We start from the raw sequence: 72,089 nt of genomic DNA, 5'->3' as shown, positions 1-72,089 counted from the left end.
CATTGATGGGGTTGAGATTGGTAGTATATGGCTGCAGCAGCAGCAGAACACTTCCAGGGCCTGCCCTAAGGGCTGTTTTTCACTGTACAATGGATACAGCACTTTTGCCAAGCACACACTCCTACCCAGACACACACACACACACTCTGTTGAAGGCTAGGTTTAGCGTAGGACACGGATGTCTAGAGGCCTGGTGTATTGATGGAGAACCATATCACTGATCCCCTTGTGACCACGCTCGTGCATTTTTGTCTGTTTGTGTGTCTGACAGCAGCAGACCTGGCGTAATCACTTCCCGTGCCTGGGCCTTTTTACAGGGTGGGAGGAGGAACATTAAAGACCGAGTAGAGCGGAAGGGCCATTCAGGGAAACACACACAAGTCATTCACTCCCAGCCAATTAAAATGCTTGTTGATGCATTTATGTCTTGCCTGTCGCCCCCCCCCCCCCCCCCCCCCCCCCCCCCCCTCACCTACTTCCACTACATCTTGACTCTGAAGCAAAACCTTCCTATTTTGTCAGATATTGGAGAAGGGGATGTTAGATTGCCGGTCGATTACCAAGGCAGTGTTGCTAATTCAACGTATGTCTGAAACTATCAAATAGTGTGTTACTCCTGGAGCTTGGGCCAACTGTGAATGCTACTTATCTTTTCTTTACTTGACAAATATGTCTATGTTTAACCAGGCAATTCCTGGGAAGCCTCTCATCTCATGACTGGTCATGTATAGCTTGCCAACCTGGCAGTTGTGGTTAGCTAATGAGCAATATACATTTAACAGTTGCCCAAATGTCAAGCAAAGCCCAATGCCAGGAAATCCTCCCTTATTGAATTAACATCCTTCTAAAATGGTCCATCGTAAATCCCTACTGTGGTAGAATTGTATGATACAGGAATTTAATTTTGCTACTATACCAGGTCATGTACCATCACTTTGCAAGGAGATGTAATCACTACAGCTGACAATCTACTTAACTCTGAGGACTTGGCTTTATGAAAGCACTTGTCAGGTCGGAAACATGTCTAGTTCCAGTAGCCAGGCACTTGACACCAAATAAAACCTTCAACATTTAGCCAAGTCAGCTTGTATGTGATATACGTTGCTATGTAAACGGAGCCGACAGCCGTAGAAGCACTGAGATCATCCCACTGAATTTAATTTGGATGTTTCACACTCCCCGTCCATTCCTTTTACAACCTCTCTTATCGGCCCCAGTCTCCTCTGCTCCCAGACACCTTTAAAAAGCCCCCCTGGCTTAAGACCCTGCTGCCGTCCTTGGGGGCCCGGTACTTCGTCCAGCTGTTTTACCTGAGCCTTTCGAGTCACTCCTCTGCCTTTGTTTAACCCCTGACCCCACGAAACAAAAAAGTTCTGAGGGGCCGACGGCGAGGAAATAGAGGAAGTGTTTGGTTACACACAAAACAGGCACTGGCGGTACGTGATAAATTGTCATGGAGCAGGAGTGCTGCACAGCCAGCCTATGGCACGAGGGTGTCAGGCTCGTAAACTTTTAATACGGCCCAGTCTCTCTTCCAACAGTTTTTTTAAGGGGCTCGGGAGTGGTGTCTGACACGGATGCGGGACAGTGGAGGGCTGTTATGTCGTGTGTGAGTGTGCATAAGAAAATACATCTTATACACCTGGCATACCACATGGTACCGTGTTGGTGCCATTGCACTTTAAATTGTATGCGGACATAAGGGAAACTGTAAAAATGTCTTCCACAGTTTCTCTTCCCATTGGTCAATGGACCTATGACATTGTGTGGTTATTATAAGAAGGCCATAAACAAACTGTATATACTGAGGGCTCCAAGACAATGACAGAGATGCAGGTAACTGCTCCCTTTCTTTGGCCTTGACTCTTTCCTTCATTTTTTGCCTCCATGTCTTCCTTGACTTCTCAAGTCTCTGGAGTTCCCATTCAAAATGATTTATTATCCCCGGACATAAAATATCACTGAATTAATGCATAGCATCCTTCTCCGTCTTTCCAATGACTACGAGCTGTCGTAAAAATCTTCTCCCCCCAGCACCACAATCCCCCAAGATGACTCCGTGATCTTATGAAGGACTCCCATGTCTATACGCTTTCTGGGTATGTGTGATACACTTTTTCCGTTAATCCTTTGCCACACACACATCACAATTCCCAAGACAAAACCGTCTCCGACTAACAAACGAGGAACATATGTTCCTGTTCAAGTCAGTCAATTAACGTCCAATAACACTTTACCTTTGATTCCCATGCATGGCATTCATTAACACCCTGGCCAATTAAGCTTAGCAAAACAGATGTGTCTTGAAATCTGGACGGCAACTAAAAAACATACCTTTCCCAGAAAAAGGAAGCTAATCACAACAAACAAATGACAGAAAAAAAATCGAAATGGATTTTCATCTAAATTGATTTTTGGGGTTTTTCCACCTGGTGCATTGTATTATTATTTCATCGATAGGTCAGTCAGGTCTGGGGTTGTCTCTGCAGTCTCCATCTAACCCTAACCCTAACCCATCCTGTATACTATCAACAAAAGCACTGTATTGCACCACAGGGAGTTTTGTCTGTGGCGAATGCAATTTGGTCTACTGTGGCTTAGTAGTGTTGAAATTCACTATCTAAAAAGCAAGTGAGTGTTTTTATTAAATTGACTCTCTTAGTCTTTTCATCAGCCACACTGTGTCATTATTGAAATAATGATTGATATTTCTATGCGATTATTTGGCAAAGTTTGCTCTGTTAAAGGCAGATAAATGTTATACAATCTTATACATCACATTACACCCGTACCACCTCAGTGCCATAGATAGGAGGAAAACATTACTTTCATTTATTTACTGTCTATTGATATGCTAATTGGATACTCGACCAATCTGATGACATGGCTGTTCCTTTATTTAGTGGAACGCTTCATCCTTGAGAGGAATTTGCACCCTTACGATTCAAATCTAGAATCCGTCCCTCCATTTTTTCCTTATTACTGTTGCTAACATTTTGATATACAGTATCAGTCAAAAGTTTGGACACACCTACTCATTCAAGGGTTTTTCTTTCTTTTTACTGTTTTCTACATTGTAGAATAGTAGTGAAGACATAAACTATGAAATAACACATATGGAATCATTTAGAAAGCAAAAAAGTGTTAAACAAATCAGAATATATTTTATATTTGAGATTCTTGAAAGTAGCCACCTTTGCCTTGATGACAGCTTTGCACACTCTTGGCATTCTCTCAACCAGCTTCACCTGGAATGCTTTTCCAACAGTCTTGAAGGACTTCCCACATATCCCAAACCATCTCAATTGATTTGAGGTTGGGTGATTGTGGAGGCCAGGGCTATTTGACCAAGAAGAATAGTGATGGAGTGCTGCATCAGATGACCTGGCCTCCACAATCACCTGACCTCAACCCAATTGAGATGGTTTGGGATGAGTTGGACTGCAGAGTGAAGGAAAAGCAGCCAACAAGTGCTCAGCATATGTGGGAACTCCTTCAGGACTGTTGGAAAAGCATTCCAGGTGAAGCTGGTTGAGAGAAAGCCAAGAGTGTGCAGAGCTGTCATCAAGGCAAAGGGTGGCTACTTTGAATAATCTCAAATATAAAATATATTTGTTTAACACTTTTTTTTAGCTTACTTCATGATTCCATATGAGTTATTTCCTAGTTTTGATGTCTTCACAAATAAATGTATTCATTCTAGTTGTTTATAATCCCCTGCATGGGATGTACAATATAATGTCAAATTAAAAGAAGTACTTAAATCTTTTAAATCCAAGTCCGAATGGCTGGTTTTTGGTGACTTCAAACCAGGGAAAATAAGCTTAAAGCAGTCATGACAACTCATTTTTGACAAATGGTTCAATGGCACACCAGAATAACCAGGAACAGCCAGGCAAAGATAGATCTGGTATTCACAATCAGAGAGGATTAAATTACAAAAACATATAATCTAGTGAGAGGACTATCTGTTCACAATATTACCTTAATTGCATGTACAATATCAAAGAAACATCTTCCTGGTTATTCTGATCGAGTAAATAGAGTTACATGCCAAATAAAGATTTGAGAGGAAATTTAAGACTGTCAATTGGGATAATGTACTATCAAATTAACATATCAATCCATGTTGTAATGAAATGACGACCTCTATAGGAAAGATTGTCAATAATTATCTGAAAATGGGGTAAAAGTACTCATTTAAAAGCACAACTGCCCTGGTTAGGTGACTCCATAAGGTCACTAATGAAACAAAGAAGTCATGTTTTGAAGATGTTTGTAGAAAGACAGAATTGTGTTGATTTGCAAAGATATAAAGCACTGAGAAATAGTGTGGTTAAGGATCTTAAGGTTGCCAAAGAGAAATATTGCACATGGGTGAGGTCTGTTCAACGCATCACCGGGTGCAAAGTACCTGCCCTCCAGGACACCTACAGCAGCCGATGTCACAGGAAGGCCAAAATGATCATCAAGGACAACAACCACCCGAGCCACTGCCTGTTCACCCCGCTATCATCCAGAAGGTGAGGTCAGTACCGGTGCATCATAACTGGGACTGAGAGCCTGAAAAACAGCTTCTATCTCAAGGCCATCAGACTGTTAAACAGCCGTCACTAACACAGAGAGGCTGCTGCCTACATACAGACTCTAAATCATTGGCCACTTTAATAAATGGAATTTATAAAATGGATCACTATGGATAGGTCATTAGTCATTCATATTTTTATATGTACATATTCTTATTCCATCCCTTTAGATTTGTATATGTTAGGTAGTTGTTGTGGAATTGTTAGATTACTTGTTAGATATTACTGCACTGTCGTAACTAGAAGCACAAGCATTTCGTTACACTCGCATTAACATCTGCTACCATGTGTATGTGACCAATAAGATTTGATTTGAGATGCTAAAGTTAATAGTGCCACGAAATGGAAGCTTCACAAAATCGCAGAATAAAGTTAAGAGGAGAGTGAGTGAGTTAAAGGTGGGGGGAAATCTATCACTGATAACAGCCAAATTGCACATGAGTTCAATTTCTTTATTCAATCTGTTGAGGACCTGTCCAGGGATTTTAATCACTCAGAGATCAGTGTAAGTACTGTAGAAAATGATGGGGTCAATCAATCAAACGTATTTATAATGCCGTTTTTACATCAGCATATGTCACAAAGTGCTATACAGAAACCCAGCCTAAAACCCCAAACAGCAAGCAATGCAGATGTAGAAGCACTGTGGCTAGGAAAAACTCCCTAGAAAGGCCACTACCTAGTAAGAAGCCTAGAGAGGAACCAGGCTCTGAGGGGTGGCCAGTCCTCTTCTGGCTGTGCTGGGTGGAGAATAAAAGAGTACATGGCCATTTAAGAGTACATTGCCATCGTTCTTCAAGATGTTCAAACGTTCATAGAAGACCAGCAGGGTCAAATAGTAATCACAGTGGTTATTGTGGGTGCAACAAACAGGTCAGTCCCTCAGGAGTAAATTTCAGTTCACCATTCAGAAGTCGAGATAGCAGGTGCGGTAGAGAAAGAGAGAGCGTCGAGAACAGCAGGTCCGGGACAAGGTAGCAATTCTGGTGAACAAGTCAGGGTTCCCTAGCCGCAGGCAGAACAGTTGAAACTGGAGCAGCAGCACGACCATTTGGACTGGCGACAGCCAGTATCTTCAGGCCAGGTAGTTCTGAGGCATGAGCCTTGGGCTCAGGTCCTCCGGGAGGGGAGAGAGAGAGAATTAGAGGGAGTGTACTTAAATTCACATAGGACACCAGAGAAGACAGGAGAATTACACCAGATATAACAGACTGACCCTACTGACTATTGCAGCATAGATACTGGAGACTGGGTCGGGGGTCACTGTGGCTCCGTCCGACGATACCCCCGGACAGGGCCAACCAGGCAGGATATAACCCCACCCACTTTGCCAAAGCACAGCCCCCACACCACTAGAGGAATATCAACAGACCACCAATTTACTACCCTGAGAAGGCTAAGTATAACCCACGAAAATCTCCTCCACCGCACGAGCCCGAGGAGGAGCACAACCGGACAGGAAGATCAAGTCTGTGACTCAACCCACTCAATTGACACACCCCTCCTAGGGATGGCATGGAAGAGCACCAGTAAGCCAGAGTTTTGCAATGTTACGAAGATAGAAAAAATATGTCCTTGAAATATTCTTAATATGTTCGTCGAAAGAGAGATCAGGGTCAGTATCTTCAAGATTAGTGAAGTACACTGTAAAATCAGAGTTGCCAGTTTAATACTGCAATTTTGCGTTACAGCAGAGATGCTGTAATATATTTTACAGTACTATTTTCCTTGCTGTAAAAACACATTACACATACCTGCTGTAAGTTTCCAGGGATACTGTGATGTTTTACAGCGAGGAAAATAGTATTGTGAAATACAGTATATCATAGCATCTCTACTGTAAAGCAAACTACAGTATTAAGTTGGCAAAGCTGTAAATGTATAGTGAAATTCTCCCTGAAATCTAAATGAAGAAAAACCATACATTTGTCCATAAAATACATTAAAATTGGTAACAACATTAACATCATAATTGACAATAGAAGTAACAACAGTTAACACATGCAACCAAATAAGAGCATCATTACACCAATAATCTAAAAACGATTGTGGGCCTGTTTGTGTGGAGTGTGGGGGAGAGAGAGACAAAGAGGGAGATGGAGTTAAAATTGGGATTGGGAACAATCCTAGAACTATGATCACGGGCAACTCTATTTGGGTTAAGGGGGTACAGAGGTGGTGAAACCCACAACAGGATAGTTTGGGCAGGAGAGCATCCAGGAAAGAGAAGTCAGCGCAGCATCAGGTGTTCCTTAAGAGGCTTCGTAACAATCCTCAGTCCTCCTCAGTACCTACAGCATATAGCGTCTTGTAAAAGTATTCATCCCCGTTGACGTTTTTCCTATTTTGTTGCATTACAACATGTAATTGAAATATATTTTTATTTGGATTTCATGCAATGGACATACACAAAATAGTCCAAATTGGTGAAGTGAAATAAAACTAACATGTAAAAAAAAAAAAAAAGACAAAATAAAAAAAGGGAAAGGAGTACGTGCATATGTATTCCATTTTCTATGAAGCCCCTAAATAAGATCTGGTGCAACCATTTACCTTCAGAAGTTATATAATTAGTTAAATAAAGTCCACTTGTGTGCAATCTAAGTGTCACATGATCTGTCACATGATCTCAGTATATATACACCTGTTCTGAATGGCCCCAGAGTCTGCAACACCACTAAGCAAGGGGCACCACCAAGCAAGCGGCACCATGAAGACCAATGAACTTTCCAAACAGGTCAGGGACAAAGTTGTGGAGAAGTACAGATCAGGGATGGGTTATAAAAAATATCAGAAACTTTGAACATCCCACGGGGCACCATTAAATCCATTATTCAAAATTTGAAATAATATGGCACCATAATAAACCTGCCAAGAGCGGGCCGCCCACCAAAACTCACAGACCAGGCAAGGAGGGCATTAATTAGAGAGGCAACAAAGAGACCTAAGAATACCCTGAAGGAGCTGCAAAGCTCCACAGCGGAGATTGGAGTATTTGTCCATAGGACCACTTTAAGCCGTACACTCCACAGAGCCTTGTTTTACAGAAGAGTGGCCAGAATAAAGACATTGCTAAAAGAAAGAAATAAGCAAACACGTTTGGTGTTCTCCAAAAGGCATGTGGGAGACTCCCCAAACATATAGAAGAAGATACTCTGGTCAGATGAGACTAAAATGTAGCTTTTTGGCCATCAAGGAAAACGCTATGTCTGGCGCAAACCCAACACCTCTCATCACCCCAAGAACACCATCCCATGTTTTTCATCTACAGGGACTGGGAAACTGGTCAGAATTGAAGGAATGGTGGATGGTGCTAAATACAGGGAAATTCTTGAATTCTTTCAGTCTTCCAGAGATTTGAGACTGGGACGGAGGTTCACCTTCCAGCAGGACAATGACCCTAAGCATACTGCTAAAGCAACACTCGAGTGGTTTAAGGGGAAACATTTAAATGTATTGGAATGGCCTAGTCAAATCCCAGACCTCAATCCAATTGATAATCTGTGGTATGACTTAAAGATTGCTGTACACCAGCGGAACCCATCCAACTTGAAGGAGCTGGAGCAGTTTTCGCTTGAAGAATGGGCAAAAATCCCAGTGGTTAGATGTGACAAGCTTATAGAGACATACCCCAAGAGACTTGCAGCTGTAATTTCTGCAAAGGGTGATTCTACAAAGTATTGACTTTGGGAGGGTGAATAGTTATGCACGCTCAAGTTTTCAGTTTGTTTGACTCACAAGAAAAATATTTTGCATCCTCAAAGTGGTAGGCATGTTGTGTAAATCAAATGATACATAGCCCCCAAAAATCTATTTTAATTCCAGGTTGTAAGGCAACAAAATAGGAAAAATGCCAAGAGGGCTGAATACTTTCGCAAGCCACTGTATATCCAATATAGTTTATAAAATCAGTTGAGTCATAATTTAACAAATACAAATGCAACTGTCAGATACTTCAAACTAGGGCTGGGGAATATATATAATTCATTTGATTAATTCAAATATATGTTTTTGCGCTATATTCCAAATGCCCGCATTACAGAATCAAGTTTTTTTGTATCTTTCATTTTATGAACATTGACGTTCGCTTGATATCATGGTGTTTGGGATCTCGTCTCGTTCGCTCTTTCTATGCTGGGCTCCTTCCCAATTACACCAGAGATGTGTATATAATGAGGAGATGCTCATGTCTCCGCCCTAACAATGTGAGTCATTGTTCCAAAATTGGGAAGGCTGGCGACAAGCTTACGTTCAAAATAAGCACATAGAAACGCTTTAGGTTTATTTTGGACACATTTTGCAGAGAGTGAAACTTCTCGCTTCGCCTCTTTCTCCCAAGCCCCTCTCCCTACTACTCACAACAACAAAGATGAGAGAATACTACTTCCTCTCTCAAACGGTTTCAACTCACGGTTTGGTCCAACAGAAAGGGTCATATGGACACCGAAACACATGGAGACATAATTTTACTGTAATAGAGGAGAAGGTAACCTTTCGAAACATCCCCTGTTTGTTTCAACTCCAGAGCAGAGCAGACACTACTAAAATGGATGTTTCACGATGAGCATTCATGCTGGAAAATGAATGCTCAGTTTGTCGCATGCGCATTATGGTACCACGTATCGCTAGCAGCATTTTAGTCAATTAAAGATTTTTATACTAGCTGTTTGGATGATTGTGTTTTATAAAGTGCAATAAGCATTAAACAGTTATATAAGGAATTGACAAATCATTGTCATTCTGAGAAATAAGGTTGACCACTTGATTTCAACATCTGAACAAGGTGGACAGGCTAGCATGCTGTTCAAACAGGTGGAGACGGACAGCAGGCTGTGTTCAAAACAATTAAACTGTTTTGCCGTGTTAGCTGAATTCAGAGCTTGTGAAATTATACCTAGTTCCAAGTTGGCTAAACTTGAAATATAAATACTAGCTGGCTACTCACTAGCACGTGGGCTAATTCATTATATTACTTCTTACCGTTTTAAATGCAGTGTATTTGACCTTTTAATTGTACAACAAAGCTTATTCAGAGAAAAAAAAGTTATTAGGCCATATTTTCCTTTCTTTCTGTACCACCAAATGTTTGCATACTACTGATAAAGTGAACAGGTTTACTAATACTGTAACATTATATGGAACAATACTTTTTTAAACATTTAACAGGAGGGAGAGGATATACAGACACTCCTGGCCAGCAAAAGGATGATATAGACGTAGCGCAGCTGAGAGCCGAGTGAACCGAATCAGTGTTGTTGCCGTTCATGCTCTCTCCATTGACTAGTAGACTATATTACGGTGACATCTAGATGGAAACCAATATGTGTTAATTATTTTGTAGGCTGCCATCCTACTTGAAATCTAATCATAGGAGGGAAACATTTTTGTCACGTCACAATCTACCGCCGGTAATACTGTGATAGGCTACAGCTATTAGGTCGGCAGACAGCGCGATACAACACCGGCGCGCTGGTCATTCGCATCGGATTTAGTGGCTCGCGAGTACGGCCCACGACATGCTTTACTGGTACGGTATTTGTCAAATGTGGCCCGTCAATCCGAAGATAAACAAAATGTATTGGTCATATCGGTAATATATTGGTCATATCTTTGAAACTGCTAGAAAGCAGACCGGAATGGCTTGCCAACTTGAGTTAGCTAGCTAGGTTAGCTAAGAAAATATGCAACGTACAATTCAACATTGGCTAGCAATAAAGATACTAATAAACATGTCGAAGTACCTACCCAGCAGCTGCTGAAAGTATTATTCCACATCAAGAAGATATTTTCTAAAATAGTCTGAGCTTCATGTGTCTCGCCCGACAGTATGAGGTTGGTCAGGGGAAGGGGGTATATCTGACCTCCATCATCTAGGTTAATAAAATCTCTCCATTTCTGCCCATTGTTTTGCACAGTCTTGCAGGCCTTCTCATACAGCTGCAACTGTATATGCATTCATAAATCAAGACCTTTCTTGAGTTGGGCTGTGGGATGGTGCAACTATTGAGAATGTGAGCCTATGGTTCTGTGGGGGGAAAGGGTTGAGTGTGTATGAGTGTGTGGGTGTATGTGTGTATCCCACAACTGTTGCGAAGGAGTTAAAGATGTTAGGGACAATATAGGATGATTCACAATAATTGTTTGCTAATATAATACTTGCTTGCAATAATGTAATTTTGGTAATGGTGAGAGGTAAAATCTTTTGCATAAATTGCCTACATTACTACAAATATGAATAGCTAATTAAGCAAAATAAGAAACAGGATTACATTTTTTATATATATACACTGCTCAAAAAAATAAAGGGAACACTAAATAACACATCCCAGATCTGAATGAATGAAATATTCTTATTAAATACTTTTTTCTTTACATAGTTGAATGTGCTGACAACAAAATCACACAAAAATTATCATTGGAAATCAAATTTATCAACCCATGGAGGTCTGGATTTAGAGTCACACTCAAAATTAAAGTGGAAAACCACACTACAGGCTGATCCAACTTTGATGTAATGTCCTTAAAACAAGTCAAAATGAGGCTCAGTAGTGTGTGTGGCCTCCACGTGCCTGTATGACCTCCCTACAACGCCTGGGCATGCTCCTGATGAGGTGGCGGATGGCCTAAAGCATCCGCCAACTCCTGGACAGTCTGTGGTGCAACGTGGCGTTGGTGGATGGAGCGAGACATGATGTCCCAGATGTGCTCAATTGGATTCAGGTCTGGGGAACGGGCGGGCCAGTCCATAGAATCAATGCCTTCCTCTTGCAGGAACTGCTGACACACTCCAGCCACATGAGGTCTAGCATTGTCTTGCATTAGGAGGAACCCAGGGCCAACCGCACCAGCATATGGTCTCACAAGGGGTCTGAGGATCTCATCTCGGTACCTAATGGCAGTCAGGCTACCTCTGGCGAGCACATGGAGGGCTGTGCGGCCCCCCAAAGAAATGCCACCCCACACCATGACTGACCCACCGCCAAACCGGTCATGCTGGAGGATGTTGCAGGCAGCAGAACGTTCTCCACGGCGTCTCCAGACTCTGTCACGTCTGTCACGTGCTCAGTGTGAACCTGCTTTCATCTGTGAAGAGCACAGGGCGCCAGTGGCGAATTTGCCAATCTTGATGTTCTCTGACAAATGCCAAACGTCCTGCACGGTGTTGGGCTGTAAGCACAACCCCCACCTGTGGACGTCGGGCCCTCATACCACCCTCATGGAGTCTGTTTCTGACCGTTTGAGCAGACACATGCACATTTGTGGCCTGCTGGAGGTCATTTTGCAGGGCTCTGGCAGTGCTCCTCCTGATCCTCCTTGCACAAAGGCGGAGGTAGCGGTCCTGCTGCTGGGTTGTTGCCCTCCTACGGCCTCTTCCACGTCTCCTGATGTACTGGCCTGTCTCCTGGTAGCGCCTCCATGCTCTGGACACTACGCTGACAGACACAGCAAACCTTTTTGCCACAGCTCGCATTGATGTGCCATCCTGGATGAACTGCACTACCTGAGCCACTTGTGTGGGTTGTAGACTCCGTCTCATGTTACCACTAGAGTGAGAGCACCGCCAGCATTCAAAAGTGACCAAAACATCAGCCAGGAAGCATAGGAACTGAGAAGTGGTCTGTGGTCACCACCTGCAGAATCACTCCTTTTTTGGGGGTGTCTTGCTAATTGCCTATAATTTCCACCTTTTGTCTATTCCATTTGCACAACAGCATGTGAAATGTATTGTCAATCAGTGTTGCTTCCTAAGTGGACAGTTTGATTTCACAGAAGTGTGATTGACTTGGAGTTACATTGCGTTGTTTAAGTGTTCCCTTTATTTTTTTGAGCAGTGTTTATTACTCTTACAGAATTTCCACATGGGAGAAAATATTGGAAATTTAATCAAAGCCTACCAGATGATAAATTGTTTAGAACTATGACAGAATAATTTGTAACTGACATTTTCAGACATAACACATAGGTACAGCAGATCCCCTTATTGTATGGGACACTTTTAAATGTGCCTTTAGAGGCCATGCAATTCAGTAGTCATCTGTAAAACAGAATCAATTTAGCCTGTTTGGCGTGCAAGCCCGACGTCGGTACATTTATGACAACAGCCACTTCAAGTGCAGGGCGCAAAATTCAAAAGATATTTTTTTTAAATATTTAACTTTCACACATTAACAAGTGCAATATAGCATATGAAAGGTACACATCTCGTGAATCCAGCCAACATTTCCGATTTTTAAAATGTTTTACAGGGAAGACAAAATATGTAAATCTATTAGCTAACCACGTTAGCAAAAGACTCCACTTTTATTACTCCATCAGTTTTTGACTCCATCAGTAGCTATCACAAATTCGGCCAAATAAAGATATAAATAGCCACTAACCAAGAAACAACCTCATCAGATGACAGTCTGATAACATATTTATTGCATAGCATATGTTTTTTTTCGAAAAATGTGCATATTTCAGGTATAAATCATAGTTTACATTGCAGCTACAGTCAGAAATTGCACCGAAAGCAGACAGAAAAATTACAGACACCAACGCCAAATAACTAAATACTCATCATAAAACATTTCTGAAAAATACATAGTGTACAGCAATTGAAAGACAGGCATCTTTTGATTCCAGACAATATTTCCGATTTATCAAGTGTTTTACAGCGAAAACACAATATAGCGTTATATTAGCGTAGCCACAATAGCCAGAAACACTTGGGCACCGACGACCAGTTCACATGCACGACAGATATTAGAAATAGCATCATACAATGTTTCTTACTTTTGGTGATCTTCCGTCAGAATGTTGGACAAGGTGTCCTTTGTCCAGAACAGTCGTTGTTTGGATCTGGAACGGCAAATTTCCCTCTTGATTTAGCATGGGCACTTGCCAAGTGGCACGGAGCTCTCCAACGTCAACAAAGTCAGAGAACGGAACACGGCAAAACTCCCCAAAAAAATTCAATAATCTGATTAAACTATATTGAAAAAACATACTTTACGATGATATGGTCACATGTATCAAATAAAATCTAAACCGGAGATGTTAGTCGTCCATAACGACAGCTAAACAGAAGGCAAATCCATGTCCTCTTTCGCGCGCTCCAGAAACAGGAAATGGACGGTCACGTCATACAAAGAGCTTTAATTCCACCTCAGACCAAGATAGACACGAAATTTCTTCTCTCACCGCCTCTTGACAACCAGGGGAAGGTGTATGAAGTGTACGTAGACTCTTACGTTCATTGCCCATGTATAGGCATGAAGTTGAACAGAGCATCGATTTCTGACATTCCACTTCCTGGTCAGGAAATGTGCTGCAGAAGGAGTTCTGTTTCACTCAGAGAAATAATTCAAACGGTTCTAGAAACTAGAGAGTGTTTTCTATCCAATAGTAATAATAATATGCATATTGTACGAGCAAGAATTGAGTACGAGGCCGTTTAAAATGGGCACGATTTAACCGGCTACTCAATACTGCCCCTTGCAGCCATAATTAAATCAAAGGAGTCCATATTAACAAAGGAAATAGAAGGACTAACAGTACAGATAGATAGCATTAGAAACTGTACCATAGAGGCACAGAATAAGTTAGAGGAAAAACAAAAATAAATGGATAAACTTATTCAAGAAAGATCCAGTGTAATATATTGTATTATAAAAATTAAGCGAACTGGATGGAATATGGGGGAAAATTCACCAAATTCTTTTTCAAGCTTCAATATAGAAATGCTACCAAAACATTTTGGAAACCTGTTACAAATGATGGAGTCACGTATGATTCACCTAAAGATATTTTGAAAGAGGAAGTAAAGTACTTTGAGGAATATGTTTTGGTTTCAGTCTCCTCCATCTACACTAACTGAAGCTAATTGTATGGATTTTTTCCCTAATAATAATGTATAATTAACATCTGTACAGGAAGACTCATGTGAAGCCCAAATTATAGAGGAGGAACTTCTTGATGCAATTAATGCATTTAAGGCTGGGAAAACTCCAGGGCTGGATGGCATACCAGTGGACATATACAACACTTTTTTTGATATACTCAGAGGACCATTGTTAGCATGTTTTAACCATTCCTATATAAATGGTAGCTTATCAGACAAGCAACAAGAAGGTCTGATATCATTATTACTGAAACAGGACCCAAATGGTACATATAAAAATCCAGTCCATTAAAAAAATTGGAGACCTCTTACACTTCAGTGTTGTAATGCAAGAATCCTAGCAAAATGCTTGGCGCATAGAATTAAATATTGTCAGATATTATTCATCCTAATCAGACAGGTTTTTTACATGGACGATACATTGGAGATAATATAAGACAAGTATTTGATACAATATAATACTATGAAATATCGGGCATACCAGGCCTGGTTTTCATTGCTAATTTTGAAAAAGCTTTTGATACAGTACGCCTAGTGTTTATACTTAAATGGCTACAAAATTTCAATTTTGGGTAATCTCTTATGAAATGGGTTAAAGTTATGTATTGTAACCCTAGGTGTAAAATAGTAAATAATGGCAACATCTCATAAAGTTTTAAACTATCTAGAGGAGTAAAACAAGGTTGGCCACTATCGGCGATAGTCAATCAATCAATAATATAATAATTATTTTAGCCCAAAAAATAGTTTTAATTTACTATCTGTAGAAGCAATGAGAATAGAAAGGTTCAGTAGTTTTGTGAAGCATCACAGCACAGTTGAAAAATATATGGCAAATAGAAATCCAAAATGTATGGCGTTGAGAGACAGATGGGAGGGGTTGATGGAGCTGAGGCTAATAACAAGATATCCAATGTAAAACATACCGGCTCTGTAAAATGTATATAGGTTCAGAAATTTTGTGAAATAGCACAGTTACAAATAGAAATCAAACTGGATGGACATCAGAAATAGAAGAAGGACTAAAAACAAACAAAATAACTATTGTAAAATAGATTGTGTCTGTAAAATGTGTGTAAGATGTATAAACTGAAGGTAGAAGCCTAAGTGTTATTGTTTATTAGTTTACTCAAATTGGGGGAAGGGTGGTAGGGTTTGCAGGGAATAATAAAGGTATGTTCTAAAAAAAAGTATGTATATCTATATAGGTATGTGTATGTATATATGTGTATATGTGTGTATGTATATGGATATATATATTTATCCCCCCAAAATATATGGGGGATTGAAAATGATGCAGACAATTACATTGATGAAAGCAACAATCTTCACGCAATATTAAGCTGATCCACCCCTTATTTTTTATTTTTTTAAATGTGTCGGACGAAGCACCGTTCAACTGACTACAGCTTGCAGGTGCTAAGCCCGCCACAAGGAGTCGCTATAGTGCAATGAGTCAATGAAATCTCAAAACCCTCCCCTAACCCGGACGACGCTAGGCTAATTGTGTGTCACCATATGGGACTCCCGGTCACGGCCGGCTGTGACACAGCTTGGGATCGAACCCCAGCCTGTAGTGATTCATCTACACTGCAATGCAGTGCCTTAGACCTCTGCGCCACTCGGGAGGCCTAGACAGTATTTTTTAAGAAATATAGTGACATGCTGGTCAAACCTCTCACCCACCTCATAAATCTGTCAATAAGAACTACACAGTTTCCAGAAGAGGCACTGGTAACGCCCATTTTTAAATCCGATGAAGTCGACCAGGCATGTAACTATAGTCCGATTACCATTCTTCCAGTTCTATCACAAGTACTGGAGAAAGTTGTTGCAGAGCAATTAATGGCCTACTTGGAGGAGAATCAATTCCTGTATTCACAGCAATTTGTCTTTAAATGTAAACACTCAATAGAAACAGCAAACTATTTTCTGATGGATTGTTTTAAACGTTCATTGAACCAAGGCAATTTGCTTGCCGTTACTTTTCAAGATTTAAGCAACACTTCTGACACTGTTAATCACAGCATCTTGGTCTCAAAATGTCTAGGTAACAATGTTCTAACAAAGCACTAAGATAGTTTGAATCATATCTCAAGAACAGGGAACAAAGTGTAGTGATCAATAACATCAGGTCTGTAACCTAGAAAAGCAGAATTGGCATCCCACAAGGATTGGTTCTAGGTCCATATGTTTATACTGATGTATGTCCGGGACGCTAGTATTCAGATCAATGCTGACAACGCTGTAGTTTTTGCGGCAGAAAAAACATGTCTTGCGTTTACTGATGTTAGCCGTGACAAACATATTTTCACGATTTCACTAATATGATGGAAATCAATAAATCATTGTATGTTTTTGGGTTCATTCAGTAGGTTTTACATAATAATGTAGAATTCTGTAGAAAAATTATGTTATAAGTTCAATTTTTATGTTCCTAAAACATACATTGAAATGATACTATTGGTGCTTATTGTTGTCATGGCTTTTTGATTTATGGCTGTGTCAAAACACCGGTTTTAGATGTCCAAATTCATAATCAATTTGCTGAAATAATTTGTGGTAACTTGAAGACCAATACGTAAAAGTTACTCGTATTTGCTAAATGAGTACCTTCTAAACTGCACACACACTAATATTTACCAAGCAGTCACTTGAGACTGGAATTGATTAGCTTGTTCTACTGTAATCAATAGCGTGCGCAAAATAATCACACATCGATATTGTATTGAAATCAATGGAACTGGGACAATAACCGCGGCGACATGTACCGTTGACGCTCTCCTAACACTCACACTTCATTGAACTTGGGTATACTACATGATTGATTCTGTCGATAGATAACAACCTGTCGGAGCCATTTATCAATTTATATCTCTGTGAGAAAATTATTTCAGTAGATGGCCAATACAGAAAAGGAAACAACACTTTTTTTGATAATTTCAACGAATCACCACTTCACATCAGTTTCTAAATAGCGACAGGGGTTGGCTTTCTTTTGAATTACAGCTTAACCCTCAAATCCATTCATTATCGGAGGTGCTTATCACAAAAACACTGGTACTAAACCAAGATATGGATCTGTTTTAAGCAATTGATATTGTGATGACTATAAACTGTAATACTAACATCACCAATCTGAGCTAAAAAGGATGTAATTGTTGTGTGGTGAAAACGTTAGTCTGTGTAATGTAGTAACACATTCTGTCCACCATAGGGAAATGTGTGTAATATAACATAATTAAATATGTTAAAGTAATTCAATATTGTAATATGTGATGATAGTAAATGTAGCACACTCACACATTTTTACAACAATTACATCTATTTCTTTCTACATTAACCATGGAGAAAGTTTAAAAAATGCCCCTAAGCACAATTTAACCAGGCACTCAAGACTAGAGCATCCTTAGGGTCTCTGCAGCAGGCTGAACGTTTGATGTCCCTACTGATGTGTAGAATGGCTTGATAACTCACGCTGTACATTGAATATTGGTAACTGTAGAGTTACGATGTACAGGACAGCACTTGCCCAGTTAACCTTTTCTGTTTACAGTAAAAGCCTGGCTTAAATTGCGGCAAACGTGATCAGTTATAGACCTCTTAACAGGGTTTCTGAACACACATAATGGCAGATTTTTGTTTGTTTGTTTTGTATGTGTGCATGTATGGAAATAAATGTATGTATGTGTATGTATACTGAACAAAAATATAAATGCAACATGTAAAGTGTTGGTTCCATGTTTCATGAGCTGAAATCAAAGATCCCAGAAATGTTCCCTACGCACAAAAAGCTTATTTCTCTTTATTTTTTTGAACAAATTTATTTACATCCCTGTTAGTGCGAATTTCTCCTTTGCCAAGATAATCCATCCACCTGACAGGTGTGGCATATTAAGAAGCTGATTAAACAGCATGATCATTACACAGGTGCACCTTGTGCGGGGGACGTCATTTTAGAAAATTTGGCAGTATGTCCAACCAGACTCACAACTGCAGACCAAGTGTAACAATGCCATCCCAGGACCTCCACACCCGGCTTCTTCACCTGCAGGATCGTCTGAGACGAGCCACCCGGATAGCTGATAAAACTGTGGGTTTGCACAACCAAAGATTTTCTGTACAAACTGTCAGAGCCCGTCTCATGCAAGCTCATCTGCGTGCTTGTCAACAACTCCCGGGCCTTGACCTGACTGCAGTTCGGCGTCATAACCGACTTCAGTGGGCAAATGCTCACTTTCGATGGCCAATGGCATGCTGGAGAAGTGTGCTCTTCATGAATAAATCCCAGTTTCAATTGTACCGGGCAGATGGCAGACAGCAGCATGTATGGCGTCGTGCGGGCGAGCGGTTTGCTGATGTCAACGTTGTGAACAGAGTGTCCCATGGTGGCGGTGGGGTTATGGTATGGGGCAGGCATAAGCTACGAGCAATGAACACAATCGCATTTTATCAATGGCAATTTCAATGCACAGAAATACCGTGACGAGATCCTGAGGCCCATTGTTGTGCCATTCATTCGCCGCCATCACCTCCTGTTTCAGCATGATAATGCACGGCCTCATGTCGCAAGGATCTGTACCCAATTCCTGGAATCTGAAGAAAAGAAAAACAGTTATTCCGTGACATGCACACTCACCAGACATGTCACCCATTGAGAATGAATGGGAAGCTCTGGGTCGACGTTCACGCCAGCGTGTTCCAGTTCCCGCCAGTATCCATCCAGCAACTTCTCACAGCCATTGAAGAGAAGTGAGACAACATTCCACTGCCTAATCAACTCTGTGTGGAGGAGATGTGTTGTGCTGCATGAGGCACACTAAATACTGACTGGTTTTCTGATCCACGCCCCTACTTTTTTTTTAAGGAATCTGTAACCAACAGATTCATATCTGTATTCCCAGTAATGTAAAATCCATAGATTAGGGCAAAATTAATTTATTTCAATTGATTTCCTTATGTGAACTGTAACTCAGTAAAATCTTTGAAATTGTTGCATGATGTGTTTATATGTTTATTCCGTATATTTATTTATTCACTTTTTGTTGTATTTTTTTTCTTTCTTTTCTTGTCATGTTACAGTCTATCTAGGGACGGACACTGTAAATTAGCGCAAGCTAAAGTGTTCTGTTGCAATGCATCTTACTGTTGTAAATTGCAATGTCAATGTTATTGATGAACGGAGCAAAGTACAGCGAGATCCTTGATGAAAACCTGTTCCAGAGTGCTCAGGACGAAGGTTCACCTTCCAACATGACAACAACCCTAAGCACACAGCCAAGACAACGCAGGCGTGACTTTGGGACAAGTCTCTGAATGTCCTTGAGTGGCCCAGCCAGAGCCCGGACTTGAGCCCGATCAAACTTCTCTGGAAAGATCTGAAAAGAGCTGTGCAGCGACGCTCCCCATCCAACCTGACAGAGCTTGAGCGAATCTGCAGAGAAGAATGGGAGAAACTCCCCAAATATAGGTGTGCCAGGCATGTAGCGTCATACCCAAGAAGACTCTAGGCTTTAATTGCTGCCAAAGGTGCCTTTAACAAAGTACTGAGTAAAGGTTCTGAATATTTATGTAAATGTGTTATTTCATTATTTTTGCACAAGCTAACATGTTCTGGTGCAATGCATCTTACTGTTGTAAATTGCAATGTCAATGTTACTGCTTCTGTCCCTACTCAAATCAACTAATTATATTTTAATACTCTTTGTTTTCCAGCTATCATTGGCCATACCTGATGTTCTCCACTACATTCATGAGAAATGAGGCCAGGCCTCATTAGGAGGCAGTAGCTGTGGAGGGGAAGAAAGGGAGAGGACAAGTTCGTGGGATGCGCAGCTTGGAATAATCCTAGCTCTCAACACTGATCCCCCTTGCAGAGTCGAGGATGTTTAGCGTTCATCTAGGCTAATGAAATGCAGAATACTAAAGGACCCGCGAGCGGCTCCTGGTACATAGACTCTGCACCCAGAACAGGATCGGCTGCCGTTGCGCATGCAGGTCACATACTAACCTCGTACCCTCCATACTAAAATCCCCCTCTTTTTCTCACGATAAAAAAAATGCATTGCATATTTTAGCGTATCATTTTTTTTTTTTTTTTACATAGACCCAACCAGGGCACCTTGCAGCTTTGTACATGAAAAAAAAGAACACTTCTCCCACACTGCTATAAACAGATTCAGAAGCTGGTCTATAACCAGAGTTAAAGTCCCTGGGGAAAAACTGATTCGTATTCTATGTGGCTTCAGCTTGCCATGAGAAGTTTGAGCCAGGCCTTTTCCCTAGACACAGACAAATGCGCCTGGGCAGAGATGTACACACACACACCCTCACACACATCCTCACAACCACCATACACACACACCTCCCTGCCCACGCCGCTCCCCGAGGTGCATGGTGGCTTCTCGCTACCGCTGAGTGACACAGTCAAGGTGTGCTCAATCTGAAGCAGGTCGCCCAGCAGCAGCCTCATCTCTTAGTCCCCCCTCGCCAGTCCTCTCTCACCCCCCTGGGATAGACAGCGTCAATCGAGAACGCTGTCAGTGTTGTAACAGGATCGCCTAGGCCCAGCCGGGCCTCCCTGGGAGGGAGGGAGGGAGGGAGGGAGGGAGGGAGGGAGGGAGGGAGGGAGGGAGGGAGGGAGGGAGGGAGGGAGGGACAGCGGAAGGGAGTGAGGGAAAGAACACAACAGGAAAAGTGTAGCTGGGGATACTTTGAGTTCCGACTTTTCGGCTTGAGCTCTGATCCCCCCCCCAGAGCTAATGCCTAGGCTTTAGCTCGAAGGGCATCTAGTGTTGAGTCACACACCTTTGATACCCGTTTGGTTATACCTACATAGGAATGCAATAGACACCTGCAGGGTCATTTAGTTTTTTTTTTGCTGGTTCATTCCCAAGTGCATTTTCCAGTAAACCCAGCCTGTTTTTGTTTATGGTAATAGTGTAGCTGATAAGGTCTTATTGCTATCTCAGATTTGCTATTCATTTTTTTTTTATGTGGGTGAACCGACAATCTGCTTGGTCTAATTAATTTAGAGGCTTTTCTGATTGGTTGCTTTCATGCCATTAACCCCTGATACCAGGGATGCACTTAATGTTCTCCAGGGTTTATCTAGATTTTAGTGGTCAAGTCAACACATTACTGGTAATCTGTGCCAAGACAGGTATGAAAGTATATCAATACTGGCAGAGCATAGAAAGTGCAAGAGTGTCTGGTTTTGAACCAACCGGAAACTTTAGATGTGAGAATTTGCATCGATAGATGGGCAAAACTAATTTATTCCCCATTGTTTTCGGTATCGATAAAAACCGAAGCCACACTTTCTTTTTGCATAGAATTTGAATAGAGGCATATGATCCTTGAATAATACCTGGATGAAGGCCGAAGGAGGATTAAGCACAAAGTGGTTAAGCGTGGAACGGTCATAGGAAAGGCTCGTCAAGGAGACAGTTGGTGTCAGCCGTGGGATCTCAAGCGAGGGGAATGGGTGGTGATGGGGAAGGGTGGGTTGGTGAAGCTAGTGCCAATGTCCGCTACGGTAATGAGCAAGAGAACCCCTCTTGGCGGGCACATTCAAGGCTGACTGGCAGTCGCAATTAAATGCGACGAGGTGGTGTATCCCCGCAATCAGCCACCTCGACAGTCTCCGAATGTAAATAAAAATGGGCCCAGGCAAATTAGCCTTGCCAGCGGCTCGCCCGTTAAACCTGTCTCCGTAATGAGGGAACTGTGGCATTTCAGCACGCCTCCAAACCCATCCTGGTCTCATTCAGCGAAGCAACAAGCGTCAGCCGCTGGTGTGTGTCTTGTCAAGATATTATAAATAGCGCTGAGGACTTCAACGACTTTGCTCGCAGGACCAAGACGTGTGGCAGAGAGAGAGAGAACTAGAGGGAAAGAGATGGTTGCTGGGTCCTATCAGACATATTTATCCTCCTCTTTGTCTCGCTCAATACCCACTCTCCCATCTTTTTATGTTTGTCTCTTGTTTTTCCCCACATTTTTGTCATTTGACTTCCTCATAAACTCCTCTGCTTTTTCATTCACCTTTGGCTACCTCCCTCCCCTTTCACCCTCTTCTCTCTCGCCCTTCTCCCCTCTCTTCCCTTTACCCCTTGCACTTACCCCTCTCTAGCCCCTGTACCTCTCTTATCTCTTTCCCCTCTCTCTCTTCTCTCCCTCTGTCACCTGGTCACCCTAAGGGCCAGAGGAGAAGAGAGAGAGCACGGCTTCTGTTCTGTATTCTTGACGAGCGTACCTCCTAAAGAATACCCCCTGAATGCTCATTGCTGGCCACACACACACAAGCACAGCTGCTGTCAGATAAATGACTTGGTGAGTGAGAACCAACCCATGTAGAGGAACCACTGCTCACTGTGTCCAGTCCCCCCTTCTCTCTCGCTCTCAGATATAACTGTCTTGATGACAGCTACTTCCCCTATTATTTACATTCCTTTCCATGGGATGGGGTACAAAAACATTTACGGGTGCCCTGGACATATTGGTAACAGGGTAATGTACAAGATAACCAATGTAAGGATGTGTGTGGATGGAATGGTGATGGAATGCATTATACATTCATTCGTAATGCATTAGACACAGCAGTGCATTTTGTTTACCTGAAATTCTCAACTATGTGTTTCTTTTCTTACAGCTATCTGCTTTGGTTTGAGGTGTTCTACAAGTTGCTAAATATCCTCGATGACTACACAATCAAAGGCCAGGTCAGTGTTTATTTATTTTATTTCACCTTTATTTAACCAGGTAGGCAAATTGAGAACACGTTCTCATTTACAATTGCGACCTGGCCAAGATAAAGCAAAGCAGTTCGACACATACAACAACACATAGTTACACATGGAGTAAAACAAACATCAATAATACAGTGAAAAATAAGTCTATATACAATGTGAGCAAGTGAGGTGAGATAAGGGAGGTGAAGGCAAACAAAATATATAAAATATATATATAAATAAAAATATAAAAAAGGCCATGGTGGCGAAGTAAATACAATATAGCAAGTAAAAAAACACTGGAATGGTTGGTTTGCAGTGGAAGAAAGTGTAAAGTAGAGATAGAAATAATGGGGTGCAAAGGAGCAAAATAAATAAATAAATACAGTAGGTAAAGAGGTAGTTGTTTGGGCTAAATTATAGATGGGCTATGTACAGGTGCAGTAATCTATGAGCTGCTCTGACAGCTGGTGCTTAAAGCTAGTGAGGGAGATAAGTGTTTCCAGTTTCAGAGATTTTTGTAGTTCGTTCCAGTCATTGGCAGCAGAGAACTGGAAGGAGAGGCGGCCAAAGGAAGAATTGGTTTTGGGGGTGACAACACCAGTCCACCAGTGTGGACAAGATGCCACCGACATACATGGTTGCCCAGTTCCCAGCTCTTAGCTAAGTTTGCAGTATTTTTTGTATTTCTTACATTATTTTTCTCAGAATGTTTTTTGCATTATTACATACAGCTTCAAATAAATTTGGGATATTAGATCGGCGGTCACTAACCAGCATTTCGACCAGAAATTAAACTTTTCTGAATTTGATCCTTTGTCCGTACCCACAGAGGAATTTCCACTCATCCCAGTGGCTACTCCTACATGCCGCCGATGGAGAAGAGGAATACGGAGTGGGCTTTTAGTCCGACTCAGGAGGCATGCATGCCACAAGCAGACACTGTGACGGCTCTCAAGGAACTACACTGGACACTGGAAACCGCATATCCTGAGGCTGCATTTATTGTAGCTGGGGACTTTAATAAAGCAAATTTGAGGAAAACATTACCAAAGTTTTGTCAACACATCACCTGCGCTAGTTGCTCATCAAGAATGTGGACCATTGCTACTCCGCCTTCCGGGATGGCTACAAGGCCCTCCCTTCGGCAAATCAGATCACACATCCATTCCGCTCCTTCTTTCCTATAAGTAGAAACTTAAACAGGAAGTACCCCGTGATGAGGACCGTTCAACATTGGTCTGACCAATCAGAATCTATGCTTCAAGATTATTTTGATCACGCGGGCTGGGGTATATTCCAATTTTCCTCTTTAATAATATTTACATACTGTTTTACCCACTTCATATTTATATACTGTATAGTCAAGGCTCAGCTTATTTTATTAATGAAAGCATAAAGATGCCATTATTAGTTACATTGTTTTAGTTTGAACCTGCAGACTGACACTAAGAACAGAACAGCGGGAACGTTTCACTAGTCAGCGCCATCATTAGGGCAATGCCCCTTAAAGTGTTGCCAGTCAGTCCCCCCTTCCTCCTCATCCCTTCTCAATGCGCTAGGCGCCCCCTGCCCTCGTGCCTTGAACCTTGCACACTTTCAGTGGATACAGCTGGAGAACTGCAAGTCAGTCCCATTGTGCGCCACTCGGGAGCCATGACCAATATACAGTATATTGTCCTGCTAATAACAGGGTTAATAATATATCTGTGAGAATATCCAATGGGCTTTTATATCATTCTAAATTAATAATAATAATCGCTTTGTTTAAAAAATAACAATATTTTAAGAGATGATTTTGTTTTCAAATAACGTAAAATGAGCGAGAAAGAGGCCATTCTTGAACATGGAGTGAGATAATGTTACTAATTTGTTTCTTTCTGTTTTTAGAGGGAGAAAAAACTAAAACCTACAGTCATCTCATGGGTCTCCCAATCAAGCCTGCCACGGGTATAGAACCAGCATCTGTAGCAACACAGCTTGCACTGCTATGCAGTGTCTTAGACTGTTGCGCCACTTAGGCGCTATATAACATGACCGGTCGGGGTGGCCTACAGTACTACAGAGAGAGAGCAATATAATCCTTAGTGTAACAACAGTTTTAGTAAGTAATACTGAAGTTGTGAACAATTATCAGTTTCTATTTAGGTTTATGTCGCCTATTCATTGTCAGACACAGTAGGACCCAAAAGCATAATCAGTGCTCTAACTCCCCCTTGCGCTGGTCTGGAGCAATGAAGTGGTGACGCAGGGTACCGTACTAATCCACAAATTACCTCTATGTCCCGGCAGCGTAAACTCATAACTTTTAAAGGAGGAACCAGTGTATCAGGTTCCAAACACACCAACACAGTGGTGAAGAGGGCACGACGACGCCCATTCCCCCTCAGAAGGCTGAAAAGATTTGGCATGGACCTTCAGATCCTCAAAAAGTTATACAGCTGCACCATTTAGAGCATCTTGACTGGCTGCATCACCGCTTGGTAAAGCAACTGCTTGGCATCCGACCGCAAGGCGCCACAGAGGGTCGTGCGTACGGCCCAGTACATCACTTGGGCCAAACTCCCTGTCATCCAGGACCTCTATACAAGGCGGTGTCAGAGGAAGGCCCTAAAAATTGCAAAAGACTCCAGCCACCGAATTCATAGACTGTTATCTCTGCTACTACACGGCAAACAGTACCGGTATCGATAAGTCTGACCAAATGCAAATACTGTATTACCTCAATTACCTGAACTACCTCTCACCCCTGCTCATTGACTCGGGTACTGGTACTCCTCATTATTGTTGTATTGTGTTACCATTTCCTTGATTTATTTAGCAATTATTTATCTTTTTAACTCTGACTGTTGAGAATGGGCTCGTAAGCATTTCACTGTAAAGTCTACACCTGTTGTATTTGGTGCATTTGAGCAATAACATTTGATTTGATTATTTTTCGGTTCTGTTCCCTGAACTGGTTCCAACACTTCAGGGCCCTTGATACATCAAGATGCCAAAGCCGTAGCGTCAGACTTGGTGGGCAGTGGTTGAAAGTTCAAGTTATTTGAACTTTGAGTGCTGTGGTGATGTCCCAGAAGCGCTGCTTAAAAAACAATGGCTCCCTTGGTGCAATGCCCTTCTTGCACCTGTTATGTGAAACCCCCATTAGAGATCTACTTTTAACACACAATACATATGCCTACAGTATGTTTGTTGGATTTAGCAGAATACATCAATGAATCCCATCTCATGGCCATAGCACTTGGGTCAGCGAGGTACAGCCATATCCTTCATAGAGGATGCTTCGAGATAGGCTGCTGTTCTTGCCGACTGTTTTCGGGTCAGTTGCGGGTTCAATGGGGGTTGCACCAAGGCTGCCACCCCTGCGGAGTGGGAGAGAGGTGCACCATTGCCCCGACCCTCAAAGGCTTATCCCTCAGCTGTGCTGCACGATGAGGTACAACGCAGGCCGTTCCTTTTAAAAGATTTTGAGGAATGCCTCAGGGCTCCGTGTCAAGACCCGTACTTCAAGCGTTTCACTGGAGATGGAGCGAGTCAGAGTTACACCCCAAAAAACAGACCGCCTCCAAGGGGAGGGATCTAGAGGAAGTAATGAGTGCATCACCTTCACTCTCAAATCTTCCCCTACTTCCAGAAAAAGGAGCTGGGTTTATTATCATACATTGAGTCTCAAGGCACCACCTCACCCTCTCTTCCCTGTCTGTCATCTTCCCTGAGCTGTTACCATTGTTGAGAACGGCGTATTGTTCATTAGGCATCAAACAGAAGAACATATATTGAAACAGGAAAATGAAAAAGGCAGTATGCTAGCTTTTTCAGTGTATGGAATGTCTATACAGTATTATTAATAATAATAATAATACTACATGGGACTTGGATTTTCTTTAAAAAAAAACAAAGGGTATAAAACAAGAATAAGACAATAGAATGAATAAAAGCTACTTATCTTTGGATAGGGCTGAGTAAGGGTGGGGCTAAACTGAGGGGAATGCCAGACTGAACAGATGTGTTAATCCTATTAGCGTATGTCTTTTGTCATGAACTGTGATGGCTTAAAATACCTTTATCTCTTCATTTTGACCTTTGACCCGCCATATTTCTTTGTCCCTCTTAGCATTCTTACTTCGCTGTGCCTGACACAAGGGAACTTCCCAGCATACCTGAAAGTGTGAGTATCTTCGGCCTGCACCCTGCAGTTTCTGGTGTACATTCACAGCACAATCGGCACCACTGACAATATCCATTTGAGATAGTTGACGATATACCAAAATACATTACTCAATCTCATCTGATTTGATGTGAGACAACTCCCAGATTTACCCCCAAGGAGTTATCATTGTAGATCAAAACCAGAACAAACCACACCAATGTTACTCCACTCTTCAATAACTCATTTGATTTCCCCGAATGCCCCTGGCATCCTTGGATAGTTAGTTTGCCGTTGGGGCAAATCAGAAAGCCCTCGCTAGACCTCTAAGGCTGTGAGGCCCTCCCCAGCTACCCTTCTCCCCATCTCTGGTGGGCTTTTAGTGGGACAGGCAGAACGAGGTAACGGGAGAGCTTACATGTTAGCTTGTCTCTCTACTTTTGATATCCACGGCGTGATGGAGACGTGACAGAGACAAGAAGGGAGCCGTCAGTGCAGTGCCTTTGAACTTGCCTGGTTACCCATCCACATGACTCCACAAACTCCACACCCACACTAATGTTTCTTCTCTACGATAAGTCTGCATATAATCACCTCCCCGCTGACTTCTCAAATGCGAACACATTCAAACCGTTCTGATTGGTCCAATAAAGCAATTGATTAAGCCAGAGCCTGAACACACGTGGGTGTTTCAGAAATTGTAATTGGCTTTGATACTCTGCTTGGTTAGAGACAATCCAATCACTGACTCATTTTGTACAACGCCCCTCACTTTGATGACGGCAGTCTCAAGCTGAATGTATGTAGCGATAGATAGAGCAACATAATTAAATTGTGTGCAGTATGAGTCGTCAGGCAACCTTTGAACCCCAGTAAGCAGGGGGAGATGTCGGAGGAGGAGGCTGTAGTCTTCAGAAGTAATGGTTGCGGAGGATTGGAGAATGACAGACATATAGGCTCACACATACACACACCACTGCCTTCTGCCTCAGCTTTTTTCACTTAAACCTCTGGTGGAATGCCTACATATTTGTTTCAAGCATCCCCAGATATAAAGAGCATAAATGTGTGTTTTTTACACTATTGTCTTTCGTTGTATTACACTCTGATGATCGCAATGAAAGTTTGTGTCTTCCTGTTACACTCTTCACCTGTTATACTTATGTTATACCAATAAAAGCTATTTAATTGATGTTGATGCCTTGTACTATTCATGCACAGTCATTGGTCATCCCTTGCCTTCACGACTAACCTCTGCCTTGTTTTGTTTTTGTAGTTTTTTTTCGCCTTTTTTTTTTGCAGAGAAACCTAACAGCATATTTTGTAGCTGTAGATGTCAACGACATGCTCCATCGGTACGCTAGTATGCGTTATGAGCGTTCGAATCCTCATCTGCTGTAGCAAACTAAGCACTGTAAGTACTGTAGACTCTTCATTCCCCCCCTCCTCTTCCTCCTTTCTCACTCCTCATCTCTCTCTATCTCCACATGCATATCCGCTTATTAATGAAAGTGTCCTTTTTTTTTTTACAGGATTGGCTCTGTACTGTTGCATAAATGGTTGCACACCCAACTGTAATTATTTATTTATTTATTTTTATCCAGCAGAAATGTGTTAAGATATTGTTGATGTGTGTGGGGAAGCTGGGTGTGTTCTCCTGCAGCTGCAGAATCTTTTTACACCCTTTACATTTTCTGTTCCTTTTTTCTTTCTCACCTCCGCCGGTAACCCTCTTCACACCTTTTTCTAGAGAGGACAGTGTAAAGAACTTGTTATCTGCTAAAAATATCTCCTTACACATACGTTAAAGGAGCCCTCCTTTGTTGTACTGTACCATACGAAGCAAAGTCTTCCATTATGGTTCTCGTAACGGTCCTAACATGGAGTCCTGAGGCATTCCTAAGTCTTCCATTATGTGATATCCACGCTACACAATTAAGCCCCTCCCACCCTCTCGGCGCCCTTAAAGTTACTAATGTCTGATTACCGAAGCCCAGTCTAAGTGCTGTTTTTTTACACATACTGTTGTTTGGATGCTCAATAGAGCTCACAATCCCAATGGGAAAATGCTATTCTTTAGATACTACACCTGAACATGTAGTAGCAAAGATGGCGACATGTTAGAATGCGTGGTATAAAACTAACTTTGCCTTCCATCAAAATGTGGCCATGTTATTTGAAGAATATGGGGAGAACATACTATTCCTTTTCCATATCAGTGGTTATTGAGGAATGGAAATAAGGGACATACCTATGTAGTGCACTCTGTATAGTGCACTACTTTTGACCAGAGCCATGGGAGAAAAGCAGAAGGTTCCTCTAATGTTTTAGCAAAACAGAGAAACCACACATGTCCTCCACCTCTCCTATAAAAAGATATATGATTAATCTAAGTGAAAAATCTTTACCTGACATGGCTGTGGAAGAGCATTCCTCAAGGTCCCTTTCTCCCCACCCCCCATTACCTATGACGAGTTGTCATAGCGTTTCCCTTCCCCCATCTTACATCAGAGCAACATTTTCAGAATCTCAACCAAGCTGGCCAGTTTGATTGTCTATGGGGGGTGAGAGAAAGGAGCATGTTTTATGATCACATGCCTTTTTGACAGCTCTTAATATAGAAAATCACCCATGTCACATGTCTGAGACAAACACTGTAATTCTGGAGAAAGGCTGTTCTGTCGTTTGTTCGGGCAGCGCCACGTCACTATTTATTGACACATCTGTCAGCGTTTGACGGCGCCATCTGAATTTGATCAGTCCCGTAGGCTGGCTGGCTGGCGCTACATTCCTCCTACCTGACACACAAAAGGGAGCGGGATTTGTCACGCTCGTATTAAGCGTCAGTGATAGGAACTGTCAAGGGGAAAAGGAGTAGGGAATTTATATATATTTTTCTCCTCTTACTGTAAATGAAGTTGCTGGTCTAATTTCCGGTGGTGTCATTTTTTTCATTTCTGGGGTAGCTTTGATGCCATGAGTAATGGCCAATTTCCTCTTGGACTTCAACCCATGTGTGCATGCATGCTCGTGACTGTGACTGTCGGCTTTGGTTTCCGGAGTAGATGGTTACTGTCATTTTGGGTGGACAAGAAGTTAATTAATAGAGTGTTTTAGTGTGCCATCTCGTATGAATGCTTCAATAATAAAAAGCTACCCACGCTACAACACACTTCGCCTGATCTTGTAAAACCAACCACACATGCAAACAGACACAGGCATGCTGTACACACATGGTCTTTCATGTGGTCCTTATGTAGTTTTACAGTTGATCATCCATCAGAAGATTTCTCAGGTGTGAGCGAATGCATCATAGAGGCAAGAGCAGAGAGAACTATTACACTTTCGGAATAATCATTACCATCTTATGAATATGCCTAGAAGGCCAGCATCCCGGAGTCGCCTCTTCACTGTTGACGTTGAGACTGGTGTTTTGCTGGTACTATTTAATGAATTTGACAGTTGAGGACTTGTGAGGTGTCTGTTTCTCAAACTAGACACTCTAATGTACTTGTCCTCTTGATCAGTGGTGCACCGGGGCCTCCCACTCCTCTTTTTATTCTGGTTAGAGCCAGTTTGCTCTGTCCTGTGAAGGGAGTAGTACGCAGCGTTGTACTAGATCGTCAGTTTCTTGGAAATTTTTCACATGGAATAGCCTTCATTTCTCAGAACAAGAGTAGACTGACGAGTTTCAGAAGAAGGGTCTTTGTTTCTGGCCATTTTGAGCCTGTAATCGAACCCACAAATGCTGACGCTCCAGATGCTCAACAAGTCTAAATAAGGCCAGTTTTATTGCTTCTTTAATCAGAACAACAGTTTTCAGCTGTGCTAACATAATTGCAAAAGTGTTTTCTAATGATCAATTAGCCTTTCAAAATGATAACCTTGGATTAGCTAACATAACGTGCCATTGGAACACAGGAGTGATGGTTGCTGATAATGGGCCTCTGTACGCCTATGTAGATAATCCATAAAACATCTGCCGTTTCCAGCTACAATAGTAATTTACAACATTAACAATGTCTACACTGTATTTCTGATCAAGTTGATGTTATTTTAATGGACAAAATATGTTATTTTCTTTAAAAAACAAGGACATTGCTAAGTCACCTCAACATTTTGAACGGTAGTGTACATTATATTGACAGAGTCACTATTTCTTGTATTTTCTTATCGGAGAAAAAATACATTATAACCTCAGGTGCAAGATGCTCTATACCTCTCAACTTGATACATATGAGAATATTGTTAACATTTCAGGAATATGGCTATAGTGCATGATTAAAAATTTATCTGTGATAAATTGTTTATTTGCCTTATTATGTTCTCTGTGGTGTTGTGGGTGATTGTCCTGTTTTTTACTCTTTCCTTCACAGTTAACGACGTGTGTTCATGGGTCGGCGGCCATGATGTACCCCATGTATTGGCAACCCGTTTACATTCCCGTCCTGCCTCAGCACCTTATAGACTACTGCTGGTGAGTAACCACAATGGTCCTCTGTAGCTCAGTTGATAGAGCATGACACTTGCAACACCAGGATATTGCGTTTGAATCCTGGGACCACCCATTCACAATAAATGTATGGACACATGACTGCTAAATGGGCATACACTACATGAGCAAAAGTATGTGGATACCTGCTCGTCGAACATCTCATTTCAAAATCATTGGCATTAATGCGGAGCTGGTTCCTCCTTTGCTGCTATAACAGCATCCACTCTTCTGCGAAGGCTTTCCACTAGATGTTGAAACATTTCTGCAGGGACTTGCTTCCATTCAGACACAAGAACATTAGTGAGGTCGGGGCGATTAGGCATGGCTTGCAGTCTGCGTTCCAATTCATCCCAAAGAGGCTCAATTGGGCTGAGGTCAGGACTTTTTTAGGCCAGTCAAGTTCTTCCACAACGATCTCGACAAACCATATCTGTATGAACTTTGCTATGTGCACGGGGGCATTGTCATGTTGACACAGGAAAGGGCATTCCCAAAACTGTTGCCACAAAGTTGGAAGCACAGAATCATCTTGAATGCTGTAGCGTTTTTACTCATCTATTTTTTACTTAACACTTGTTTTTCTTAAAACTGCATTTTTGGTTAAGGGCTTGTAAGTAAGCATTTCACTGTAAGGTCTACACCTGTTGTATTCGGCACATGTGACAAATAACATTTGATTTGATTTGGTGAAGCGTGATTCATTGCTCTAGAGAACGCTTTTCCACTGCTCCAGAGTCCAATAGCGGCGAGCTTTACAACAATCCAGCCTACGCTTGGCATTTTGCGCATGGTGATCTTAGGCTTGTGTGCTGCTGCTCGGCCATGGAAACCCATTTCATGAAGCTCCAGACGGACAGTTATTGTGCTAACGTTGCTTCCAGAGGCAGTTTGGAACTTGGTAGTGGGTGTTGCAAACGAGGAAAGACGATTTTTACCTACTACGCGCTTCAGCACACGGCGATCACGTTCTGTGAGATGGGTGGCCTACCACTTTGTGGCTGAACCGTTGTTGCACCTAGACGTTTCCACTTCATAACAACAGCACTTACAGTTGACCAGGGCAGTTCTAGCAGAGCATACATTTGACGAACTGACTTGTTGGAAAGTTGGCATCCTATGACGGTTGCCACTTTGAAAGTCACTGAGCTCTTAAGTAAGGCCGTTCTACTGCCAATGTTTGTTTATGGAGATTTCATGGCTGCAACACTCACTACCAAGTTCCAAACTGCCTCAATTTTATATACCTGTCAGGAACGAGTGTGGCTGAAATAGCCAAATCCACTAATTTGAAGGACTGTCCACATACTTTTGTATATGTAGTGTATGTACCTCAATTGCCTCGTACCCCTGCTCATCAATTTATTTTACTTTTTTTTCAACAACAAAAATGTTTCTTTGCATTGCTGGGAAGTGCCCATAAGTAAGCATTTCACTGTTAGTCTACACCTATTGTTTACGATGCATGTGACAAATAAAAATAGATTTGATTTAAATTACAATGTGAAATGAAAATCATTGCATTTCGGTAATGTCGGACTGGGCCTGGGCTTTGGCTAAGACCAGCCTCAAATGTTCACCCCTGATGAGAACTGTACCTTGCATCCAATGCTCTGTCTATAAATTTGATTTAGCTCTGTCTATGAATTTGAGAGTGTTTACATTTCTCCTGCCCCATACCGTAACTGTTTATCAAGACAGTAGTGGGGTAATGCTTTGTTGTTGTTTGAACTGCAGATTGCCGCCTTTAAAGTTTTATTTGACACAGTAGCATAAAGGACATATGTGGAAGCATAAAGCATCTGAAATAGGGGTGGATAGTACAATATGACCCTGTTCACAATAATTTTGAGTATATCACAATAGTTTGACAGTGTCACTTAAAAAAAATGTTTTTGCAGTGTATCTAGTTCCTTATTCTGGTTCAAAGGCTGAAGGTTTGTGTGTGTGCGTGTGCTTGTGCGTGTGTTTGTATTTGTCCATGCGTGTGTATGTATAATGTTGAACCCGAGTAATTGGACCTTTCTCAGTCAACAGGAATAATCTCCCCCCCCCTCCACCCATGGTGTACAGTTAACTGAAGGTGTGAAACACAGCTCTGTTTCAGATGGGTCACATACTGTAGAAGCTACAGGAGTTTTCATTGTTTCAGTGGAGAAACATGCTGGCTTGATTTCCATAGCAGCAGGCTTCTTTACTAGCACCAACTCACCTTTTAATCTTTTCACACGTACCAACAAATGGGTGTGATCATTCTACAGTGGTCCCTGCAGCGTATGCTCAAACAAGTGTGATTAAAACGCTTATTTAGAACGTTCAGTTTCGATTGATGCAACAGTCCGTGTTTGAGCTGTCCACATTGTTTTTTCACAGAAACATTTAGCACAAACACAGTCCTTACAAAGTTATGTCCTGAATGTGACCAGTTTATGTTTGGATGCAATGTTCAGACATTCACAGAAGTAGCGGCAGCATAACACAATCATCCAAACTGGAAAATGTAGGCTACATTAGTAACAAAATACCCTAAAATTATTTTACACACATCATAGGTGTCCATTATAATCTATGCAATAATCGGAATGCAGTATTTGTCACCAGATCTTGAAAACGTGAATAAAACTGTAAATACATTATGCTCCATAACGTGACATGACATACATACATACATACAGTGGGGAGAACAAGTATTTGATACACTGCCGATTTTGCAGGTTTTCCTACTTACAAAGCATGTAGAGGTCTGTAATTTTTTATCATAGGTACACTTCAACTGTGAGAGACGGAATCTAAAATAAAAATACAGAAAATCACATTGTATGATTTTTAAGTAATTAATTTGCATTTTATTGCATGACATAAGTATTTGATACATCAGAAAAGCAGAACTTAATATTTGGTTACACAAATCTTTGTTTGCAATTACAGAGATCATATGTTTCCTGTAGTTCTTGACCAGGTTTGCACACACTGCAGCAGGGATTTTGGCCCACTCCTCCATACAGACCTTCTCCAGATCCTTCAGATTTCGGGGCTGTCGCTGGGCAATACGGACTTTCAGCTCCCTCCAAAGATTTTCTATTGGGTTCAGGTCTGGAGACTGGCTAGGCCACTCCAGGACCTTGAGATGCTTCTTACGGAGCCACTCCTTAGTTGCCCTGGCTGTATGTTTCGGGTCATTGTCATGCTGGAAGACCCAGCCACGACCCATCTTCAATGCTCTTACTGAGGGAAGGAGGTTGTTGGCCAAGATCTCGCGATCCATGGCCCCATCCATTCTCCCCTCAATACGGTGCAGTCGTCCTGTCCCCTTTGCAGAAAAGCATCCCCAAAGAATGATGTTTTCACCTCCATGCTTCACGGTTGGGATGGTGTCATTGGGGTTGTACTCATCCTTCTTCTTCCTCCAAACACGGCGAGTGGAGTTTAGACCAAAAAGCTCTATTTTTGTCTCATCAGACCACATGACCTTCTCCCATTCCTCCTCTGGATCATCCAGATGGTCATTGGCAAACTTCAGACGGGCCTGGACATGCGCTGGCTTGAGCAGGGGGACCTTGCGTGCGCTGCAGGATTTTAATCCATGACGGCGTAGTGTGGTACTAATGGTTTTCTTTGAGACTGTGGTCCCAGCTCTCTTCAGGTCATTGACCAGGTCCTGCCGTGTAGTTCTGGGCTGATCCCTCACCTTCCCCATGATCATTGATGCCCCACGAGGTGAGATCTTGCATGTAGCCCCAGACCGAGGGTGATTGACCGTCATCTTCAACTTCTTCCATTTTCTAATAATTGCGCCAACAGTTGTTGCCTTCTCACCAAGCTGCTTACCTATTGTCCTGTAGCCCATCCCAGCCTTGTGCAGGTCTACAATGTTATCCCTGATGTCCTTACACAGATCTCTGGTCTTGGCCATTGTGCAGAGGTTGGAGTCTGTTTGATTGAGTGTGTGGACAGGTGTCTTTTATACAGGTAATGAGTTCAAACAGGTGCAGTTAATACAGGTAATGAGTGGAGAACAGGAGGGCTTCTTATAGAAAAACTAACAGGTCTGTGAGAGCCGGAATTCTTACTGGTTGGTAGGTGATCAAATACTTATGTCATGCAATATAATGCAAATTAATTACTTAAAAATCATACAATGTGATTTTCTGGATTTTTGTTTTAGATTCCGTCTCTCACAGTTGAAGTGTACCTATGATAAAAATTACAGACCTCTACATGCTTTGTAAGTAGGAAAACCTACAAAATTGGCAGTGTATCAAATACTTGTTCTCCCCACTGTACATACATACAGTACCAGTCAAAAGTTGGGACACACCTACTCATTCAAGGGTTTTCTTGATTTTTACTATTTTCTACATTGTAGAATAATAGCGAAGACATCAAAACTATGACATAACACATATGGAATCATGTAGTAACCCAAAAATGTTAAACAAATAAAAATATATCAGCTTCATCTGGAATGCTTTTCCAGCAGTCTTGAAGGAGTTCCCACATATGCTGAACACTTGTTAGCTGCTTTTCCTTCACTCTGCAGTCCAACTCATCCCTAACCATCTCAATTGGGTTGAGGTCAGGGAATTGTGGAGGCCAGGTCATCTGATGCAGCACCATCATTCTCCTTCTTGGTCAAGTATCCCTTACACAGCCTGAAGGTGTGTTTTGGGCCATTGTCCTGTGAAAAACAAATGATAGTCCCACTAAGCACCAACCAGATGGGATGGAGAATCGCTGCAGAATGCTGTGGTAGACATGCTGGTTAATTGTGCCTTGAATTCTAAATAAATCACTGACAGTATGACCAGCAAGGCACCCCCACACCAAAACACCTCCTCCTCCATGCTTTACGGTGGGAAATACTCATGCGGAGATCATCCATTCACCCACACCGCGTCTCACAAAGGCACGACGGCTGGAACCAAAAATGTGGACTCCAGACCAAAGGACAAATGTCCACCGGTCTAATGACCATAGCTCGTGTTTCTTGGCCCAAGCAAGTCTCTTCTTATTATTGGTGTCCTTTAGTAGTAGTTTCTTTGCAGCAATTCAACCATGAAGGCCTGATTCACACAGTCTCCTCTGAACAGTTGAACAGTTGATGTTGAGATGTGTCCATTATTTATTTGGGCTGCAATCTGATGTGCAGTTAATTCTAATGAACTTATCCTCTGCAGCAGAGGTAACTCTAGATTTTCCATTCCTATGGCGGTCCTCATGAGAGCCAGTTTCATCATAGCGCTTGATGGTTTTTGTGACTGCACTTGAAGACACTTTTAAAGTTCTTGAAATGTTCCGCATTGACTGACCCTCATGTCTTAAAGTAATGATGGACTGTCCTTTCTCTTTGCTTATTTGAGTTGGTCTTGCCATAATATGGACTTTGTAAGGGCTGTCGTTCTCCTCTTCCTCGGATGAGGAGAGGAGAGAAGGATCATCAGACCAAAATGCAGCATTCGGGAAATAAGCCATCTCTTTATTATTAACGAAGATGGCAACACGAAAAACAAAACACTTTCAAAATTACAAAAACAAGAAAACGACGTAGACGAAAAAACCTGAACATGAACTTACTTAACTAAAACGTAAAACTCACGGACAGGAACAGACTACATCGAAACGAAACGAACAAACAACCGAACAGTCCCGTATGGTGCAAGACATAACACAGAATACGGAAGACAATCACCCACAAACAAACAGTGAGAACGCCCTACCTAAATATGACTCTTAATTAGAGGAAAACGCAAACCACCTGCCTCTAATTAAGAGCCATACCAGGCAACCCAAAACCAACATAGAAACAGATAACATAGACTGCCCACCCAAAACTAACGCCCTGACCAATTACACATACAAAACAACATAAAACAGGTCAGGACCGTTACAGACTTGGTCTTTTACCAAATAGGGCTATCTTCTGTATACCCCCACTACCTTGTCACAACACAGCTGATTGGCTCAAACGCATTAAGAAGGAAAGATATTCCACAAATGAACTTTAAACAAGGCACACCTGTTAATTGAAATTGCATTCCAGGTGACTACCTCTTGAAGCTGGTTGAGAGAATGCCAAGAGTGTGCAATGTTGTCATCAAGGCACAGGGTAGCTACTTTGAAGAATCTAAAATACATTTTGATTTGTTTAACATGTTTTTGGTTAGTACTTTATTCCATATGTGTTATTTCATAGTTTTGATGTCTTCACTATTATTCTACAATGTAGAACATAGTACAAATAAAGAAAAACCCTTGAATGAGCAGGTGTTCTAAAACTTTTGACCAGTAGTGTACATACAGTGACTTTCGGGAAGTATTCAGAAACCTTAACTTTTTTCACATTTCGTTACGTTGCAGTCTTATTCTAAAATTGTTTAAAGTGTTTTTTCCCCCTCGTCAACCTACACACAATATCCCATGATGACAAAGCAAAAACAGATATTTTTATAACTTTTATTTTTATAAAAAATTAAAACCAAAAATATCACATTTACATAAGTATTCAGACTCTTTACTCAGTACTTTGTTGAATCACCTTTGGCAGCGATTACAGCTTCCAGTCTTTTGGGTATGACGCTACCAGCTTGGCACACCTGTATTGGGGAGTTTCTCCCATTCATCTCTGCAGATCCTCTCAAGCTCTGTCAGGTTGGATGGGGAGCATAGCTGCACAGCTATTTTCAAGTTTCTCCAGAGATATTCTATCGGGTTCAAGTCCGGGCTCTGGCTGGGCCACTCAAGGAAATTCAGAGACTCGTCCTGAAACCACTCCTGCATTGTCTTGGCTGTGTGCTTAGGGTCATTGTCCTGTTGGAAGGTGAACCTTCATCCCAATCTGAGGTCCTGAGTGCTCTGAAAAGCAGGTTCTTTCTGTACTTTGCTCCGTTCATCTTTCCCTCGATCCTGACAAGTCCCCCAGTCCCTACCGTTGAAAAACATCCCCACAGCATGATGCTGCCACCACCATGCTTCACCTTAGGGATGGTGCCAGGTTTCCCCCAGACGTGAAACCTGGCATTCAGGCCAAAGAGTTCAATCTTGGTTTCATCAGAACAGGTGCCTTTTGGCAAACTCCAAGCGGGCTATCATTTACTGAAGAGTGGCTTCCGTTTGGCCACTCTACCATAAAGGCCTGTTTGGTGGAGTGCTGCAGAGATGGTTGTCCTTCTGGAAGGTTCTCCCATCTCCGCAGAGGACGTATGGAGCTCTGTCACAGTGACCATCGTGTTCTTGGTCACCTCCCTGACCAAGGCCCTTCTCCCCCAATTGCTCAGTTTGGCAGTGTGGCCAGCTCTAGGAAGAGTCTTGATGGTTCCAAACTTCAGGTCGACTCCAATCAAGTTGTAGAAACATCTCAAGGATGATCAATGGAAACAGGATGCACCTGTGCTCAATTTAGAGTCTAGGATCTGAATACTTATGTAAATAAGGTATCTGTTTTTTATTTGTAATACATTTGCAAAATTTCTGGTGGTTTACGCCACTGATCTGTTTGTGTTTTGCAGTGTACCCATGCCCTACCTCATTGGAGTATATTCCAGCCTAATGGAGGTAAGTTCCTAACCACAGACAGGTTTATAAACTCAACTCATAAGTATGTTTGTGTATGCATGTCTGTTTGACTGCCTGCGTGTGTGTGTGTGTGTGTGTGTGTGTGTGTGTGTGTGTGTGTGTGTGTGTGTGTGTGTGTGTGTGTGTGTGTGTGTGTGTGTGTGTGTGTGTGTGTGTGTGTGTGTGTGTGTGTTCGTGTCTGTTTGACTGTGTGTGTCTGTGAATATGAGTGTGCAAGTGTCAAGCCTTCTCTCCGTGTGTCTCTCTCCCTGCAGAAGGTGAGGGGGATGGCCCTGGATGATGTGGTAGTCCTCAACGTAGACAACAACACCACGGAAACACCCTTCGGCGAGCTCCAAAGCCTGCCTAACGACGTGGTGAGACACACTCACGACATAGACGTGCGCATGCACACACAGACACGCAGGCCCGTGCACAGACTTTCATATCTCAAAGTGTTTTGTTGTTGTTGCATAGGGCTATTTATTTCTGACACAAAACACTCAACACTTTTAAGAAAGCTACACTGAACAAAAGTATAAATGCAACAAGTCAAGTGTTGTTTTATGAGCTGAAATAAAAGATCCCAGAAATGTTCCATATGCATAAAAAGGTTATTTCTCTCAAATTTTGTGCACAAATTTGTTTACATCCCTTTTAGTTAGCATTTCTCCTTTGCCAAGATAATCCAACCACCTGACAGGTATGGCATGTCAAGAAGCTGATTAAACAGTATGATCATTACACAGGTGCACCTTGTGCTGGGGACAATAAAAGGCCACTCTAAAATGTACAGTTTTGTCACACAACACAATGCCACAGATGTCTCAAGTTTTGAGGGAGCGTACAATTGACATGTTGACTGCAGGAATGTCCACCAGAGATTTTACCATGAGAATTGAATGTCCATTTCTCTACCATAAGCCGCCTCTAACATCATTTTAGAGAATTTGGCAGTATGTCCAACCGGCCTCACAAACGCAGACCACGTAAAACCATGCCAGCCCAGGACCTCCACATCCGGCTTCTTCACCCGCGGGATCGTCTGAGACCAGCCCACCCGGACAGCTGATGAAGCTGTGGGTTTGCAGAACTGAAGGATTTCTGCACTATCTGTCAGAAACCGTCTCAGGAAAGCTACCTGCGTGCTCGTCGTCCTCACCAGGATCTTGACATATCTGCAGTTTTGCGTTGTAACCGACTTCAGTGGGCAAAGGCTCAACTTTGATGGCCACTGGCACACTGGAGAAGTGTGCTCTTCACAGATGAATCTCGGTTTCAAACGTAGCGTGCAGATGGCAGACAGCATGGGCGAGCAGTTTTCTTACGCAAACGTTGTGAACATAGTGCTCCATATGGGGTTCTGTGGGGTTATGGTATGGGCAGGCGTAAGCTACGGACAACGAACACAATTGCGTTTTATCGATTGCAATTTGAATGTGACGAGATCCTGAGGCCCATTGTTTTGCCATTCATCCGCCGCCATGTTTAAGCATGATAATGCACAGCCCCATGTCGACGTGTACGACAGCGTGTTCCAGTTCCCGACAATATCCAGCTACTTCGCACAGCCATTGAAGGGGAGTGGGACAACATTCCACAGCCCACAATCAATAGCCTGATCAACTCTATGTGAAGGAGATGTGTCGCACTGCATGAGGCAAATGTTGGTCACACCACGTACTGACTGGTTTTCTGATCCATACCCCTACCTTTTTTTAAGGTGTCTGTGACCAATAGATACATATCTGTATTCCTAGTCATGGGAAGTCCATAGATTAGAGCCTTATGCATTGATGTCCTTCTATGAACTGTAACTCAGTATAATCTTTGAAATTGTTGCATGTTGCATTTATATTTTTGTTCAGTGTAGTTATAGTGCCTCCTCCTCCATTTACATGATGATTGATGTAAACCTGCTAGTTAGCAAGCTCAGTTTATTTTACTGACTGAGATCTATCTTCAATCATCCTTTCAGAATAACAACTTCGTAATACAATGTTCATAATCTTCTAACTCATGATGGCTGGCTGGCTAGTGGCTTGTGTGGATATTTTAGTATATGGTGGTTAGCTATATGCAGCTGTGTTGCTGCTGCCCTGACACATGTGCAACTCCCGACCGAAGAAGGGATGGAGTTGGGTTGGAGGGTCATTGAAGCAGTGACTCTTCTCTATGTCTTTCTGCCTCTCCCTGCTGCATGTATCAGCCAACCAGACTATTGATGACAATGTAGGCTAAATCAAGTTGTATCAAGTGTTAATCAAGTGGTATGCTGCTGTGGCAGTACTGTTGATATTTAAACTAGGTAGCTCACTACACATACTCGACCGGTGACCACATCTCTCAAGCCATGCATGCTTGGATACTGGGTGCGCGTGAGCTCTGTTTTGGGCAGATAAACAGGCGCAACCAATGGAAGGAAAAGGTGTGGCGAACTTGACGATGTCAGATTTGCGGGAAGTGGGTTCAATGACAAAAAATCTATACAACATAATATTTTAGAGGTAAATTATGCCACTACCCAAAAGGGCACTGGAGACTGGAAGGGATGTGTAATCTGCAAAAGTAGAGACATATCTGTGCACATGCCTGCAGACACTCACATACACATACATACCCACTTATCCAGCTCTACAGTTCCAGAACAGGATGGTCTTGAAGAGTGGTTCTTTCCAAATTGAATTTGATTGCAGGAATTTTTGGGGCAGCCTAAGCGTTTTTTCGGGTCACCGAAGTCCAAACTGTGTAAAAAAAAAGAGAGAAATTATTAGAAATGATTTTCTGGGATTGAAAAACTCTTTCAGTGTAAAATTAAATGACTGAAACCAGATATAAAGTATACAGAAAAGATAATGGACCTTTATGTCTTTCAATAATATAATCTTTAACAACTAACAATCACTAAAATAATAGCTAGACAGTCAATTGACAATTCCAAAAACATTTAATTTAGCAGTATTGATTTTGTTATTATGTATGAGAAAATGAACACACCATTATCCATGGCAATATTAATATAATTGCAGGAAATTAGCTTTACAACAGCAAAAATGTCTCTCAGCTCCGTGGGAAAATGTGTGTAGAATTGCAGAAATTTATTTTAAAATGCAAAAATGTCTACACCGCCAAAATCGGGGCCTCTAAAATGTCCCCTCCACTATCCCCTGCAGGCCAAATACAGTATATTATAAGCAAAAATATATTATATATATACAGTACCAGTCAAAGGTTTGGACATACCTACTCATTCAAGGGTTTTTCTTTATTTTTACTATTTTCTACATTGTAGAATAATAGTGAAGACATCAAAACTATGAAATAACACATCATGTATTAACCACAAAAGTGTTAAACAAATCAAAATGTGTTTAATATTTGAGATTCTTCAAAGTAGCCACTAGAGGTCGACCGATTATGATTTTTCAATGCCGATACCGATATCGATTATTGGAGGACAAAAAAAGCCGATACCGATTAAATCGGGCGATTTATAAAAAAAAAAGGTTTTTTTAAATATATATATATATATCATACACACACACACACATTTTTGTAATAATGACAATTGCAACAATACTGAATGAATAATGAACACTTTTACTTTAACTTAATATAATACATCATACACACGCACACAGCTCTGAAGTGACAATGATACTGAAGAGTCTGCTTAGGAGACAAATACTCTCAGCTGTTTGAATAAAAATAGAGTTTAAGTTACCTGTGATGAATGTTGAAAACAAAAACTTTAATTTCTATATGCAGGAAATCCTATGTTAATAATGGGCATGGTAAGAATTGACAACCAAAGTGCGAGTCATAATTTCCATGACACCTAGCAAAATCTGAAAAGCGGTTCCTTCATTTATTCCATAGGATATTTTTAGATTCACTTAAAATAAGGTCTGTGTTTCGTGTAGGCTTACATCACCGTGCCAATTTTATAACTGTGGAGATATCCATAGGACAAGGTAACTCTGATCAATATTGGCTAAATATAAGCGAAGATAAAAACATTTGTAGAGTGGATTTATGAAAATATGTTGACAAACGTTACCTTATCCTTGTGAGATTTACACGGGTATCAAAACGTCGAGGCGTTTTAAGCCTGCACGAAACACAGACCTTATTTGAAGTAGATCAAGACATTCTCTATGGAAGACATGAACGGTAAAATAACGAAGGAACCCCTTTCAAGTTCAGCCGCAAGTTATTACAGGAATTATAACGCGTCGACTATTTCTCTCTAAACCATATACCTTTGACTAATCCGGAAACTACCACCTCGAAAACAAAACGTTTATTCCGTTCCGTATTTTATCTAACGGGTGGCATCCATGAGTCTAAATATTCCTGTTATATTGCACAACCTTCAATGTTGTCATAATTACGTAAAATTCTGGCAAATTAGTTCGCAAAGAGCCAGGCGGCCCAAACTGTTGCATATACCCTGACTCTGCGTGCAATGAACGCAAAAGAAATGACACAATTTCACCTGGTTAATATTGCCTGCTAACCTGGATTTCTTTTAGCTAAATATGCAGGTTTAAAAATATATACTTGTGTATTGATTTTAAGAAAGGCATTGATGTTTATGGTTAAGTACACATTGGAGCAATGACAGTCATTGATTGATTGTTTTTTATAAGATAAGTTTAATGCTAGCTAGCAACTTACCTTAGCTTACTGCATTCGCTAACAGGCAGGCTCCTCGTGGAGTGCAATGTAATCAATGCAAGATTGGATCCCCCGAGCTGACAAGGTTAAAAATCTGTTGTTCTGCAGAACGTTCCTAGGCCGTCATTGAAAATAAGAATGTGTTCTTAACTGACTTGTCTAGTTAAATAAAGATTAAATAAAGGTGTAAAAAAATATCAATAAATTAAAAAAACGGCAAATCGGTGCCCAAAAATACTGATTTCCGATTGTTATGAAAACTTGAAATCGGCCCCGATTAATCGGCCATTAATTCCGATCGGTCGACCTCTAGTTGCCACCCTTTGCCTTGATGACAGCTTTGCACACTCTTGGCATTCTCTCAACCATTTCAATTAACAAGTGTGCCTTGTTGATAGTTACATTTCTGGAATTTCTTTACTTCTTAATGCGTTTGAGCCAATCAATTGTGTCGTGACAAGGTAGGGATGGTAAACAGAAGATAGCCCTATTTGGTAAAAGAGTCCATATTATGGCAAGAACAGCTCAAATAAGCAGAGAAAGGACAGTCCATCGATACTTTAAGACACAGGTGTCAAACTCATTCCACGAAGGGCCGAGTGTCTGCGGGTTTTCGCTCCTCCCTTGTACTTGATTGATGAATTAACATCACTAATTAGTTAGGAACTCCCCACACCTGGTTGTCTAGGGCTTTATTGAAAGGAAAAACCAAAAACCTGCAGACACTAGGCCCTCCGTGGAATGAGTTTGACACCCCTGCTTTAAGACATGAAGGTCAGTCAATACGGAACATTTCAAGAACTTTGAACGTTTCTTCAAGTGCAGGCGCAAAAGCCATCAAGTGCTATGATGAAACTGGCTCTCATGAGGACTGCCACAGGAAAGGAAGACCCAGAGTTACCTCTGCTAAAGAGGATAAGTTAACTGCACCTCAGATTTCATTCCAAGTAAATGTGACCCGATTCAGGAAACTAGGCATATGTCGCAAGTCACGACTTCACGGGAGAGCTGTTTGAACGTAAACAATTTTCTTTGATGAAACTTAATAACAAACTTGTATGCCATCAGTAAATACGAATAAAATTGTTATATTACAAGCCTTGTTGGTTAACCAGAGAAAAAGATTGCTACCTTCCCACTAGCCATGATTGGCTGAGATAATGAGTGGGCTGGACATGCCGAAAGAGGAGTTTGGATTGGTCTGCCATAGAAGCTTGTCTTTCTGTGTTGGTAATCCTGTTGAACACAGCTTTTTTTATGTATTGTGTAGTGGAGCTGCATAAGTATCTCCACTTTCTGGAGGATCAAGTTTTGAAATCAGTGGAATTATATTATGATAGCTGAAGAGATGGAGGAAACACCTGTCTCCCCGGATTACATCTTCAAACTAAAGGCAGCCGTGGCATGGCATTCCTGACAGGGAGACGTGTCCATGTAAAATGATGTATACAGGTAAGATAGCTAGCTATATTTTCTGATATTACATGTTTTCTAATTTTGACAGAAAGTGATTTCATTTCAAGTTAAAGTGTACTGTTAGCTAGCTAGCTAACATTAGATGGCTGGCTCAGAGCAAGGGGAACCACTACTTCAAGGTCTCAAAGCGAGTGACGTAACCGATTGAAACGCTATTAGCGCGCACCACCGCTAACTAGCTAGCCATTTGACATCCGTTACACTAGCTCCCAGCACTGTGGCATTGTTGGCACTGTTCATTTTTGTTTAACTAGCTAACATTAGCTGGCTAGCTCGTTACCTAATGTTATGTGACGTGTGTGAACTTACACAAGTTGTGATTATGGTCCATTGTTTAGCTAGCTAGCTAGCTACATGTCTTAACAAAATCCACTATGCAAGTATCCATTTCAACAGAATGTCACTGCAACTATTGATAGCCAAAGTGAATTTATCAGCTAGTTTGTCTATCTACTCCGATTTCAGACCACGGGTAATATACTCCAACTAGCTACATTTTCAGATATTACGCATTTCTAATTTTCAAAGAAAGTATTTTCATTTCAAGTTAAAATTTACTGTTATCTAGTTAGCTAACATTAGCTGGCTGGCTCGCTAACTAACATTACGTCATACGGTGGGATACATTGTTTACCAAGCTAGCTATCTAGCTACTTTTCTTAACAAAAGACTTGTCTTAGTGTGCCAGAGCGCAGAATAACTGATGCATTTTGAATGCTCAACACCCATTGAATATGTCCGGTGTCAGTGAACGTCGGCAACGAAGCGTAGTTAAAATGTTGCCAACAGCATAGTTACAGTCACCAACGCTCTGAAAAAAAGCCTAACCAGCTATGCTAGGGCAAGTAACATTTTCAGAGTGGAGTGTTCTCTCATTATGTGTTTGGAAGAAGCTAGCCGATGTTAGCTAGTTAGCTTGGGTGCTTGACGGTCGTTGTGAGGTCAGAACTTTTGGATCAACCCTACTTATTGGCCAAAGCGTCCAGTGTGCGCTCTGAACGCAAAACGCTCTGAATTTCCCAGCAGACAATCTGACAACACAGTTGCAGTCAGGATAACATAACAGCCTAACCAGCTCTGCTAGGGCGCATCATTTTCAGTATGCTGTTCTCTCTCTCGGTGTCTGGAAGTTGTTGGCAAGTTAGTACAGAACACTCGGATCAACCCTTAAAGAGATGGGTGGGGCTAAGGCTTAAGAAGGTGTGAACAATGCTGAATGGGTGTAGACAAAGAAGGGCTCTCCAATAGTAGTACCAAAACATTGAGAGACAGTTTTCTCAAAAGTGAGTTTACAACTTTATCAACTTTCAAAGCAGAAATACTTTCTCATTGTTTCCTCAAATGCAGTGTATGATATACAATTTTGTAGCTTTGAGTCTCTACTTTTATCCAATGTAAAACACAGAAATTCAAATGCTGCTACATAAGACCGCATCCAGGTGGTGAGTCACAAATGCTTCACAGAGTTCAAGTAACAGACACATCTCAACATCAACTGTTCAGAGGAGACTGTGTCTATCAGGCCTTCATGGTCAAATTGCTGTAAAGAAACCATTACTTGCTTGGGCCAAGAAACACGAGCAATGGACATTAGACTTGGTCTGATGAGTCCAAATGTGAGATTTTTGGTTCCAACCACCATGTCTTTATGAGACACAGAGTAGGTGAACGGATGATCTCCGCATGTGTGATTCCCACCATGAAGCATGGAGGAGGAGGTGTGGGGGTGTTTTGCTGGTGACACTGTCTGGGATTTATTTAGAATTCAAGGCACACTTAACCAGCATGTCTACCACAGCATTCTGCAGTGATAAACTATCGTAATCTGGTTTGCGCTTAGTGGGACTATCATTTGTTTTTCAACAGGACAATTACCCAACACACCTCCAGGCTGTGTAAGGGATATTTGACCAAGAAGGAGAGTGATAGCGTGCTGCATCAGATGACCTGGCTTCCAAAATCCCCTGACCTGGAATTAGTTGGACTGCTGATTGAAGGAAAAGCAGTCAACAAGTTGCCAACATATGTGGGAACTCCTTCAAGACTTTTAGAAAAGCATTCCAGGTGAAGCTGGTTGAGAGAATGCCAAGAGTGTGCAAAGCTGTTATCAAGGCAAAGGATGGCTACTTTGAAGAATCTAAAATATATCTTGATGAACACTTTTTTGGTTACTACATGATTCCATCCATATGTGTTATTTCATAGTTTTTATGTCTTCATTTTTATTCTTCAATGTAGAAAATAGTACAAATAAAGAAAACCCTTTGAATGATTGGGTGTGTCCAAACTTTTGACTAGTTCTGTATGTATATTTATACCCTACCGTTCAAAAGATTGGGGTCACTTAGAAATGTACTTGTTTTTAAAAGAAAGGCACATTTTTTTGTCCATTAAAATAATATGAAATTGATCAGAAATACATTGTTAATGTTGTAAATGACTATTGTAGCTAGAAACGACAGACTTTTTAGGGAATATCTACATATTGGGCATACAGAGGCCCAGTAACAGCAATCATCACTCCTGTGTTCCAATGGCACATTGTGTTAGCTAATCCAAGATTATCATTTTAAAGGGCTAATTGATCATTAGAAAACCCTTTTGCATTTACGTTAGCACAGCTGACAACTGTTGCCCTGATTAAAGAAGCAATAAAACTGTCCTTCTTTGGACTAGTTGAGTATCTGGAGCATCAGCATTTGTGGGTTCGATAACAGGCTCAAAATGGCCAGAAACAAATAACTTTCTTCTTAAACTTGTCAGTCTATTCTTGATCTGAGAAATTAAGGATATTCCATAAGAGAAATTTCCAAGAAACTTAAGATCTGGTACAACGCTGTGTACTACTCCCTTCACAGAGCAGCTCAAACTGGCCTCAGAATAGAACGTGGAGTGGGAGGCCCCGGTGCACAACTAAGCAAGAGGACAAGTACAGTGACTTGCAAAAGTATTCATCCCCCTTGGCATTTTTCCTATTTTGTTGCATTACAACCTGTAATTTAAATGGATTTTTATTTGGATTTCGTGTAATGAACATACACAGAATAGTCCAAATTGGGGAAGTGTAATGAAAAAAATTACTTGTTTCAAAAACTTCAAAAATAAATACAACGGAAAAGTGGTGTGTTTATTTGTATTCACCCCCTTTGCTAGGAAGATCTGGTGCAACCAATTACCTCCAGAAGTTACATAATTTGTTAAATAAAGTCCACCTGTGTGAAATCTAAGTGTCACATGATCTGACACATGGTCTCAGTATATATACACCACTAAGCAAGCGGCACCACCAAGCAAGTGGCACCATGAAGACCAAGGAGCTCTCCAACCAGATCAGGGACAAAGTTGTGAAGAAATACAGATCAGGGTTGGGTTATAAAACAATTTCAGCATTTTTGAACATTCCACAGAGCACCATTAAATCCATTATAAAAAATTGATGAAGCTAAATACAGTGAAATTCTTGAGGGAAACCTTTTTCAGTCTTCCAGAAATTTGAGACTGGGAGTTCACCTTCCAGCAGGACAATGACCCTAAGCATACTGCTAAAGCAACACTCGAGTGGTTTAAGGGGGAACATTTAAATGTCTTGGAATGGCCTAGTCAAAGCCCAGACCTCAATCCAATTGAGAATCTGTGGTATGACTTAAAGATTAACTTGAGAATTCACATTAGGAAAGGATATACTTTAATGTCCCAGAGGGGAATTTTTGTTTTAAATACACAGTACTGCTCCATACAAAATAGACACTGTACATTGACCTTACATGTTGACATTTCAAAGCCACTCTTTTCCATTTCCTCCAAATAAAAGTACTCATGCAAACAAATGAGGGAGGAAATGACAACAACAATTAATTTGCGTGTCTTATCGGTCTTGCCTCCGCCGTGGTAGAGAACAAACCCAGGTCTGTCACGTTCCTGACCTGTTTTCTGTTAGTTTGTGTATGTGTTAGCTGGTCAGGACGTGAGTTTGGGTGGGCAGTCTATGTTTTCTGTTTCTATGTTGGTTTAAGGGTGACCTGATATGGCTCTCAATTAGAGGCAGGTGGTTTTCATTTCCTCTGATTGAGAGCCATATTAAGGTAGGTGTTTTCACACTGTTTGTTTGTGGGTGGTTGTCTCCTGTGTCTGTGTGATGTTACGCCACGTGGGACTGTTTCGGTTTTGTTTGTTCGGTTTATGTAGTCTGTTCCTGTTTTCATGCGTTCTTCGTTATACTTAAGTTCTTATGTTCAGGTGCGTCTACGTCGTTTGTTGTTTTGTAGTTATTCAAGTATAGTTCGTTTTCTGTTATGTCGTGTCTTGTTTAAATCAATAAATCATGTCATCATACCTCGCTGCATATTGGTCTTCAGATCCCTCTCTCCTCTCCTCGTCTGAGGAGGAGGAGGATTTAGAGTATCGTTACAGAACCACCCACCAAATTACCAGAACCAAGCAGCGGGGAAAAGGGCAGCGAAAGCAACCACAGAAATCCCAGGATTCATGGACATGGGAGGAGATCTTGAATGGAGAAGGACCCTGGGCACAGGCTGGGGAGTATCGCCGCCCCAAAGCTGAGCTGGAGGAAGCGAGTGCTGAGCGGCGGCGATATGAGGAGGCAGCACGGCAGCGGGACAGGTACGAGAGGCAACCCCAGAAATTTTTTTGGGGGGGGCTAGAGAGGAGTGTGGCTAAGCCAGGTAGCAGACCTGAGCGCACTCCTCGTGCTTATTATAAGCAACGCGTCACTGGTCAGGCACCGTGTTATGCGGTTAAGCGCACGGTGTCGCCAGTGCGTGCCCATAGCCTGGTGCGCTATAGGGCAGCCCCCCGAAAGTGTCAAGTGAGTGTGGGCATCCAGCCGGGGCGTATTGTGCCTGCTCAGCGCGTCTGGTCTCCGGTACGCAGTTTCGGTCCAGGGTATCCTGCGCCGGCTCTGCGTGCTGTGTCTCCGGGGCGCTGGGAGGGTGCAGTGCGTCCTATGCCTACGCTCCGCTCGTACCGGGCAAATGTGGGAGTGGAGCCTAAGGGAGAAGTGCGCGTAGTAGGCACTAGATCTCCAGTGCTCATCCACAGCCCGGTTCAACCTGTGCCTGCACTCTGGAGGGTACGGGCTGGAGTAGTATGCCAGCCTGGGGGAGTGGTGCCAAGGCTGCGCACCAGAACTCCAGTGCTCCCCCACAGCCCGGTCCTTCAGGTGCCTTTTAACATCAAGCCTCCTGTAGGTCTCTCCAGCCTGGTGGGTCCTGTGGCAGCCCCACGCACCAGGCTGTCTCTCCATCTCCTCCCTACAGGTGTGCCCGTCTGCCCAGCGGTGCCTGAACTGCCCGTCTGCCCAGCGGTGCCTGAACTGCCCGTCTGCCCAGCGGCGCCTGAACTGCCCGTCTGCCCAGCGGCGCCTGAACTGCCCGTCTGCCCAGCGGCGCCTGAACTGCCCGTCTGCCATGAGCCTGCAAAGCTGCCCGTCTGCCATGAGCCTGCAAAGCTGCCCGTCTGCCATGAGCCTGCAAAGCCGCCCGTCTGCCAAGAGCCTACAGAGCCGCCCGTCTGCCAAGAGCCTACAGAGCCGTCAGCCAGACAGGAGCCGCCAGAGCCTTCCGCCAGACCGGATCAGCCAGAGCCTTCCGCCAGACCGGATCAGCCAGAGCCTTCCGCCAGACCGGATCAGCCAGAGCCTTCCGCCAGACCGGATCAGCCAGAGCCTTCCGCCAGACCGGATCAGCCAGAGCCTTCCGCCAGACCGGATCAGCCAGAGCCTTCCGCCAGACCGGATCAGCCAGAGCCTTCCGCCAGACCGGATCAGCCAGAGCCTTCCGCCAGACCGGATCAGCCAGAGCCTTCCGCCAGACCGGATCAGCCAGAGCCTTCCGCCAGACCGGATCAGCCAGAGCCTTCCGCCAGACCGGATCAGCCAGAGCCTTCCGTCAGACCGGATCAGCCTTCAGAGCCGTCTAGCCAGGACCAGCCTTCAGAGCCGTCCAGCCAGGATCCGCCAGAGCCAGCCAGCCAGGATCTGCCAGAGTTTATCAGCCGGGACCTGCCCCTTGTCCCGGTGTTGCCCCTTGTCCCGGTGTTGTCCCTCAGTCCGGAGCTGCCGTCCCTCAGTCCGGGGCGGCCCCTAAATCCAGCGGGACCCATGTCTAGGGTTCCCAGTCCAAGGTCGGTGGCGAGGGTCGCCACCTTGAGGAAGACACAGAAGCGGGGATTTATTATGGTGGGATTGGGACAGCGTCCGGAGCCGGAGCCACCACCGTGGTCAGATGCCCACCCAGACCCTCCCCTAGACTTTTGGTGGTGCGTTCGGAGTACGCACCTTGAGGGGGGGGTTATGTCACGTTCCTGACCTGTTTTCTGTTAGTTTGTGTATGTGTTAGCTGGTCAGGACGTGAGTTTGGGTGGGCAGTCTATGTTTTCTGTTTCTATGTTGGTTTAAGGGTGACCTGATATGGCTCTCAATTAGAGGCAGGTGGTTTTCATTTCCTCTGATTGAGAGCCATATTAAGGTAGGTGTTTTCACACTGTTTGTTTGTGGGTGGTTGTCTCCTGTGTCTGTGTGATGTTACGCCACGTGGGACTGTTTCGGTTTTGTTTGTTCGGTTTATGTAGTCTGTTCCTGTTTTCATGCGTTCTTCGTTATACTTAAGTTCTTATGTTCAGGTGCGTCTACGTCGTTTGTTGTTTTGTAGTTATTCAAGTATAGTTCGTTTTCTGTTATGTCGTGTCTTGTTTAAATCAATAAATCATGTCATCATACCTCGCTGCATATTGGTCTTCAGATCCCTCTCTCCTCTCCTCGTCTGAGGAGGAGGAGGATTTAGAGTATCGTTACAAGGTCATGCCGAATGCTACTAAAAAGCTGTACTCTTTCCTACGGTTCTTTTTCCAGTCGCAAGTTTTTGGGTTTTTTGAAGGAGGCAAAACTTTTACTAACAAGGTAACCAAGCGTCTTTAATAACTGGGGGAGCTTGCTACAGGAGAGAAGCGACAGGGGAAGAGAGAGAGAGAGAGAAGATGGAAAGAGAAAGGATTACTTCAGCCCCTCCGCACTCGCTCCCGGCTCGAGCACTAGCCTAAACGGCTGTCTCATGGAGTGTATTCATGTAGAATAACGCTGTTGTTGACTTGCAGGGCCGTTTTTTTCAGCGGCGCTGTGCGTATGGATGCAAGAGAGGGAGAAGGGAGAGAGGGGGGCCTGGGGAACAGAGGGGCTGATTTTAAAATAGCGGGGTCTAGATGCTACTAGAGGGGATGAGACTATCTCTGGGGGAAAGGGGGAATGAAGGGAGGAAAGAGGGTTGAGATGTTGGTATGAAAGGAGAAGGTGTATTGGGAAAGGAATGGATGGGTGAATGGAGAGAGGGATAGATAAAGACAGTGAAAGGGATGGATGGATGATGGGAGAAGGTATTAAGGTTGGGTGAAAGAGATTGATGGAGGGAGCCAAAGAGAAGGGATTGGGGTATGGATGGATTGAAATATTACCTGTAAAATGCACCTATGACTATGTAGGTGAAAATGTTACACGTTGCTTATCACTCAATCACACGGTCCTTATGTAGACATCATAAACAATAGTAAGGTGTAACTGTTTGTTGATGTTTGTTTTCCCCAGGTGTTCTCCTTAAAGAACCGCCTAAAGAAGGTTTCCACAAGGACAGGAGACGGCATGGCTCGAGCCTTCCTCAAAACACAGGCCGCTCTCTTCGGCAGCTACAGCAACGCACTGCAGATTGAACCTGGTGAGCCATACTGAGGGAGAGCAAGAGAGAGTGGGAAGAGGGGAAGGTTTACAGTTAGGAGTGAGAGTGAGAATGTGAGAGACAGTGAAATAGAAAGTTTGTCTTTGTAGCTGTGCTATAGAATGGTTACAGTGACGCTTGAGAAAGAAAGACAGAGGGAGAGAGAGACACACACTCACACAGAGAGAAGAGTGACGTGTGTGTGTACTGTATGTATGTGTGAGTGTGTCTGTGTGTGTGTGTGTCTGCCCACACGCTTGTGCACATGCACGCTTCTGTCACTGGATAATAGCATTAGTGATGCAGATCCCTGTGACCCCCAGTGTAAAGGGAGGGAGAAGCCCCACAGGATAGTCCCCTTACGTGGGGTAGCAGTCCCCCCACCAGGGGAGACAGAGAAGGGACACACGTCCTAACAATGGCACAGCTTGTACCCCCGCACTACGTATGGGGAAGCCGGTGCCTTCCTTCCACCTCCAAGCTGTCACTGCCCTGTGGCTAACCCTCACCCCTAAACTCTAAACCCCTAACCTGCACTCTCTCTGAACCAAGGACCCGTCTGCCTAGGAGACACTAGGGATTCCAAAGACTTTCCTGTGTGTGTTGTGTGTAATGATGTGTCACAGACCTTTCTTTATGTGCTGTGGTCCATTCTCTCTCTCTCTCTCTCTCTCTCTCTCTCTCTCTCTCTCTCTCTCTCTCTCTCTCTCTCTCTCTCCTCTCTCCTCTCTCTCTCTCTCTCTCTCTCTCTCTCTCTCTCTCTCTCTCTCTCTCTCTCTCTCTCTCTCTCTCTCTCTCTCTCTCTCTCTCTCTCTCTCTCTCTCTCTCTCTCTCTCTCTCTCTCGGCCAACCCCCCCCCCCCCCCCCCCAAAAAAACGATGTTGTAAAAGAAAATGAGCAGCTAAAAACCACCATATATAGCTATAGTGCAAATCACATGCAACAACTGGACGATGTGCAGTCAAATATTTTCTAATATTACTTCCTGGTGGAGCTTCAATATGAAACAGGTTTGTTTGTGGGTCAATATCACTAAAAGTGTTATTTTTTGTCCTCATGATAAATCGTTCAAAATTGTATATAAGAAATATACAGGGATCCTTATGTGTGTATGTCTTCATGATAATAGAAGCATACTGACATAGACTTCAAAGTACATTTTATACCTTTTAGACTATTTTATTTCAGTGGAAGGAAGCAATTTTTCAATGTCCCAGGTGCTGCTCGACCAACTGCAACGAGAAGAATTAAGAATGAAATTATACATAAAAAAATTTATTTACACATTTTCAAATTTTCTTCATTAAATGTTATCTTATGTATAGTATTTTTAAGGTAAATGCTGCATCTTTTCTAAGAATATTTTCTGTACATCCTCAAAGTCATTGTCCTCCCTGTTACATTGTGGTTACTGGCACTTTACGAAAATATATATTTTCTACAATGACATCACAAACACGAAATTATGTCACTTCCTTGGCGGGAAAACAACTGTGGTTAGCCTAGTGAGCATCTATATTTCATTCTATTACATTTTCATCATGATATGTTGGTGATGTGATGTGGGAAAGCATAACATGTCGACCCTGTTAAGCAAAAATACAAAAGACGTTAATCGAATTTCATAATTTCATAATATATTTGTCAAACAATGCAAATTCCTTTTCAATTGGCAGAGATTAATTATCCTAGCTTCATCACGATCACTTGGAGCATAGTTGCTAATTTTAGCTCAAAATGTCCACCCTGTTATTGTCCACCCTGTTATCCATGTACACGTAGCAGTGTGGACATGCACTCAACAGGATGAACAAATGGATATCTTGCAGTAATGTGTTGCAAAATATGTGTTTTTTGTTCATAAATTGTATTACATAATTACAGGATATATAGCATGTATAGTATTTAAAGAATAAATAAATATCAATTGAATCAGGTCTTTCTGAAGGAATGGCACCTCCTCTTAGTGCAGCTGAAAGACGGCGGCAATACAGAGAGCGACGTAATGCTGACCCAGAAAGAAGGAGAGAGTATCTAGAGAAAGAGAGGGAGAAATGGATGAAAGATAAAGAGACAGGGAAGAAGAAGGCAATATCTGAACTCAGTGACAGAGTGCAGCGTGCAGACAGGAAGAAATGGAGAGATTCTAAAAGGAGACTCAGAGCCAGGGCCAAGGCTGGTGAGATGCTGCAGTCCCAAACACCCTCCTCAACTCCTGAAAATCAGCCTGGGCCTTCAAGGTTAGAATATGCTTAAGACAAGGCATTTAAGATTATTAGTTGCTGAACTTTCTACTAACTCTAACCGTAATCCCGAACCATAACCCATAACCCCAATCGCGATCTCTCCAAAAGGAGAGAGAGCATTTAAAATCAAAAGTGGCAAAGGAGAGGGGAAAAAATAAAAAATACAGGAAGAGGTATGCAAGGATTAGGGGAGAACAGGCATCTGTATCGCCTCATTCAACAGTCAAAGCATTGCTAAGACGTCAGAATGTGACCACCTATTAAGAGGGCTCTTCTCTTTCACACATCTCTCATTAAAGATATCAAAACAAAATACAGAAATGCAAGGAATCAGAAGAACAAGCAAATCATTGCGACAGTGACCCCTGTGAATATACTGAAGAGGTATAAACTTCAGAAGACGGTGTTGGGCTTTTCAAATAATGAGAGCGAAGTTGGAAGGGGACCTTTGCTCTTTTTTTGACGAGGAAGGGAAGCAGAACAGAAACAGAAATAAAAAGGAAAGTGAAGGATTTCTTTCTCAGTGATGATGTAAGTAGTATAACGACCGGACGCAAACAAACCATGACACGACTAAAGAACAAAATGCAGAAGAGGCTTCTGACTGACTCAATGAAAAAAATCTGTACATTTTGGGTTGTTACGCCCAATGACACTGATAGTGAAGCTTGTCAGTGCAAAACCCATGAGAATTTACAGTTCATGGCAAATTCTCTTCACAGCCTTGGGCTTTTGTCCACCAAAAACCTTGAGGACATGGTCGACTCAAGTATGTGTAACCCGAAATCGAAGCTATGTGCTTATGGTGAATGTAAAGATTGCTTCCTCACCACTCATCCAACTCTAAAACCTCCCCGGAATGTAGAAGTTCCTCTGACACAATGGACCTGGGAGAAGATCCAAAAAGATGAAGAGAAGTGCTCCATGATAACCGTGAAGAGGGAGGTCACAATAACAGAAACTGAACTGGTCAGTCAGTTTCAAGATAGGCCCGCTAAGTTTTAGGCAACACATCTTTAATATCAAGGGGCAATACAGGGCCTATAGCGAGCTCAGGGCGAGTCTGAAGAACAATGAGTGCTTGCTGCACATTGACTTCAGCGAAAACTATTCATGCAAATACAGTCAAGAGATCCAGTCCGTGCATTTTGGAGGATCTCACTAGCAAGCCACTCTCCACACTGGAGTGCTGCAGACCAACCACCAATTGCTTTTTGCTCCGCCCGCCATTTGGGCCCACCTTGATCCGGTTCTTGCTATTTATAAGCAGAAGTACCCTGAAGTCAGCCGGCTTAATTTCTTTAGTGACAAGCCGGCTACACAATACAAGCAAAAATGGAACTTCTACCACACAAACAAGGCTTTCAAGAGGTCAACTGGAATTTATTTGAGGCCGGCCACGGCAAAGGGCACCAGATGGTATTGGAGATGCTCTCAAGAGATCTGCAGATAGAGCAGTGCACCATGGAAAGGATATCCCAGGCCCTGTACAATGTCCTAAAGGGTCTTAACTCCTCTGTGGAGATGTTCTTCATTACTGAGAGTGATGTTAAGGCAAGAGCAGAGGTAACCTTCCTTCCTCCCCATACACACATACAGTACATCCATTTATCTTGTACAGTAGTTGATTGAGTATTGAAATGTAGAAGGTTTTTGTTACTCTTTATATCTTATCATATGCGATCATATCATATGCTAACATAACATTAAGGTAAAGTGCATGCACCGGAATGGCATCAACAAATTCTTCTGTCCAAAGAAGATATTTGTTGGTACTTTGATGGACAGATAATTTGTCTGATGCCAGAGCCACTGTCTGTCAATAAATGCTCTTCGCAGAGGGAAGAATCCACCTGGAAGTATATGGAAGAGCATTTGGGGTGAAAGGGGGGAGCGAGGGAGGGGGAGAGGAGGAGAGGGACAGGAATGTGTTTTAATGCTAATTCCAATGATTTTGTACCTGCGATGTATTTTTGTATTGTTGTTTTCTCAATGAATATGTAACTAAATAGCAGTTCCAATGTTGTTACTACATGTATTACTATGTAGATATCTATTCAGTGTTCAGTATTCAGGTTTCAGGGTTTAATTTATGTTCTGTCCCGTTATAGTTGTCCAACCTGTTATACCTTGGCATCTTCTTCAAATTAATTCAGTTACATTGTCAAATATCAAGAATTTCTGTAATGTATTTTAAAGAGTATGTCACGATCGTGTGGAGGATTGACGGACCAAAACGCAGCTTTAGGAAAATAAGCCATCTCCTTTTTATTTAAGAAGAAGGCAAACGAAACAAAAACACTTAAACACTAAACAAAACAAGAAAACGATCGTGAAGCTAAACAACGATGTGCACACACTGGCTACAAACATATCACATAGACAACTACTCACAACAAATGAAAGCCTATGGCTACCCTAAATAAGGCTCCCAATCAGAGACAACCGAAATCAGCTGTCTCTAATTGGGAACTCATTCAGGTAACCATAGACTCTCCTAGACAACTAAACATACATAGACAACGCTAGACACATGTACTCAACACAAACCCATATACTACACCCAACAACCCCTTTACCATAGAATCACCCAAAACCAACAAAACACAAACATTCCCCATGTCACACCCTGACCTAACTAAAATAATAAAGAAAACAAAGAATACTAAGGCCAGGGCGTGACATAACCCCCCCCTTAAGGTGCGAACTCCGGGTGCACCATTACACAGTCTAGGGGAGGGTCTGGGTGGGCTTCCATCCACGGTGGTGGCTCCGGCTCTAGTCGTGGTCCCCACGTCACCACAGTCCCTAACCGCCTCCTTAGCTTCCTCCAAATGACCCCCCTCCACATTAACCCCACTGCATTAAGGGGCAGTTCCGGACTAAGGGGCAGCTCCGGACTAAGGGGCAGTACCAGGGTAAGGGACAGTACCAGGGTCAGGGGCAGCTCCGAACTAAGGGGCAGTACCAGGGTAAGGGACAGCACCAGGATAAGGGGCAGCACCAGGATAAGGGGTAGCACCAGGATAAGGGGCAGCTCCGGACTGAGGGACTGCAGCTCCGGACTGAGGGACGGCCCATGGCTGGCTGACGGATCTGGCTGCTCATGGCTAGCTGACGGATCTGGCTGCTCATGGCTAGCTGACGGATCTGGCTGCTCATGGCTAGCTGACGGATCTGGCTGCTCATGGCTAGCTGACGGATCTGGCTGCTCATGGCTAGCTGACGGATCTGGCTGCTCATGGCTAGCTGACGGATCTGGCTGCTCATGGCTAGCTGACGGATCTGGCTGCTCATGGCTAGCTGACGGATCTGGCTGCTCATGGCTAGCTGACGGATCTGGCTGCTCATGGCTGGCTGACGGATCTGGCTGCTCATGGCTGGCTGACGGATCTGGCTGCTCATGGCTGGCTGACGGATCTGGCTGCTCATGGCTGGCTGACGGATCTGGCTGCTCATGGCTGGCTGACGGATCTGGCTGCTCATGGCTGGCTGACGGATCTGGCTGCTCATGGCTGGCTGACGGATCTGGCTGCTCATGGCTGGCTGACGGATCTGGCTGCTCATGGCTGGCTGACGGATCTGGCTGCTCATGGCTGGCTGACGGATCTGGCTGCTCATGGCTAGCTGACGGATCTGGCTGCTCATGGCTGGCTGACGGATCTGGCTGCTCATGGCTGGCTGACGGATCTGGCAGATCCTGTCTGATTGGCGGCTCTGGCAGATCCTGTCTGATTGGCGGCTCTGGCAGATCCTGTCTGATTGGCGGCTCTGGCAGATCCTGTCTGATTGGCGGCTCTGGCAGATCCTGTCTGATTGGCGGCTCTGGCAGATCCTGTCTGATTGGCGGCTCTGGCAGATCCTGTCTGATTGGCGGCTCTGGCAGATCCTGTCTGATTGGCGGCTCTGGCAGATGCTGTCTGGCGGGCGGCTCTAGCGGCTCCTGTCTGGCGGGCGGCTCTAGCGGCTCCTGTCTGGCGGGCGGCTCAGTAGGCTCATGGCAGACGGGCGGCTTTGCAGGCTCATGGCAGACGGGCGGCTTTGCAGGCTCATTGCAGACGGATGGCTCAGATGGCGCTGGGGAGACGGATGGCTCAGATGGCGCTGGGGAGACGGGCAGTTCAGGCATCGCTGTGCAGACGGCAGACTCCTGCCGGCTGAGGCGCACTGTAGACCTGGTGCGTGGTGCCGGGACTGGTGGTACCGGGCTGGGGACACGCATCTCAGGGCTAGTGCGGGGAGCAGCAACAGGACGCACAGGACTCTGGGGACACACAGGAGGCTTGGTGCGTGGTTTAGGCACTGGTGGTAAAGGGCTGGAGACACGCACCATATGGCTAGTGCGTGGAGGAGGCACTGGTGGTACTGGGTTGGGGCGGGGAGGTGGCGCCGGAAATACCGGACCGTGCAGGCGTACTGGCTCCCTTGAGCGCCGAGCCTGCCCAACCTTACCTGGTTGTATGCTCCCCGTCGCCTGACCAGTGCGGGGAGGTGGAATAACCCGCACCGGCCTATGTAGGCGAACCGGGGACACCATGCGTAAGGCTGGTGCCATGTACGCCGGCCCGAGGAGACGCACTGGTGACCAGATGCGTTGGGCCGGCTTCATGACATACGGCTCAACGCTCAGTCTAGCCCGGCCGATACGTGGAGCTGAAATGTACCGAACCGGGCTATGCACGCGTACAGGAGACACCGTGCGCTCTACTGCGTAACACGGTGTCTGCCCGTACTCTCGCTCTCCACGGTAAGTACAGGGAGTAGGCGCAGGTTTCCTACCTGACTTCGCCACACTCCCTTTAAGGCCCCCCCCAAGAAATTTTTGGGTTGTACTCACGGGCTTCCAGCCATGTCTCCGTGCTGCCTCCTCATATCGCCTCCTCTCGGCTTTAGCTGCCTCCAGCTCTTCACGAGGAAGGCGATATTCTCCCGGTTGTGCCCACGGCCCCTTACCATCCAGTATCTCCTCCCATGTCCACGAATCCTGTGTAGGTGGGTCCTGTTGCCGCTTTCCATGCCGCTTGGTCCTGTAATGGTGAGTAGTTCTGTCACGATCGTGTGGAGGATTGACGGACCAAAACGCAGCTTTAGGAAAATAAGCCATCTCCTTTTTATTTAAGAAGAAGGCAAACGAAACAAAAACACTTAAACACTAAACAAAACAAGAAAACGATCGTGAAGCTAAACAACGATGTGCACACACTGGCTACAAACATATCACATAGACAACTACTCACAACAAATGAAAGCCTATGGCTACCCTAAATAAGGCTCCCAATCAGAGACAACCGAAATCAGCTGTCTCTAATTGGGAACTCATTCAGGTAACCATAGACTCTCCTAGACAACTAAACATACATAGACAACGCTAGACACATGTACTCAACACAAACCCATATACTACACCCAACAACCCCTTTACCATAGAATCACCCAAAACCAACAAAACACAAACATTCCCCATGTCACACCCTGACCTAACTAAAATAATAAAGAAAACAAAGAATACTAAGGCCAGGGCGTGACAGAGTAAGACACGGCCAACACCACAAGGAAAAGGGAAAGTCACCCAGTAAAATACTACTTGAGTAAAAGTACAAGTATTTGGTTTTAAATATACTTAAGTATCAAAAATAGATGTAATTGCTAAAATATTCTTAAGTATCAAAAGTGAAAGTATAAATCATTTAAAATTCCTTATATTTAGCAAACCAGACTCCAAAAGTATGCACTTTTATTAAAATGTATTGATAGCCAGGGGCACACTCCAACAAGACATAATTTACAAAGGAAGCATTTGTGTTTAGTGAGTCCGCCAGATTAGAAACAGTTGGGATGTTCTCTTGATAAGTGTGGGAATTGGAATTCAGTGTGTGAATTTTCCTGTCCTGCTATTAGGCATTTGAAATGTAATGAGTACTTTTGGGTGTCAGGAAAAATGGATGGAGTAAAAAGTACATTATTGTCTTTAGGAATGTAGTGGAGTAAAAGTAAAAGTTGTCAAAAACGTAAATAGTACTGAAGCTGTACTTTTAATGTATTTTCACTTAAGGACTTTACACCACTGCGCATATGTGACCTGATTCAGGAAACTAGGTGTATGTCGCAAGTCACGACTTCACAGGAGAGCTGTTTGAACATAACATTTTTTGGGCAGAAATGCCTTCTGGAACATGTGAACTTTCATGTGCCTTAATAACAAACTTGTATGTAAATACGAATAACAGTTTTACATTTTGAGCCTAGTTGGTTTAGCCACAGAAAAAGGGTGCAACCTTCCCGCTAGCCATGATCGGCTGAGGTAACGAGTGGGCTGGACATACCAAGAGATTCGTTTGGATTGGTCTGCCATGTAGCACGCTTCTGTGTTTTTTTCTCAAAGATATCACGTAGTAGAACTGCATATGAGTTGCTCTCCACTTTCTGGTGGACCGAGTTTTGAAATCAGTGGAATTAGAGTATGATAGCTAAGGAGATGGAGAAGTTCTGGCGTTTGATTGCAAATATGCAGAGGGAGTCGAAAAGAGAACACACAGAAAGATGGCTGTTGTATAAAACACCTGTCTCCGGATTTCATCTTCAAACTAAGGGCAACCATGGCATCCATGACAAAGAGGCAGAAGCGTCCATCCATGTATACGGGTAAGAGAGTCTAGCTAGCTCCATTTTCAGATATTACACGTTTCTAATTTTGTCAGTCGTTTCCATTTCAAGTTAAAGTGTACTGTTAGCTAGCTAGCTAACATTACATGTATGATCTGTGTAGTAATATTATTCGTATCTCAAATCCATTTGCATGGCTAGTTATAGCCTGATGTTAGCTAGCTAACATTGAACCTGGTTGGTTAGATACCTGCAGATTCATGCAGGGTAGTAACGTTATGATTTGGGATTATGGTTAATTGTTTAGCTAGCGAGCTGTCTAAACAAAAGACTCCGCTATGCAAGTAACTATTTCAATAGAATGTTTATGATGTTTAGCACGGCGACAACTCTCGACAACTCTCAATAGAGTAGCTGGTAAATTCGCTCTGGCTACCTACTCCGATTTGAGAGCACGCTCGCCTGAGTGTGCGAGAGTGTAGAATAACTGACGAATTGACGAACGCTCAACACCCGTTGAATATGGCCGGTGCTAGTAAACGTTTTCAAAAAAGCGTATTTAAATTGTTGCCAGCAGCACAGTTGCAGTCACCAATGCTCTGGATAACATAAAACCTGCCTAGCCAGCTCTGCTAGGGCGAGTAAAATGGTCAGAGTGAGCTGTTCTCTCATTTTTGTCTGGAAGTAGCTAGCAATCTAGCCAACGTTAGCCAGTTAGCTTGGGTGCTTGACTGCTGTTGGGTCAGAATGCTCGGGTCAACCCTACTTTTCGGCCAGAGTGTCCAGTGTGCACTCTGTACGCCCCCGAGAGCAAAACGCTCTGAATTTACGAATGTCCAATCTAACAACGCTCAGATTAAATTTACGGACACACTCGTAGTATAAGCCAGCCTTTAGTCTTGAAATCTTAGTTGTTTTAGTACATAGCCTCACATGTGAATCCTTAAAGAGATGGGTGGGGCTAAAGGTTAAAGAGTGTGAATGATGCTGAATGGGTGTAGACAAAGAGGGGCCCTCCAGTAGGTACCAAAAGATTCAAGGGCCATTTCTCAAAAGTCAGGTTACAAGTTTATCAACTTTCAAAGCAGAATTACTTTCCCATTTGTCCTCAGCTGTAGTGTATGATATATCATTTTCTAGCTCTGAGTCTCTACTTTTATCCAATGTAAAAAACACAATGTCAAATGTTGATACATCAGACCGAAACGAGCCGGTCGGTCACATTATTGGTCATTCAAAGTTTATTTTTTTGGGGGAAATAGGATTACTGTGCAGGACTTTAAAAACCCCCACATGTGTCTTAAACATACCTTTAGAAAAATGCGTGCTGTTTCCTCATTGAGGAGGATGTCATTCTCCTGAGGAGGATGAGCTGGCCATTAAAGTACTTAATTCAAAATGTTTTGGAAGGAAAACAATTGTATGCATATTGTGATTTAATTATTTGTAATATTTGATAGAAATCTGAAAACACTGGACAATTACCTTTTTAAATTGAAAGGTATTCTCTCTGCCTCATAGCAAAATGTTTAGAATTGCAGAATATAAGCTTCAAAGATGCAACAACAGAACATTTTTCTGACCCATGGCAAAATATGTAGAATTGCGGGAAATTTACTTGAAAAATTCAACATTTTGAGAGGAGGGCCTTTGAAATCTTCCTTCCCAGGGCCCGAGAATAGGTTTGTCCAGCCATGCGCTGTCGAAGTCATGGTAAAACTCCTTGTGTGCTATTTTTATGTGTTCTGATTATGAGGGGGTCCCTGGTGAATTTGCTATCACAAAAGGGGTCCCGGACCCAAAACGTTTGAGAACCACTGGTCTAGGTCCTCTCCTGCTGTATGTTGACCTACACAGCACTGCCATCTAGAGGTGAAAATAGGTTTTCAGGCTCTACCACTAAATAAGGACACTATATTGCATTTACTGTAGTGTTGTTTCCAATTCATCTTATATGATCAAAAGTTGGGGTTGATGGCAGAATGGATGTGGGGGGTGACATCTGTCTTCCTCTTTCTGTTTACCTGTCCTTGTTCTGTATATCTTATTTTATAGTGTTTATAGTGTTTTATGGTGTTTTTACCTAAAACTCTGGCTATTTTATGTTTATATAATAATTGCATACTTTTCTACAAAGTACCTATACACCTTTCTTGTGTGTGCTCAATAATTTGGGCTCCCGAGTGGCGCAGCGGTCTAAGGCACTGCGTCTCAGTGCTAGGGGCAGCACTACAGACCCTGGTTCGATTCCAGGCTAAATTACAACCGGCCATGATTGGGTGTCCCATATGGCGGCGCACAGTTGGCCCAGCATTGTAAATAAGAATTTGTTCTTAACTGACTTGCCTAGTCTAATTTTAATAAAGGTAAAACAATTATAATATTTGAGCAAGATATCTCTTGATATGTCAAACACACACTTTAGTAATGGTCATTGTAAAAATACATAGATTGGCAAACCATATCCAGGATGCCACCAGATCTACTTCCTTCTGATTGTTCCATGTTTTGTTTACCTTCAGGGAGAGCCAATCACGTTCAGTGAGGAGGTCTTCGTGACCCACCGCTCCTGTGCCATGAGACAGTTCCTGCAGAACGCCATCCAGCTGCAGCTCTTCAAACAGGTACACACACACATACATGCACGATAACAGGTACACATACACACACAGAATACGTGCGATGCAATAGAATAAGTACATCACATTTGCCTACATTAATCAATGAAAGAAACCTTCTATGTATAACTGGGATAAACCTTTCTCCCTCTCTGTAGTTCATCGATGGCCGCTTGGACCTTCTCAATGCCGGTGAGCGCTTCAGGGATATATTCGAGGTTGAGATCAACATGGGAGAGTATGCAGGTGTGTTCAGCACACATTGAATTACAACCATATAAAACATTTCTACTAGGTCATTTCTCTTGGTCTCAAAGCACTTTACTTCATCTTTGGGGAATGGCAGACGTTTGGTGTGCCACCATGCACGCTTACCACAAACCTCGGCCGCGTTCAATAGGCAAGAAACTGTAGTCAGCGTCTTGAAACTGAGGTAGGCGACGTCTTGAAACAGCGTCTTGAAACTGGCCCAGCCAGAATGCTGATTGACGTTCTCCGTTTTGAAATGACACGTTTTTCAAGCCTATTGACCACAAACCAGTAATTGCAGTGGGGGGTGTCAATGGCCCTAATGCTAACCCATGTCCATGACTAACCTATATAGAATGCCCACTGTGTTAAGGCATTGACCTTTCACCACAGGAGGCTGGTGGCACCTTAATTGGGGAAAACAGGCTCGTGGCAATGGCTATGAGCGGAATAAGTGTAATGTATCAAATTCCATGTGTTTGATGCGATTCCATTTGCGGACACTATTTTGAGCCGTTCTCCCCTCATGAGCCTCCTGTGCCTTTCACTTTGACCTCACCTCTGTGTTAACTCCACAGGCAGCGACAAGAACTACCCCCAGTGGCTATTCACTGTCAATGCAGGTCTTCAAAGACAAGTGCTGCATTTTGAACCGATCTTTCATGCTGTTCAAATTATACATGTTTTTTTTTTAGCACATTCATGCTAATAGTTCAAACTTGTTGGATTTTTATCAACCTGTCTCCCTATGAGCACAATATATTGAAACAACTTATTTTTGGTTGTGCTCTCTGGGCTACCACTGTTGTTGGGGTACAACCGTGCCGCTAACAAGGGTTTTGTCTCCAACGGAAAGGGGGAGGAGCTTTCTTCAACACAGTGAGGACCAAGGCTAACCCTGCCATGAAAACGGTCTACAAGTTTTGTAAGTGCCCTCCTATCATGACTATTACACCATGACAATCCCAAAATATTTCCCTACTGTTCACTTAGTCTCATATTGATGCCACTTTAAAGGTAGACTCTACAAGATGACTCCCTACATCAACAACGACAGAAACAAAATCTGTTTAGTAAACCCTTCTGTGTTTTTCCTCAAAAGGCTAAAGATCATGCCAGGATGGGGATAAAGGAGGTCAAGAGTCGGCTAAAACAAAAGGTGCGTGGTGTTCAGTGTTTGGGTTTTGTTAAATTTGATCTAAATAAAATTATAATTTGTCTTTCACCCAAATCACAGGCTGAATAATAACTTTACAGAAAACAACTCTCACACACACACATGCACAAGCAGACAAGCATGCAAACACACAGACACACGCTGCCACTCAATGGGCAAAATGATTCACTCACTGATGGTTTTTCCTCTCCCACACCAGGCTGTCACTCACTCTTCCCTCCACTGTGTGTTCACCTTTCAAACGAACCCTCTGTTGACCTCTCAACCTGACCCTCTTTACTCCTGCCGCAATTCTGCTCCTTCAAATCTCTCACTCTTTTTTTCCTCCTTTTAATGCTCACTCCAGTGCACTCACTCACTCTCTTTTCACGCTCGCTCGCTCGCTCACTCACTCACTCAAGCTCTTTTTCCATATCTGGCCCTCTTCTGTTCCTTAAATCCTCTTTGGCACTTTATTTGTCCTATTTTTACCCTCCTTTGGCCGTCCACTTCCCCCATACCCCTCACCTATGCCCCCCTGGCACTGATCCCCCCTCCACTATAGCCCTGTAGGGCCTCCTCCCTCGACCTCCCCCTTTCCCTCCACAGAGACCATCACCACCACTACCCCCTCTGGCCATGCCAACCTCCTCCGTCTTCTTCTTCCCCTCTCCAGGAGCTGACAGAGAATGGCTACTCCTCGACAGCAGACACAGGTGGCACAGGAACGGGTACCGGGAAGGAAGACACTACGGCCGGGTCGCCCCCCCTTCGCCGGCAGGAAGGACAGTGTCTGCACCTGGGATGAACGGCCGCCCATCACAGCGCACGTTGGACAGGTGGCCCGAGAGGGACGGTAGGGAGGGAAGGAAGGGGGGGATGAGTTTCTGAGGTCTCTGAGGATGTGATGGGGGGGTGTCCTCCTTATGCTACTGTGCTGTCTGTTCTATCATTCCCTCTATCATTCCCTCACTGTCACTATCACTCTGTCATTGTCATTCCGTCTCTATCATTCCATCTCTTCTGTTGCACTCATTGCTTGTCATTTGTCATTGTTTCACACGCTTTGTCTCCACTACGCTCTTATCCGTCATTGTTCCTTCCCTTCCTTTGTTCCTGCTGTTCGTCTCTGCCTTGCACATGTCTTTGTTCAGTTTACCTAGTATGAAATCACATGGACATTTCTAAAAGTAATAATAATAACATTGGTTCTCAGTTACACCACTCCACTAATTAGTGTCTAGCAACCCAAAGCTGGGTTGAAATAAAGTGTAATGCTATACAGTCGACCTCCAAAACATAGAGTACTATTAAAGCTATAGAAAAGGAGAGAGAAAACAAATACTTGTTTAAGACACCCCAAGAGAGGGGGTGAGAGATGGGGGTGGGGGGGGGGGGTGGTACAGGGAGAGAGAGAGAAAGGTGGTAGAGAAGAGAAATGGGAGAGGTAGAGAGAGAGAAGAGAGATGTGAGAGAGAAGTGAGACAATGTCTTTCAGGTGTTGCTCCCAGCACCATCCATCCATCCATCCATCCATCCATCTCTCATTCCTCTCATTAGAACGCTGAATAATTAGGACACACACACGTCCTCTCTCTCTCTTACACACACACACGCGTGTGTGTGTGTATTACCTCCTTTGAGTGTGTGCACGCACCTGCGTTACTGCGTGTGGTGGGTTTGCCGTGTCCACCAACCACTGGCACACAGCTTTTTTAACAGTTACTAAACCTCATAGCTGCTGGACGGGGATATTGGACATTTAACCAGGGTTTATTGACTGACACTACTTTATTAACAAAAACGATGGAATTCGTAAGACTTTTTCTTGTACAATACATGTTCAGCGGACCCACTTATCGTATGGGATGCCTTTTAATGTGCGTTTAGAGGCCATTCAATTACATTTTCATCCCAAACACAAAAAAAGGTATTGGTCTACAGAGAACAGACTTAGAAAACAGAAATAGAAAATGTAATATTACACGCCAATGGAGTTGAATGTACTACAGAAGCACTGAATAATCTACACGCAAAACAAAATAAGTTTGAGGAACTTATTTATGAAAGAATGGATGGATAAGAGCAAAGTTTTTCGGAAACCTTCAATATAGAAACGCAACCAAATATATAGTTTTACAAACTGAGGAGAAATCCTTTTCTCACCAAAGGAGATTTTGAAAGAGGAAGTAAAATATTTTAACAAAGGTTCCTCCAACCTCACTTGACGATGAGTTTTGTGATATTTATCTCCCCCAAAATCATGTTAAACTATACTGAACAAAAATATACATGCAACATGTAACAATTTCAAGAATTTAACTGAATTACAGTTCATATTAGGGAAATGAGTCATTTGGAATACATTCACCTGTGTAATGATCTATTTCACATGACTGGGAATACAGATATGCATCTGTTGGTCACAGATACCTTAAAAAAGACCTGTCAGTATCTGGTGTGACCCCCATTTGCCTCATGCGGCATGACACCTCTCCTTTGCATAGAGTTGATCTGTCATGTTTTGTCTTTGTTCATCATGTCTTGTCCCTGTGCTTCCCTCTGCTGGTCTTATTAGGTTCTTTCCCTCTTTCTATTCCTCTCTCTCCTCCTCCCTCTCTCCCTCCCCCGCTCTCTCTCTCTATCGTTCCGTTCCTGCTCCCAGCTGTTTCTCTTTCTCCTAACGACCTCATTTACTCTTTCACACCTGTCCCCTATTTTTGCCCTCTGATTAGAGTCCCTATTTCTCCCTCTGTTTTCCGCTTCAGTCCTTGTCGGATTCTTGTTTGAGGTTAGCTGCTCTGTGTCCTTGTTCCGCCCTGTTGTGTTTTTGCATTTGTCAGATGCTGCGTGTGAGCAGGTGTCTATGTCAGCTACGGTCTGTGCCTTCCTGAAGCGACCTGCAGTCTGTGGTCGCGTCTCCAGTCGTTCCTCTCTACTGACAAGAGGTTTTCAGTTTCCTGTTTTGGATTACCTTTGATAATATCCAGGAACATCATTGTTTGTTTAAAACTGGAATAAAGACTCTGTTTCTATTACGTCGCTTTTGGGTCCTCCTTCATCAGCATAACATGATCAGGCTGTTGATTGTGGCCTGTGGAATGTGCTCCCACTCCTCTTCAATGGCTGTGCAAAGTTGCTGGATTTTGGTGGGAACTGGGACATGCTGTCGTACACATCGATCCAGAGCATCCCAAACATGCTCAATGGGTGACATGTCTGGTGAGGATGCAGTCCATGGAAGAACTGAGACATTTTCAGCTTCCAAGAATTGTGTACAGATCCTTGTGACATGCATTTGTCGTGTCTTTGTATATGCCGTATTAAGTGATATGACATGCTATTCTATAAAAAATTTCTCTGTAATTAATATTACCCGATTAAGCTAATCAGGTAAATAATTAACTACAAAGTCAGGGCACCATGAAATAATGTTTATAGAGCTGTTATCCTCTGAATAAACTCTTAAAGACCTAGTAATCTTTTACCTCAATAGCCGTCAATATTTAATTGTCACTTTATTTAGTCTCATCTAAAAGTTGTAAATTCTTGGTTATCTTCACGAGCCCTGGCTAACAAGTTGAATCAGCAGTACAAAATGTGGTTTATTTATTTATTTACTAAATACCTAACTAATTACACAGAATTACATATACACAGAATGAATTATACATTGATGGACCTGGTGAACGGAGCCGATATAGCGGCTGGTTACACAAAGAAAAGTGGGTGGGGGGGGGTTTGAGTGAAAGAGCGGGAAGACTGAGGAACAAAGGGAGACGCTATGCTATTGTAAATACAGTATCTTATGCATTCTAAATTACCGCCCATTTGGAAAAGGAAAATGCAATAAATATTTACTCTGAGCTGCGCTTCGATCAGTTGGTCGTAGATGGGAGGCCGGGTTGTTCTTTGAAGAATGTCTGATGGTAGAATGGTTACTTGGTAGTACCGTCGTCTTGTGGTAGGATAGATACTCTGTCCGTCCTCTCCTAGCCCAAGTCTACAGTTGCTGCGCTAACGCGACGGCTTGGAGGTATCACTTCTTTAGTGAATAAGAGTTCAAAGTTCATACCAAGCTGCCATGCTATATGCTCATGCTATATTCTGGCTGGTATAGTCGAAATTCATCATTCCGGCATGTAAGTCGTCACCTTCACATTGAAATACGATGCTAATTTCGTTAGGTTCTTGCTGATTTTGGCTTAGTTCTGTAGGTGGTCTTTGTCCTTTCAACGTGGGGACTGCCAGTCCACACGTCCTTGGAACAGGTTATTATCTGAGCCTTTTTAACGTAGGACCGTCGCCCTAACGTTCTCGGAACAGAAAGTTACATTTTCGTCAAGGGGCTTATATAGGATTGGGAGAGAGGGCCGTGTTTCATAGTTTCCAACCACTGTCTGTTCACATGGGCGGGGCCGCTGAGTTGACAGAGTTTACTCTATGACAAACCGTTCTCTCATTAAGAAGCTAAATTACATTTAATCTTTTCACAAATAGTTTCATATTTAAACATTTCAATTGCACAACAATTCCATGTGAATCTGACTAGAATGTGTAGACTTTCCAAGATACAGTTTATGTCGTCCTATCATCAGTAATCATGTCTCAGACGCCAACTGAACTGACATCATATTCATTAAGTCCCAATACATATTTTCAACTGGTTGGATTACTGAAATATGGTTCCGTTTCCCATCTTTTGATATCACCAGACTCTCTCTCAATGTTAACAAAGGGATTTTCAATAGTCACATCAATAGAGTAGAGAGAGGAAAAAGGGGAAAGGTATTTATGGGGATCATAAACCTCCCCCCTCAGGCCAACGTCATGACACATTATCATTCTAAAACATGAGGTGACCGCGGCAGTATCTCTTCACGTTATCTCTGTGCATTCAAATTGCCATTGATAAAATGCAATTGTGTTCATTGTCCATAGCTTATGCCTGCCCATACCATAATGCCACCGCCACTATGGGGCATGCTGTTCACAATGTTGACATCAGAAAACAGCTCGTCCACACAACGCCGGGGTGGCAGATAGCCTAGTGGTTAGAGCATTGGACTAGTAACCGGAAGGTTGCATGGTCGAATCCCCGAGCTGACAAAGTCCAAATCTGTCGATCTGCCCCTGAACAAGGCAATTGACCCACTGTTCCTAGGCCGTCATTGAAAATAAGAATTTGTTCTTTACTGACTTGCCTAGTTAAACAGAGTTAAAATAATAAAGACAAATAAATTGCCATACACGTGGTCTGCAGTTGTGAGGCCGGTTGGATGTACTGCCAAATTATTTAAAACAACGTTGGAGGCGGCTTATGGTAACAGCTCTAGTGGACATTACTGCAGTCAGCATGCCAATTGCACGCTCCCTCAAAACTTGAGAAATCTATGGCATTGTGTTGTGTGACAAAACTGCACATTTTAGAGTTGCCTTCTATTATCCCCAGCACAAGGTGCACCTGTGTAATGATCATGCTGTTTAATCAGCTTCTTGATATTCCACACCTGTCAGGTGGATGGATAATCTTGGCAGAGGAGAAATGCTCACTAACAGGGATATAAACAAATGTGTGCATAACATTTGAGAGAAATAAGCTTTTTTGGCATATGGAACATTTCTGGAATATTTTATTTAATGCTCATGAAACATGGGACCAACACTTTACATTTGGCGTTTATATTGTTGTTCATTATATCTGCGGCACAAAATAAAATCTTCTGAAGGCCTAATTACACAGGACAAACTATGGTCGGCAATCGATTCCTTTCAGACAAAGAAAACCCCTGGCCTCAATGGCATTCCAATAGAGATGTATCAAACTTTTATGAACTACTGAAAGATTCATTACTATCCTGGTTTAATGACTTGTATATAAATAGTAGGCACGTCAAACGTTCAGCATGCTGCAAATACTCTATGGATGCCTGGTTAAATTGTGCT

At 42.9% G+C, this 72,089-nt stretch overlaps 1 protein-coding gene across 1 annotated transcript; it reads left to right on the top strand.

Moving 5' to 3' along the window:
- The first annotated feature begins 22,795 nt into the window (after window positions 1-22,795).
- LOC129863186 (DENN domain-containing protein 1A-like) lies at window positions 22,796-66,951 on the top strand. Its single transcript, XM_055935107.1, is given in 15 exon segments — window positions 22,796-22,803; window positions 23,123-23,192; window positions 27,319-27,372; window positions 28,654-28,731; window positions 28,733-28,765; window positions 31,728-31,828; window positions 39,349-39,394; window positions 39,670-39,771; window positions 53,145-53,271; window positions 64,647-64,744; window positions 64,897-64,984; window positions 65,566-65,604; window positions 65,838-65,918; window positions 66,097-66,146; window positions 66,820-66,951. Coding segments are annotated over 15 exon segments (1,107 nt in total).
- The last annotated feature ends 5,138 nt before the right edge of the window (window positions 66,952-72,089 follow it).

The sequence above is a fragment of the Salvelinus fontinalis genome, chromosome 10, assembly GCF_029448725.1.
Source record: "Salvelinus fontinalis isolate EN_2023a chromosome 10, ASM2944872v1, whole genome shotgun sequence".
NCBI classification, from domain to species: Eukaryota; Metazoa; Chordata; class Actinopteri; order Salmoniformes; family Salmonidae; genus Salvelinus; species Salvelinus fontinalis.
Note: the sequence above shows the minus strand (reverse complement) of the source record. Positions and strands in the feature narration are given on the sequence as shown.